The following is a 72,089-nucleotide window of genomic DNA, read 5'->3' as shown; positions in this document are numbered from 1 at the left end:
GGTAGCTCGCTCAGCTCAGTTTAAAACAACAGTTTCTCTATCAAGGTGGTGCTTTGCCCTGGTCATCTTAGTCACACAGAGGAACAGAATGAAATTCCTCTCTATTGCTGATTCAACTTGACAAAAGAATTACCAGCTCACCAAAATTTGAGTTTGAGGACTGTGCAGTCTGAATAGTACCCACTCTTTCTGCATCACGGCCTTGAAGCTATTCTGCTTCTCACCGTCCATGCTGGGAACTGTGCAGATGAAGCTCTGTTCTACCAGGCTTCTTCTCCAAGGGACCCTTGCCACAGTTTTTGGGGATCCTGTGATTCCTGAAAATTACAAGGGTTTTTCTCTTCCTCTCTTTAGAACAGACAGTTGTTTTCTTATTCTGATTCTTCCTCATCAGCCAGTAACCTTACGCATTGTAACTGCCTATTCAGTTTTATTAGCTAGAACTATAAAAAGGATCTGGGTTCAATGTCTGGTGCTCATTGCAGTAACAATTTCAGTCTGAAAGAGGTTTGGGGGTTAGTTTTCTTTGTTCATAATTATTTTATATACTGAGCACATGAAAATGAGCATTCTGTTAATATTTGTTAAATTAAGCAACCTTTCATTTTCAAATATTATTGTAAAAATGAAGAGTGATAGCTTTTCCATATTCCTTTCAGACATAACTCTTTCCAAAGAATCTGGTTATTTATTAGTTGTATTTTATGATAGGAGTTGGAATACATACAGGACATTGAAAGTAAAGAATTGCAGGCAGAGTACATTAATAGCTGAGTAAGGTACTTCAACAACATTTACCCATGGACACATCGATTTGAACAGCTATCAATGTGTCCAACTTCTACACAAGATCTAAGGAAGCTCTCCAAAAGACTATAGTGGCACCAAACAGACAAGCAAATCCTGATGAGCAGATTCACCTTTCTATCTTCTCTGCCACCAGCTGTGTCACAGTCTATGTAACTTGTCAGAGGAAGACTCAAGTGTGACTGAGTATCCAGGCTTGCTGATCATTAGAACACAACCAGAGGAGAAAAGAGGAAAGCAGAATGAAGGGGGAGAAAAGCTTATAGGCTTCCGTTAAGTTAATGCCTATTTAGGTCTCACTTTTCACGTACTCTAAATGACTTCTTCAGACCCTTGTGACTTGCATGAGCTTTCCAGATTTCTTCTCCATTCCGGAAAAACATCCAGACATCTTAATCTTTATATATGCCTTTCTTTATTAAGAATATTTTCATTTTTATATCCTAACACCTTTTTTGAAAATAACATATTTTAAATTTTAAAATAAGGTTTTAAAATGCCATAATAACATTTGTATAAAGATTCCAAGTACATTCACATTTTGTTGTATACATTTTTATGTTTCTCGTGGAATTCAACAGTGTGTATTCCCTCTGTATAATATCCCAACCACAAATATACTTTCTGTTTTTACCAAGCCTTATTCTCGGAAAACAAAAACTCATTTTCTCTCTCTCTAGTCCCATCTTGAAACCTATCAAGTATTTTCAGTGAGACTCAATAAAAACAAACTCATGCCACCCCTAAAATTTGTATCAAAGTTATTGAGGACAATTACTCTTCGTTGATGTAATTTTTAACCTATTTCATAGTTTATACCGTCCATAGAATGATCTAAGAAGAACACGTCTTTTGATTTTGAGTAAGTTTAAATAGCAAATGAAGAAAATCAGCAGATGCATAGCAAAACACTTTGCAATCTATATTTAAAACCTTTCCTCAAATAAACAAAGGAAGCCCTGTCAAAACTATTATACTGCAGTTACTGGTTGGGAAGCTCCTGGGCAGGAAGTCTTTTCCATGGATGAGAATAACATTAGTCATTTTTACTACAGGCATCTCTATTTCATTGCTGGAAAGAGTTCACCCATTAGCTATCCTTAAGGCCACAGTGCCTTTATTCTTGAACTGCTGTTTTCCTGTTCCTAGTCACAATGTCAGGAGATCAGCCTGACAAAGGACAGGGATTTTGGTGAATATTTGGGGATAAACATGCTTTTGTCAGATGTGGAAGAAACAAGCTCTATCTTCAGGGGCAGCTTCTCAGCTTAAACAGCACAGGGCACGAGATGCGCATAAAAGGCATTTGCTTTTCTGTTAAACTGAATTCAGTGCCTTAAAATGAATAGGAAACATGCTGTTGAGTCTGTGACAACTGTCTGGACCCCAAAAACACCTGTCCTCCTTACCACATGGATAGATACATCCAAATGAGTCCTATCTTCTGAGATTAGCATTGGGAATAGGGACTGACTAGAGACAGTCAGCATTCTCTTTCCTTTTAGAATGAAATAAGAGACAGGCCATTTGATTTTTAAAACGTTGCTCTACGGTTTCCTTAAGCATTAAGGGCATTGTGTGACAATCTATATTCATGGTCAAACTGCCGAGGCTATGTGTCTCTACCAGTGTCTTACCTGAGATCCTTCCTGATAAGTCTTGGGGTGGGGATCTGCTTGAAATCCTGCACTCATAGTCTGTGTTTCTGTGTCTGAAGATGGAGACAGACAGCTTGATGAAGGTAACCCTTCCTCTTGTACAAAACAAGGTTCTATCATTTCTCTTCCTTTGAGCAAGGACAACAAGGATATTCAGAGATCTAGGACTTTGCACTTTTAGAAGGTTGGGGTGTTTCTTTTGAACTTCAATTTCTATGAGCAAGGGCTTTTTAAAAGAGATTCTGTTTCAAATTCTCTATCAGGATTTGCTAACCCCACCCTGCACATAAATTTTAGTGAAGCTCTAGATGATATAGCAGGTGAAAAAGAGGTTGGAAATTAGGAATCTAATTGGATTTTTCTGTTCATTTACAGCAATAAAACACAGGTTGAGAAAAATTTTCTTCCTAAATCCATGGGGATTAATTTGCTTTAATCTTCCAAGAGACAAGCCGTGGGGACCCTAAAGATGGCATTCATCCCCATCTGTAAAGCACAAGCAGTTGGGAGATACTGATGCAGGGGAGCCTAATCTTCCTTTAGTCTCTCGGGCCAGCATCTGTAGAAGGCATGTAATAAAAGCAGAAGTTGGCTGACTCAAACCCTCTCAAGACTAGTTCCCAGTATAGGACTAATTCAAGTTTATCCAAATCTGCTGCTCCAGGCCCTGCCTGTTTTAACTTATAACCCAGGAAGCATTCATGGAATTATTTGTGTTCCCTTCTAATCTTATCAGAAAAATGTATCAAAGTGAGAAGCCTTGGATTCTAAGTGGTAGACACCAATCCCCCTGCCTCAAACTTGTCTGTGAGACAGATCAAATTGATAAAAATCTAGCCAAAGAGATAAAAGTTTTTCTCTTTCCCAGATGCCACATAATGGTTGAAGGTCCTGTTATAGCCTACAGTAACCTCTTGCATGTAGATAGAAGTGACCTTAGCACATCCCATGGAGTAGCTACATGAACAAGTGATAGCTAATGAGAAAATACCAGAGCCCTAGCTGGAAATAAATATTTAAAGTTTCTAACGGGTCAAGGGGGAGAGGAGAGGTTGTTCTTCTGCTAAAATAGAAAGAGGTGTTGCTCTGCAGTAGGGTTTCCCTAATCTCGGGTTCATTTTCTTAATGTGTAAAGCCATACTACATTTTAAAAATCCAGATTGGGGGCAAGCACAAAAGGCATTCATGGTAACTTTCTCTTTATTTAAAGAGGACTATCTAGATTAAGAAATCTTCCTTGCAATTTACCACATGCCCATTGGATTCAAATTACTGATATCCAGAGAATGCTAATCATAAAAAAAAACAGCATAAAGCAAACTCAACAACACAAACTAAAGGAACTAAGAAAGTGATGACATTTGAGTCTTTCTTCCTAAATGCTCTCTATGACTATGACAGAAAGGTAAACGCATAAGACAAAAGGACTGGAGATCACCTCGGGTCAGAAAAACAGACAATTGTGGAGCAAGTGAGTCTTGAGTTAGGGGAAGAACATTCATCTCAGTTAGAGAAAAACTTAAGATAAAAGCAGAAATAGTAGGCATTAATGCCTACTGGAGACTCTATCTCAAGCCCTTTATGTGGGATGATCGCCATCAAAACACAAACAGAAAATCACAGCCACCTTGGACGTCCAGGATTATCTCCTTAGTCAAATGTAAGAGGGGTGTACTGATCCCCAAAACCCAGTGTAATTGGGGATTCTATTCTCATGGATACTGTCATTTTGGTTTATTTTATGTGGTTTTGTTAACCAAGATATCAGTGAAGTCACATAGTTTTCGCCCTTTTTAGGATAACATTAGCCAAGATGGCAACCAAGTCACATGGCTACCTTGATCACAAGAAAGTCACCAACCACGAAGGCAACGAACCTACTTTGTTCATGATAATTCAGCTCCAACCTAAACTGAATGCATCCTCCATCAGGGCACATGTATGTGTGGAATCCATACATCTCACAAGTTAAATGTGGACCAATATACCCATTTTCTAGAAAGGAAGAAAGGGAGAAAAGGAAAAGGGAGAAAGGGAGAAAAGAAGAAAGGAAGAAAGGAAAGGAAAGGAAGGAAGGAAATATGATTATTTAGTAAGTTTAGGTAGTATGGATGTAGGAGACAGTAGCTGTAGCCTCAGCAGGTAGGCCTTAAATAGCAAAATAAAAACAGAAGAAATTCCATGATCTTGGCTCAAGAAAGCAGAGTCCTTATGTTACCATTAAGGGGTGGGTAGTTGTGTGGGGGAACACCCTCATAGAAGAATGGGGAGTGGGGATGGGAGAGAAGGATTATGGATGGGAAACCGGAAAAAAGGATAACATTTGAAATGTAAATAATTTATTTAAATTTATTCAATAATTTATTAAAAAAAACTGTAGCTAGAATCAATGTAAAGTCTCCCTTAAATAACTTCTAAAGGGAAAGAGAAGAAATTTAGGCATCTAAATTTTAGTTCCAAACAATAGTTATCTTGTCTCTTTTTCAGCGTTGCAGAAGAGACAAAAGAATGATGAAAGATGCAGGCCCTTTAAAAACTAAAAAGGTTTTGTCTGTCTCCAGAGGAAGAGTAATTTCCTAAATGTATCCGTCCTTTTAGCATTTGGAACAGGTTTCCCTCTGACCAGGGTTGGGTATCATCTCTGTGGAGCCAAGCTATAGTGGAGAGTTAGTCTTTGTTCATGAGTTTTTATTCATCAAATACATTAGCTTGCTTCCTAAGATACACAGACACCGGAATTAGAAAAACAAACAAAAACCACCTGAGGGGACTTTCTTTGTTAGGAAGAATAAGAAAACTAAAGTTATCATCACTGTTGGGGATGACGAAAGGGTGCTGTCAACTGAGAGTCACACCTTCCTATCCTTTCACGTTTGCCATGGTTTATACTCAGCTTGATGATTGTGGGGTATTAAGAAGAAAGATAGTATCCCCCGAAATATTACTACCTCACAGTCATGAGTTAGTTCATCTCCTCTTCTAGTTAGAATTAAAAGGCAGGAAAAGTCTTGACTATAACATGTATCCATGGGAGAAATCTCAGACACTGACAGAATTACACCCAGAAGAAAGGCTTTTATTAGGGGCGAGGAAATGCATACATAGCAAACTAGAATGAGATAAACATCCACTGAGAAGCAGACTGGGAACTTGGGAAGCTGCATGTTTAAATCCTATAAATCACACTCAACAGAGTTAAGTGAGTATTATGCTAAATATAAGGAAGATGTGTAATAGTGCAGATTCAGAACAAATGGGTAACAAGATTCAATTCTTCTATATGCTTTGCTGTAATGCGTAAAAACAAAGCAATTGCTTCTATGCTGGCACACTTGGTTATGAAAGAAGTTTAAAGGCACTGAGATATGAAGCTTTGCTATTTTAATGCATCTTGATCTCAGATTCTATATTTCACTTATTCCTCCCTCCCTGTGATCTTGTTTATTGTCTGATATCATGCTATAAACACAGGAAATGTCAATTGTTAGGCCAAAAAAATGTTTTATCTTGTGAAAATCTCCAAAAATCTAGGATCTGGAATAGTGATTACATTTTTGACATGATGGAACTGTCTCAATATCTCTTTGGTGACTGTTGTGGGAAAGCTACTAATTTGATTATCATATACGTTTTTTATTGGAAAGGGCATTTTATAGAACACCAGAAAGTCAGATTTTTTTCCCTCTGAGACAGATTTCATTATGTACACCAAGCCATTTCTCAGATACTCTTGACACCCCAAACTAGCATTAGACTCCAAACTCTCCCACCTCAGCCCCCTGTGTTTTTGAATTAAATGTGAAAACAACATGAGAGACTTAACATGTTTACTATAAACAACACAGTACAGTACTATGTAAAACTGTACAAGTCAAAAAAGTTATTGCTTTTCTAGATGCCTCCCTTAAAACACATTAAATTGTTATCCTCCTAAAATCTTTGTCATTTCCACACTTAGGGACTAGTTTTAACTGTCATTAAGAAAAACTATTTAAACTATTCATCTCTATCTGTGGATCAGGTCTCTCAATAGATGTTTGTCAGATGCATTTAAACTATTGTAAGTTTCTAATAGTTCATTCTTTTCTATTGCTGTAGACTACAATCTTCAGAATTTCCTTTCCATAGTCAATGAACGTGCAGTTTATCTCTACTGTGTACTTTTTAGTAACAATGCATGTTATAGCATTCAATTGTACGTATTTGTACATGTGTGTTTGATGTTGTTACAGATGTAAATCTAGAAATCATCTGTTAGCAAATAACGGTTTGCAGAGCTTTTTTATTTCAACTAATTTTCCAAAATGTGACATTCTTCATTCTCATAAAGTTGAAGATTGCTACAGGGCATGATGACACACATGCGTGAAGCTAGCATGAGTTACACAGTGAATACAAAGCTAATCCAAGGTACGCAAAGAGACCTGGCCTTGAAAGGCCCAGGGCTGAGAAAGTAGATTAGTGGCAGAGCATATGGGATGGGACCCTCTGTTTGACCCTCAGCAGTCAAAAAGTGGTAGGTGTGTAAGATCCTATATTCCAATCGTACCTAGCAAGGACTGTGCTTTTTAGACTGTCATGAGTATAATGGCTGCCACATTATTTCTATAATTATGGAAAAAATTATTAAATATATTTATTGGCCATTTTTCCTTTATTGGCCAAATGTTTTCTTTTACCCTGGCATGCTTAGTTCTTTTCATGTGCCAGTTGTTTTGTGACTAACTTTTTGTCTTATAATAGTTCCTTGTATTTTCGGTTTGCACAGATTCTGTTACATTAAGTTTGGAAATATTTTCTTCTACTCTGAGGCTTGTATTATCTTTTGCTCATGAAAGAAATCATGTATTTAACATAAACTCGCGTCTAGTAAAATGTGCAGAATCAATGAATAAATGATGATATGTGATCTTTATTAAATTATCTGCTTATGCTTGTAACCTAGCACTCAGAAAGTTTAGAAGTTCAAGGTCATCTTCCTCTCTACACCGAGCTCGATGGCAGTCGGTATGAGGTCATGTCACAAAAACACAACAAAACACAAAGTCCTCTCATAGTCTGAGAACTGTAAGACTAAAGAAATATACATAAACCTGTGTAAAAAAAAAAAAGCAGCCACTTAGAATCATTTTAATTTTTAATAGTTCCTGCATAATTCAAGATTTTAATAATGTCAGAGACATATAGAATTTTTAAGGCATCCTGTAGTCAAATCTACCACGCTGTAATACATATCACTTCTGAGCTTGAAATAATAAAAGATAACTTGAGGGTGAGACTCCTCTTTAAAGCGGGATAAAGGAGTACGCCTGCACTGATTTCAGTAATGTAGTCAGCCACTGACATCTATTGGCAAAAATAAGTCATGCAGGGTTGGCTAATGTGAAAAGAAATGGGATTATAGTTTAAATATCATATTGACTTAAAATGTATTTAGGTGAAGTAAGATAAGACCCTGACTGTCTTAAAACACAGAATCCCAGATATGGACATGACGCGCTTGCAGTTGCACAGACGTTTATTTGTCTTCGGATCAAGAGCATAAGTTAGAAATGAAAACACATTTGTCAATTAGAAGAAGATTTGGCTTTAAAGTTTAGAAATTTAAGAAAGGGGGGGGCGCAAAGCCCCACAAATGCATAATGCTGTCAGTTCTTAAGAGACAGGAAAAGGCATGATACCTTTTTAAACAAATCACCAAGGTTTTCATTTGGTGCACAGCTGTGAGCCCTTATTCATACATCAAACAACGACTCCATTTTTTTTCTCTCTCCTACCAAGTATGACTCCTTTGACTTTCATCCTGACAGATCCAGGAATCTGTCGCCTCAAGACACCAGTGCACCATATAATGCCCTTTTGCTTCTAGCAAGCTTGTGTAATGTGACTAAAATCTTATTGTGATTTTAAATATTAGATACTGTAAAGAGTGTGACGCATTATTTTGAAGTAAATGTAAGCAACGCAGAAATTCCAGCTTCCCTGTAACTTACGAGAAAATAGTAGAATACGTGAAATGAATGACATCATTTGTCAGCAAAGAAAGAGCTGTGTTATTGTATGATGATGGATAAAATGGAGCTGTAAAGAGAATGAAGGTAGTTAGGCTTAGGCCTGAATTATGTCAGCAGATACAAATGTCCCCGTCATGTTAATCCTTCTTTGACACTGCTATGAATGGGAAGAAGGAGAGAGCTATGGGAATGAATGGCCATGGAAAGGGGACTCAGAAGGAGGGAGAGGCAGGGGATGAAGGTATTTAGACAGGTAAAACAAGCAACAGACCAGTGTGATGGGGACAGAATGGGCATTGTGTTGACTGGAGACAGTACAAAAGAATTAGCACAGGACAAATTCTACAGGGTGCTGTGTCCTCCGGAGGGTGATTTGATTTTAAGTGAAGTAGAAAGTCATGTTACCCAAAGTTCCAGTGTGGGATCTCAGTGTATGTAAGGGGAACATGTACAAATATGGCTCAGAGACACCTGTGTAGCCCAGTGAAGGCGTGATTGAGTTTGAATTACTATGGTAGGGATTCAGATGACAGAGAAGAGAAAAGGTGATGGCCATTGTTTCAAAGTCAATTTATAAATAATTGGGTAACTGAAAGAAAGAAGCATGAAAAAATGCAAGAAAGAGCTAGAGGCTAGAGGAAAACTTTATAAATAAAGCTAAAAATTAATTTTCACTCTCCCTCCCCCCTCCCTCTCTCCCTCTTTGTCTTCCTCTTCCATATCTGGGGGAAAAATAAATTAGGCAACACAAATGAAAACCACCATCATAAGAAAACTCTAGTAGGATATTTAGATATTAGGTAGATATTATCATTTATTTGCACTTTAGCATAGTTTGATGAACGCTTCCAACAAGATTCTATGACTAAATTTATATGACCAGAGTTGCCACAAATGAAAAATACTGTTAACTTTTCAAGTGTGTTTCAGACGCATAACAAAACTCAGGTTCGATTTATCATAACACCTTAAAATTGAATCATTCTCTGTGGTCAGCTAATAAATCCGTTCCCTAAAGTTTCTCTCTTAGGTCAGAGGACATCACTTATTAGATTAGTGTTCAGTTTAACTATAAAATTCTAGTTCATAAAATTACTTAGTAACAACATAATAGTGTAGGTTAATTAGCACATCAATACCACAGTCAGATCTGGAGCCTGAATAGAGGAGTACCGACCTGCCATGGAAGCGCTTTTCATTGGGGTTTGCAGATATTTGGTTTGTTTCAAACGCATTCTGCTGGCCATGTTACCTAGGAGCTACCTCTGTGTCAATTATGAGCTCCAGATTTATAATCAGCAGCTCGACGTGAGACGCTGTGGGTGGCACACTCTCATTTCCGTGCCTTCCCTCCAACGCAGTTGATTCACTGAAAATGGGTCATAAGCACTTTTTGAGAGACAGTTATCCATTACGTGCAGAACTTTGTGGAGCCCTGCTTCACCAAGTCCATCCCTGGAAACACTGTCCTGAACTGTTAGGAAAAATAATTTTTCTCCAGACATTACTTCTATTTTATCATTTATTGTTGTGGTGCTGGGAATAAAGCTCAAGGCTTAAAACCACAATTTGTCTGGCAAAGAAGCACCTTATCACTAACTCAACCCCCAGTCTTTTAAAATGCATTCTTATTTACTGTCCCTGCTGTGTTCTTCCTTTCATATCCTTCTCAGACATCGCACTGTTTGGCCTTCTTGACCTTCACAATATTCAAATTTTATAAGCCTAAATTAGTTATGTGGCAACAATAAAACTCCTTTAAAAACTAATTTTACAAAGTACCAAGAATATCTTAATATTGATAAGTCTGTTTTTAACTCTCCCTCCCTCCCTTAGTCCCCCTCTGTGTGTGTGTGTGTGTTCTGTGTGTATGCCTGTGTGTGTCTGTGTGTGTCTGTGTGTGTCTGTGTGTGTGTCTGTGCGTGTCTGTGTGTATGTGTATATGTGTGTGTCTGTGTGTGTGTGTCTGTGGGTGTGTGTGTGTATGTGTGTGGGTGTCTGTGTGTGTTTGTCTGTGTGTGTGTCTGTCTGTGTGTGTGTCTGTGTGTATGTCTGTGTGTGTGTCTGTGTATGTGTGTGTTTCTGTGTGTGTGTGTGTGTCTGTGTATGTGTGTGTGTCTGTGTGTGACTGTGTGCGTGTGTGTCTGTGTGTATGTGTATATGTGTGTGTCTATGTGTGTGTCTGTGTGTATGTCTATGTGTGTGTCTCTGTGTGTGTCTGTGTCTGTGTGTGTGTCTGTGTGTATGTGTGTCTGTGGGGGTGTGTGTCTGTGTGTGGGGGTGTGTGAGTGGGTGTGTGTGTGTCTGTCTGTGTGCTGTGTGTCTGTGTGTGTGTGTAGGTGTGTGGGTATGTGTGTATGAGGGAGTATGCAAGCTCCTGAGCTCCCGAGGAGCTTTAAAATTGCTTTACTTTCACTTTCTTGTTTCTGACTTCCATTTTCAATATCCTTCGCTCCTCACTGGATTGTGAATGTGCCCTTTCCCTATGTCTAAAAATCTTTCAACCTTCACCATCCATTCTAAGAATCAGCAATACGTTATGTTTTTATAGAACCTCTCTTCCAGGGAACAGAGAGTGTTTCATATATATTACCACATTCATCCTTAAAATTTCTCTCACAACACCCATAGCCCTGACTAAAGTATGCCTCCATCGAAACCTCCGGCCATATCTTTACTTCTTCTTTCCTTGGCTGCCTTTTCTATAAACTCTGTAAATCAGTTTCAAAACCCAGTGTGTGGAGAAAATATGCATAATTCTATCACTCGGGTGACCTTTCTTTCTAACCCTGTGCTGAGAATTCACCGCCTCTCTTTCAAGGCTTTGCCTGTTCACGTGGCAAGCATGAGGTTACTAAGATTTTGCCACCTTTCTGTGTCTTTTCCTTAATGTAGTGAAACAATCTGACTTTATAACATACTGCAACTGTCTCTTTTTTCAACTTTGTCACAGAACAACTCTGTTTGTTTTAAATTACATTTATATCTCCCTTTAGTTTATTAATTTAGTTTAAGTGAAGATGTATCCTAAATTTTGTTTGACTCATACTCATGTTGATTTTTTATTTTAAAACATTTTTTCCAGGAGGGATGGCTAGCATATGCTTGTATTTATTTTGTGGCAATCTGTGTGGTAAATGCATGCATGGTCTTCTTAATTTACTCCTCACTAGGTGCAGGAACTCCAGCCTCCAGCCTGCATATCAAAGATGAAACAGAAAAGTCTCCAATGGTAAAATAAGTAGGCCTACGACAAACATGCTGAGCTGTTGAAGGGAGATTTGCGTTGAAGTAGGCCCATATTTGACACTGTTTTCTCTAATGTATTAAAAGCTTTAAGAAAACAATATAGAAGGTTTTGTTTTGGGTTGGGGATTTAGCTCAGTGGTAGAGCGCTTGCCTAGCAAGTGCAAGGCCCTGGGTTTGGTCTCCAACTCCAAAAAAAAAAAGAAAAAAAAGGTTTTGTTTTTAACAGAATTCATCAATCCTCTATGAAATTGTTGTACTATATCTGAGGACTAAATTCCAGGTTGAAAGTGGTTTGGAAATTTAGTCTAAAATCTGACTTCTTAGAATAGAGCATCAGTATTCAAATGTGATGACTCATTGAGACTGAAAAATAAGTCATGTTCTTTAAAATCACTTTTAATAATTAAAACTTTCCTCAAATTCAAGCAGCATCAATTCCTGAATATTAACTACTCACCAATATGCGTTTCTACGTTTGTGTATGTGATCATGTTCATTTCATATATGTGTACACCTCTTCATTTCACGTAGAGAGGAAGAGAACACAGGAGTACAGGCCTGTATAGGTTAGAGGTCAACATGGGTTGACCTCCTCGCCTCTCTCCACCATAGATTTTGAGATCATATCTCTCACTGAACCTAAAACTTACCAATTTGTCTACACTGGCTGGCCAGAAAACCTAGGGACCTTTCTGTCTCTACACATTCAGGAATGGAGTATACAGTTCTACCTCAGAGGCCTCTAGACTATTTGTGTGGTTGGTAGGGATCCAAACTCAGGTCCTCATATATCTATATCAAATGATTTACTGTTTAACACATTTTATTAATTCTTGATTTCATACTTTTACTAACAATACAACCTGTTGAAAATTAAAAAAATATTCTAGGTTTGTTTGATAATCAAACAGTATTATATTTATTTACTTGTTTATTTGTGTGGATAAAAAAAATCAACTTGCTAGAGTCAGATCTCTTGTACCCAGGGATTAAAATTGAGGTTATCAGGCTTAGGAGTAGGTGTCTTTACCCACTGAGCCATCTCACCATCTCATCAGCTGGTTTGTTATATAGTAGTAACTCATGCCATAGTGAACCCATTTTGACTTAGTTTGATTTGTCTTCAGTTCATACATAAGACAGTCATTAAAGATGATATCACTATAGTAACTGGTATACTGTTAACGTGTGTGTGCGTGTGTGTGTGTGTGTGTGTGTGTGTGTGTGTGTGTGTGTGTATCCTTCAAATGGCCTTAGTACTTTGTGTGATAGTATACTTCTATTTTGTATTTCATCATTTCCTATTATGCTAAAACTTATTAGTTTGACAATTTTCTCCAATGTCTTCTCTTAATAAAGATTTAGTTTATATACTGAAAGCCTTTTCAGTATTTTAAGTGTCGTCCAGATGCACTTTGATTGACTGAAACTAAAGAATAAGGTACGCAGATGTAAAATAAAAGACGAATTTCCCATGCAAACATTAGACCATACGAAGCCATGCAAATACAACCTTGAGAAGGAAAAAGTTTGGTCATTATTTTTTTTTTCAAATTGATCTCTGTCGTCAGAGTACAATTGCAAAATAAAGATTTACATTTTTTTGACTGAAAAGATAATTTACATACCACAGGGTAAGTGGTTTCACAGTGTGAAAATTCCAGGATATACATTGAAGAGATAGGTCATTAAACAGAGACCAGAGCAGTTGGGGGTAATGAGTGGATTTGATTTATTACGACTTAATAGAAGCAACAAAATCCTTCAAACTATAATTTAAATATCTTGAGTATGAAATGGATTCAGTGGTATTCAGAAACTAAGCTAAAGAATAATGTGATTGAAGAGTGTTTAGAAAATAAATATACATGGTAGGGAGCATGTTATAGAAAAGTTACTTGTTGGAAGAGAAACCCATTAAAGAAACAGGATCTTTGCATCAGCCCTCAGATCAAGGACCACATCAAGGGAACAAGAAGTGACTTCCCCTGCAGCACATCTCTGTGAGTATAAAGTCATTTAAACTTTGTTATTAAAAAAATGAACCTACTACAAAGAGGAAACTGATAACATTTAAAGATAAAACTTCCAGATATTACATCATATTCTTCAAACGTAGCAAGCTGAGAATCATAAAATGAAAGACTCTTACTAGCTAATCATTTGCTAACATTCACACAAAATAATATATTGTCACAGACTGTCAGAGCACTGACAATCTGCCAAATAGTTTGATTCGAATTTGAAAAGGAAAATTGAACAGAAAATATATCAGACTTCATAGGAGGAAAGAAGAGGCAAGATACAGAATCGTCAAGTCCAGAGAATTATAGAGCAAGGATGAAAAGAAAATATCTTCTTCTCTCTCTGTTTTGCAAAGACTAGGATGAGTAATAAAACCTTCATCAAGTACATAGGAAAATAATTACCGAACCCCAAAATAATGTATTTTTCAATGTGAAGATGGGGTTACAAATAGGATATAGTATATACTTAGTATTAAATGTTATATATTTATTGATTTTTGTAATTTAGTTGATTTAGGCAAAGCTTAAGATGGCAACCATAGTCCTTGTAATATATATATATATATATATATATATATATATATATATATATATATATGTATTAACATATATATATTCTTTTCACCATTTTTTCAGTTTTATCTTTATTTCACACAAACTAAAATTAAAAACCCAACAGAGTCTAGGTTTTTCTAAATGAGTCAATATATGTTGAATTCTCAGCTTATTAAGATTCCGATAGTCAATAAAAGCATTCCTGGCAAAAGATGAAATGGTTTCTGTATCTTTGTCTCTCTTCCTCCATGAATCACATTAGTATTTATGTGCATACAATTACATGTTAGAAGTTTGTATCATGTGCCAAATTTCTGACAGCTCATTGAATCTTTTACTAATATTTGTTGTATTCTAAGATAATAAATATTAATAGCTCTACCAATTACGGTCTGTTTTTAAGATATCAATAGAAAATACTAAAGTACTATATTATCTGAAAAAGAAATACATTCAATAATTAGAAATATCAATTATGACTTCAGATATGCCGAGGAGATGCTAACATTGTCCATATGATTTGAAAATAAAATCAAGCAGCCAAAGTATTCACAAGGTAACAGTATTAATTACGTCTGTTAATTGCTTCTGAGGAATTGGGAAAGGAGTAAAACTTAAGCTTTGGTTTGCTGAGGGACATCAGAAGCTCTCACCCCATCAGCTCACTTATAACTTCCTGTCTCCTGAAGTTGGGCCATGGGTCTCTCAGAGCATAGGAATCTGTCAAAACTTTTATGTGGAGCTCTGCTCTTTGTTTGGGCTGTGCCATGACACTGTTCTCTCCTAAGACTTTTCTTCTATGCGAAACAAAGGGACAAAGATGTGACTTAGAGAAACACTCCCAAGTCAGGTATAATTTAGTTCGTAATTAAGCTACTTTGATCTAGGTTATTTCTTTCAAAGGTCATTCCAGTGCTTTCAGAAATGGATTCATCACTGTTCACACTCATGGAAAAGACTGCCTATTTAAAAAGTAAGACTTTTTAAAAATTAAACATTATTTTGAAAGAGTATTTTATTCAAGAGCTCTTACAGGTTTCCAATAATTATATCATCATTATCATCATCATCATCATCATCATCATCATCATCATCATCATCATCTGCTGACCATTACACTTAACATTAACCTGAGGGCAGAAGTAAATTTTGGGTATCTATCTGTATCCAATTAACAAAGAAAGAGAGAGAGAGTTAAATAACTTCTGGAGAAAAATAAACTTAAAATAAATTATGACAACTCATTTCAACTTTATTCATGCAGTTTCAAAATATTTTCCAAGGAAAATCAACTCATGCACAAAGTAAAAGAGAAAATATGTATTTCCACTTTTCTCAATTAATTATTAAAAATAAGAAAATAAACAAACAAAATTACTATTAAAGCTGGACTCCCCACGGAATTCTCCCTAAGGCTATGTATACAAGTTAGAGTTAGAGAAACACCTGTGCAATGGGCCGTTCTTGCTTGTTTTTAAGTTTATCTGTTCATGAAAATGAAACACTGTGATTTAGTAACAGAAAAAAATTGGAGGCAACCATGTTTAAGTAAATACTTAATCTGATTCTGTGACAATCATCACTTAACCACTAGTCACATCTTTTTGTGATTTGTTAGAAAGATGTCCCAGGGCACTCAGCTGGGTAAAAATCAAACACCATTCTGCTACACCGCATCATAGGGGTTGCTATCTGCTAACTGCTGTTCTCTTCTACTTCAGTTTTGATCAGAAATTTTATCTTTTTACTCCATATTCTGTGGATTATTCTAAGACTAGTGGAATTTAGGTTTCATTCACTAAATTATCCTTCTTAAGCTGTAGACAACAGTCCAAATTGAAGCTAGTACAGTTGTTTCAGATCACATCATTTGAATCATACCATGTATACATATATATTAAATTTATATAATATATGCATTATTTTATATTATATATCCTATATGATCAAACATGTAATGCAATATTATATATGTATATATCATATATTTACATGGACATATGATAAGAGACATTACTGTGTCCATGGCTACTAAGTCAGAACTATACATTATGGAAGCCGAAAGAGGGATGGAATCTCTCAGCAGACTCTCAGGCTTCTACCCATTGTTACATAGTTACAGTAGGATAACTCATCTTCCTCAGGCTTCTACCTATTGTTACATAGTTACAGTAGGATAACTCATCTTCCTCAGGCTTCTACCCATTGTTACATAGTTACAGTAGGATAACTCATCTTCCTCAGGCTTCTACCCATTGTTACATAGTTACAGTAGGATAACTCATCTTCCTCAGGCTTCTACCTATTGTTACATAGTTACAGTAGGATAACTCATCTTCCTCAGGCTTCTACCCATTGTTACATAGTTACAGTAGGATAACTCATCTTCCTCAGGCTTCTACCCATTGTTACATAGTTACAGTAGGATAACTCATCTTCCTCAGGCTTCTACCCATTGTTACATAGTTACAGTAGGATAACTCATCTTCCCATTGCTTCTACTAAAGTGGTGAAGGAGTGTGTCCACATTTCCTATAGGTTATGAGAAGTGAAATTGTTTGGATAACCAAAAGGTAAAAAGGCATACTCAGCACATTTATATTATAAGACAAACACGGAACATAGATAAACATCATGAGATGCACAAGGGTAGTTGGGACATGCTAAGAAAGCACAATGAAGTTCTTTACATAACGTCACTTATTTAAATTAGTCTATGACCTACTAAACACTAACAAAACACATTTTGCAGAAATATATACATACACAGTACTCATTATTACCATACTGGCCTGGGAAGCCAAGAATCAAGAGTACCCTATCTTAAAGAGGTTCGGACAATAAAAAATTAGATGGGACTCAGTTTATAAGGCAACAAATTGTATATCTTCATGATTTTCACATTAGAAAACACCTATGTTTTAACAGAGCTACTGCAGACAGACTAACACACTTTGGCACATGATTGTCATGATGCAATATACTGCTCATTTAATTTTCTGTAGAGGCATTAGCATTTCCAGAATAAAATGAAAATAATAAATAACACGAGAGGCAAGAAGACAAGTTTAGAATTAGCAAAATGAATAAAGATACTCAAGAATTCCTTTTCAATTTAGCTGACTTTAATCATTTGTATTCTTTTGAGTCTGGAGAGAGAAAAAAACCATAAAGACTAATTATAACACTTAAGAATTTACAAAGATTTAATCTCCATGTCATTTTATAAAGCCTTCAATTAGCATATTCTCAAAGAATAGACTATAATATTAACATGACTACCTTTAATTCACCAAATTAAATACCTGTTTTGAAACTTAATTCACATACTAATGAAGAAAAAATCCTAATATTTAAATTCTAAATCAAAAAACTTCACATATCTAAATACATATTTTAATACTTATTAATAAAATCAAGTTGATATTCATGTTAAAATTACTGTATTCTGTTACATTTAGAATTCTGTCCAGCCCCACTTTTCCATTAACCACTTCTTTGGAAGATAAAAGAACAATATACCTTGATTCTCAAAGAGAAATAAACTCTTTGAAACTGTCCATCAACTAATAAAACCACCAATTTAATTACTTTTCCATTCTTGAGCCTATAAAATGATCTAATTTATAACTGGTATTATGACAAGGACCTAATAAACTTATAATGACTTGACATTCGGGCTGAATTTCCATTGGAAATAGATGGAAGGTTTATGACTTAGGGAATTTCTAATCCCAGGGCACATTGATGAAATACAACTCATGTAAAATTCCTCCTGATCCTCGCTGTTTTCTAATTATAACTTCAGGTACTAAACACTAAAAACACAAATAACTGAGGAAGTTATTAACACTTTATTAGAAGAAACAAGTGCTTATTGATTTTATTTTATGCCTTTTAAATTGCTCTTATATAAATTATTTACATATTCATATAAGGACATGGTGATGAGTAAAAGACTTATTAGTTGGATTTAGAGCAGAATAAATCAAACTACTTCCTAATGAATTCTTAAAAAAAAAAAACCTACTTTTGTATCATAACAAGAGCCTGATCAGAAATTAATGAGCATCTGGGATGTAAGTTTTTCATTTCTAATAGTGAAGCTTTTTTTTTATTTCACACTATATCAAAGAGAGAAAGATGTACTTAAAAATAAAGCCAAAATCATAAATACACATTCACACACACCCCAGCCAATGAATTCTGTGTATATCTCATTTTTAAAGACATTTGATGCTGGTTTTTTTTCTTATAATGTACTCATTACTACTTAATATGTTCCCAGGAAATTAAAAGTGGACTGCTAATTCAATATCCTGAATGTGCAGGGTTTATAGGACATTCTTCCAGGGAAATAGACAGATACACAGATTTTTCCCTCAGGGTGCTAGGGAGACGACTTAGATAAGTGTCCTATTGAAACCTGAGATCTATTTAAACATAGATACCCAGAATTTGAACTATTAAGGGTGAGTATAAATTGAGTATAATCAGAAACAAGACCCTATTGCAAGCCCTTAATCAAACTTAATTGCTCCAAAACTTTGAGTACCAAAGCTCATTCCTATATTAATATGTCACTGAAAAGCCACATAAAGAATCCTTTAAGAAGAAATTTGTAAATGTGGAGCTCTAGTCAATGGTGCATATTTTGTTGTTTTCAAATATTTTCAGAGGTTGGAATCATAGATGTGTTTTTCTTAAAAATAATTAAAAACCCTTCTGTTCTATTGCTCCTTACTTTTGAGATCTCCTAAGTGAAAATTAGCATTATCTATTCCTGGCTTTTCAGAATTCCCAAAAGAATAAAACTTTCAAGCCAAGAACCTTTTACCCAGCAAATACTCCCACGTTTTAATTCCCAAATTCACCTGTGTTCTATTTCTCAACCTTCTTTTTCTTAACAAACCTTCTAAAGGGCATGTTGAGGTAAATTTTCACTTGCTACAGTCAGTTTTTCCTGCTTTAAAGAATAATACGTTTAAACATTCTGGATTAAATATTGAGAGCAAGAAAAATATTATAAGCAAATCAAATGAAATATGGATAAAATATGGAGTAGAGAGTATAGTAATATGCCCCGAGGCTTTCATAACTTGAATAAAGTCCATGATAAAAGAAAGCGAATGGATGTACAGTCAGTACCAGCTTTGCAGATTATATGTGCAACCGAAATTATGCAATTATATTTTTCTTTTAAAAACGTAAACGTCGTGTTTTGTTCATAGAGAATTCAATTTGTTTATATAAAATTTAGAGATGGAAATATTAGATATAATGGTTTTGGAAATTGAGACATTGGTTTTGGAGAAAAAGGATCTCCCTGCTTCACCTCTCAGAGGCAGCTGCCTCTCTGTCTTTGCATAAACATTGGCCATGAAGGAAATTGCATTACTTTGCATGGCATCTGGTCAGGGAATGACATTATCTCAGATTTGTTTTTCAAAAGACGGAAACCTGTTGCATTATTGGGTGTGGTCTTCAGCAAGGGAGGAGAGGGTGCTAGATGCGCAGTTAAGGCTCTATTGTAAAAATGTCAGACAGGGATTCTTACACTGCTAAAGGCAAAGGCAAGGTTCAAATAAGCCATGAGATATGAAAATAAATAGAATATGTCAGAAGGGAGGAAGGGAAGAAAGTGACTCCCAGACCCTTGCTGAGAATACTGAGTAGATGGGGTAAAAACAATAGCTGAAAAGGGCTAAATAAAAAGATGCCATAGTCAAAAGGCACATAACAAAAAAGAAATTACCATTATAAAAGCCAACTCTGTGTTCAATAGATACATGCAAATTTAACCTGGGGGAGCTACATCCATAGATGGCAAGCTTGATGAGGAAATTAAAGTGCAGAGCCAGTGAAAGTTTCGAAGAATGTGGTACAAAGAAAAAATTATCAAGCGGAACATTTGAGAAACACAGGAAGAACAATCAGCACTCAAGGGAACAAATTTAGTAAAATTAAGTAATTACTGAGACTACCCACAGGAAAAACATACATTCAAAGGGAAAAAAGATAAAGATGTGAGTCAGAAAAAAACAGAACCAAGAGATTCTTCACTATAGTATTTATTGGAAAATTATAGCACTATATTAAGGAATTTATTAAAAAACAGGTTCCTGTAAGCAGTAATGCTAGCATTTAATAACCAAAAAGATTCCCTCAATTTGAGAAGGGATGAGTATGGAACATGGCAGGGGTTGGAGGAAGGACAGGGAAGTGAGAAAGTGATTAGTGTGTTCATATGATGCTGTGATCTTCATCCCCAACACAACATGGCAGGGGTTGGAGGAAGGACAGGGAAGTGAGAAAGTGATTAGTGTGTTCATATGATGCTGTGATCTTCATCCCCAACACAACTGTAATTGATGAAGCAAATATCTAGGTACAAAGGGAAACATACAGGCTGTTTATAAATGACTTATGCAGACATGAGTATAGGAACTGAATAAATGGCTCAGTTGGTTAGTAGCATTGCAGTAAAGGCACAGAACCAGAGTTCTTATCCCCACACTCACATAAAAAGACAGGCATGACTATGCAAGCCTGTAGCCAAGCATTGGAGGGCAGAGACAGATCCTTAGAGCTTGCTGGCCAGAAAGAGTAGGCAACAGAGTTAATTCTAGAACATTTCTCAAGACAATAAGGGATAGAGACAAAAAGAGCGACATTTTCCTCCTTACCTTCTGCATGTACACACACACACACACACACACACACACACACACACAAACACACAGAGAGAGTTATTCAGTACACACACACACACACACCACTAAAATGTCCAAGGGAAAAAATCTACATAGCTTTGTTTAAAATGAGATGATCACTTACTCTTGCAAGGGATGTCAATTATAGTCCTAGTCAAGTCATAGAAATATGAAAAGTCCTATAAGATACTTACAGAATATTCTTATTATATGATATTTTACTTGGGGCTAACTATTGTTCTACAGTTGAGCATGATTTCTCCCTTTCTGAGAATTGTCATGAAGATTTATTTCCCATAAGGGTTAGGTTCTCCCTGCTGCGCTTAACTGAGCTTTTCTGTTATACTAGTTATAGAAATGAACTGAGAATCAGGAGCATGATTTTTTTCCCTAAAGAATAGTATTTTAACTCAGTGCAAGTTTCTTGTGGGGAAAGATGAATAATAACTACATTGCACTTGGAAATCTAATCATAACAAAAGAGCAATATTATGTTTGTATACATACACCTATACACATATTGACATTGTACATAGAAAAAAATCCATGCCCATACAAGTGTATATTGGCTTACTGTACCTTTAAGTACTGCTCATCTTTTCTAATGCTCATATTAAAATAAGCTAAATTATACCTTGCCAAAGGCAAGCATGCACAATCTATTATGTGCCAACAAATATCTTCATTGCACAGAAAATCATTCAAAAGTTAGATAGAAATAATAGGAAACTGATAGGTCTAAAATGGATAGGGAAGGTAAGGCCTCTTTAATGATGATAAAGACTTATTTAATGGTGATAAAGATGAACTTAGCATCTTTGCATTTTTGTTTTGTTTTGAGGCAGTATTTTGCTATGTAGGTCTTGGCTGACCTAGATCTCCATGTGTAGTCCAGACTGACCTTCAACTCAGAGATCTGCTTGCCTTTTCTAAAATTACCTACTTTCTGCCTTTAATTATCCTGATATAAGGATGAAAACAATATAGAATAAATATCTTGCTATTCAAATTTTAGTCTAGTTTGCTATGACTAACTTGGGCAAGCAGATCCTAAAGGAAGAATATGACTCTCTTAAAGTTATTATGTAAAAAGGAGTAGTGCTTTATATGAGACAGTGATAATATCTGATACATTACAGAGATAAAATATGGTGATCCTATGACTAATAATTAATACATCTAAATATGGATTCTGCAATTACTGTACCTGAGTACCAAGATGATGGAATGATTATTGACTTTATTGATTCGAACGTCTGGATAGTCTTTTTGTTACTGGAATGTAAAAATGCTAAATATGGTATTAAAGTAATGAGATGTCTCTTGGTATTATATCACTTGGAGGAGTGGAATTATTTTAAAATATTTTAAGCTGATAAGTAAAACAAGGATGGACTCCAGTGTTACTGAACACAACAGAAAAAGAGCAACTTCAGTATAGATTGTCCAGCTGATTAGAATGCTTACCTTCTAATTTTAAGTGCACAGCAGCTAGGTTGATAGCCTGAGTGTGTGACCATTATCACATGTACAGAACCATACGTAATGATGTTTACCTCAAAGTTATTTCACAGCTTTCAAGTGACGATGATAAATAATTTTACAAATTGGAAACCAGTGTTCTGATGCTCTAGATACACTGATGTGCTTTACATTTACAATATGCTCAGTATTCCCCCGTGAGCCTTGTTCACGTTCTCGGTCATTCTACTCAGTGTAGGCTAGCCTACGGTGATCCTGTTGCTTTTGCTTCCCACGTGTCAAGGTTACATGCATGCACTACCACTTTACCTGCCTGCCCCTTAGGCTTTAGAAGTCGTCTCTCCATGTATACTCTCACCACATGTGTCAAGAGAGAGCTGAATTGTGTTAGCCACTTGCTTAGAGTAAGTGAATAATGACAATCAACTAATGCATTTATCTACACATTTCAAACAGAATTGTGAAGCCAAGATTCCTTCAAAAAGCCCTCGTCTACTCTCAAAATTCTTCAGTTGCCTGTAGTTCTTTGTGTAAACACGAGGCTGTGTTGGCTTTCCCTCACTGATTTTGGCATGTCTGTTGGCATGACCATATTTAGACAGTCTTGTTGATGATGGCTACATGGCTGTAGCTTGACATGAATAGGAGACCCAATCCCACTGCCAACTCCCCGATCTTCTCGCTCTTACAAGAAGCCAGTATGGATAAATGGGAAGAGAAATAAGATGTTCGTATGGGAAGAGAAATATGATGTAAGCATGGTGGATGAAAAAGAAGAGAAATATGATTGAATTATAGCATATTCTCAAAAAGATAATAGCAAAGTCTTGGCCTGCTCCAATTCTAGCCTCTTTGGTCATGTTTGGAGATGGGAGGAGAACAAATTTTGTCTTCTGACAATTATCAGTAACTATATGATGATACATTCAAAATAATAGTCAACGATTTCTTCAAAAATAATAAGAGAATCTCATTACACATACACCTTTAAATGTGCATTTTTGAATCTAATTTAATTGTCAACTTACTTAAGAAGGTGTTAAGCCTGTGGATCAGATTTCACAAAGCCTTAATGCAGATCTGGATACAGGGATTAACAATTAGCAAAGCAAAACAATTACAAAAGAAAGGACAACATGAGCAGAGCTTAGGAAAAAATACAAGATTACTATAAAAATTAACACAGAGAGCAAATATATTCCTGCAACCAATGGGATCTAAAATGCCACAGATCATATAAACTCAAGGAAGCAGGAAAATATAAGGACAAAAATGCTGAGTTTAAATAAATATGTATGCAATGAAAAATAACTACATTTTACAAAGGAAACAATAAGCATTCTTAAAATATTTTGCCATCTGGAAAGCAAAGGCCTATTAAATAATTAATTGAGCATTTGGTAAATACAGAAGGTTTCTTATACCCAATCACATGCATTAAAAGATTAGAGAAATAAGTTATAATGATAAAAAATTGAGGATCTACATTCACCATCTCTAGCACTTAACTAAGGATGTTTACTATTTTAATTTATATTCTTTACCAATAAGGTTGCCTTTATTTCAAAAACTAAAATCCAATTAATTGGATTAGTAATTGTGCCCCATATCAAAAATCCATATAATAGCCTCTATTTTAAAAAGAAAGGCAGGCATACTTAATGCTACAACCTTATTGGCAATCACACTTAAGTCCTGCTATTTTCAAAACTGGAAACATTAGAATTAGAAATATAAAAATTAGAGAAAAAACTTAGATAAAGATAAGATAGAATGAGTTGATTTTAAAATTCGTAGTTGATTGATGATTTGCTTTCACAGTTTATTGTCTTTTTTCTAAATTAAAAGTATTTTAATTCCAAATAAGTGTCTCAGTAAAACAAAAAAAGTATTATCTCATGGGGGTGTTTGTCAATTAAAATCATTTTATAATAAAATATAATTGCTAGAAAATTCTAGAGACATGTTCCATGTAATAGTACACATCAACACGGTACTCCTAATGAACAAGTACCAAAGTGTGAATTGCACATAAATTTTACCTGGTAAACTTATTTCTAGGATTTATGTTGACAAAAATATGTGTGTACTGTAGAATATGTACCACAATATTATATACAATGGTGAATTATGAGAAACATGTCAAAATTAAATACAGAATTAATAAATTATGAATTTATTTGTAGACATTTCTATCATAATTAAAACTCTATTTACTAGGATAAAACTTTAGAAGCCAATATTATCATTATCTTATGCTATTACATTATAACTATGATTAAAATAAATTAACTCACTTTGTAAAAACATTATGCAATTGGAAATTATTTCTGACAGATCAACTCTTACAGTTTTATAGGCCATTCATTTTTCTCCTTTGAAATGACAAGGGAAAGTTGACTTCTGTCAAAGTAACACACATAACCCAATCTCATAAATCACAAGCCTAATGTTACTTGTTTTCAGTAGACTTTGAAAACCTTACCACTGTCACTTTCAACCAGAAATAAATTGACAACTCCTGACTAAATTCGGAGAAAATAAATACTGGTCTTCTAAAATATACAGGACTCACCTCCTTAATGTGAACATAAAATTCAAATACCTCTTCCATTTTCTCCCTTGAAGATATGTTAGCTTCACTCTGAGCATAAGAGAAACATCACTCCTTTGCGTTTCCCAAGGCCATTACGCTGAGACGCATCAGATTCCTATAACACTTGCTGAAGTTACCCATAAATATTTCTAGTTCTATAGTGACTATTTCTGTAAGGAATGAAGTGTGGGATTTTTTTAAAAATTCATCTTATAATTAAGATAAAAATGCAAATTTCTGGCCGTAAAAAATAAAATTGTTAAACCAGTTATAATTGTGACTTAAAGAACTACCTTTAACATGAATTAAACTGTGATGGCAATTTCCTAGATCTTATGAAGGAAAAGGATGCTTTCACATGAAGTGTATCATGCAATTAATGTACCTGAAATCTTTGTTCCTAATATCAATGCCTGCAGAAAAATACAGATGAGAAAAAAGAGGTCAGCACAGATAAGATACTGAAAAGTATTAAATCAGCCCCAAAAACCTCTAATGCACATAAAGCCATACAGACATCTTTTTCCTTTTGTACATTATGAACAGGATTATGTATAAGAATTTCTCTGCTTAAACAATAATAAATTTTTATCTTGTAGCTCTTTTGTCTACTGAGGAAAATGAAAATATTTTCATTGTAATCTTTTGAATTATTTTTATGATGCATATTTTATTATGCATATTATTAATACTATATCTAAGCTGATAATATTATCATGTATGGAGTACTGTATTAGATGCGGAGGAGAACTGAATAGTGTATGCTTACTTCACTAATCCACATGGACTGAGAAAATCAATAGCAGCAGCTGGATAGACATGTCAGTGGTTTGGAGCACAGGCTGCTCTTGCAGAGGATATGAGTTCAGTTTGCAACACCCATATCACATGGATCCAAAGGAACCAAAGCTCTCCTATGGTCTCCTTTGGCACCTGGATACCCACACACACAAACATGCATACAGATAATTAAATGACAAATCTATTTTCTTAAGATCCGAATCTAATCTGAAAGACAAGAGAAGACATGGCCGTTGGATAGAAACACACGAGATCGAAAGAATAGACATCGTACAGATACGATAAAAGGTCAGAGGCTGGCATTCATTCCAGCTCCTCTAGAAGAGTCACAAAAGCATTGAGACCAAAGTTTGAGCACGAGCAGAAATCAGAAGATTGTAGTTGGTCAGGATGAGACAAATACGGAGTGAAATCAGTGTGAGGACGAACGTACAGAATTCCTGTTAACTGTGTTCATCCTACCCTCCGTTGTTTGCCGTAAGTGGGACCTACAGTGAAAAGACGAACTTTGAAGAAGAAAATAAAAAAGAAGGAACGTTCAAAGATGGTCTATAAAATCAGTTCAGAGCCATGGATTGGAGAATGTGAGAAGTCGTAAGAGACTTACATTAAAATGGACAGTCTTAGCGCAGAAAGTGTTGGGATAATCACCCTCTTCAGTATGACTGTCTGAAAGTATGCTGATTGGACCCGAGTAAGAGACAGAGTGGACAGAGAACTTTAGCTACAATAAAATAATGGACAGGAGTGACACTGGTTGAATTCTGATGATAGACAGATACCAAGGATTTCTAAATATAACCTGACAAAGCACTGTTTTTCAGCGTTTTTATCGCTTTGATATTTTATATTAGAATGATTTAATACATACTTTAAACATAAGCGAGAAGAATGTTTGGAGGGAATGGAGGAAGAGAAAAAGAAGAAAGTGATAGTAAATGGCAAATTCATTTTTAAACACGTTGGATTTTATGAGCTGAGGAAACTCAGATATGAGTCCCTAGGAATAAAGCAGGGGTTCATGTTAGTGATGGATTGGGTGATTATAATATTATATTACATCTGTGTTCACGTATCCTTAATAGGACTTCATATTTATATCTGATGGGTGTGGCCTGTCTCTGTGTATCCAGACCACCTTAAGAAAGAGTCTAAGATACAGCACTTTCTTTTCACATAGATCTGAATATAACCTTGAGAATTTTGAACACTTTTCTATCTTCTTTATATATGAATGAAAAAGACACTAATATGTCTAGCAAAACAGATTTCTGTTTCAAATATAAGTTTAACATACCATTTATATTTTACAGGATATATAAACATAAGTTTCATTAAATATATAAACAAAATCGATAACCCAACTTCAAAAATGTTAACATATTTAAAAGCCACAGAAATATTAAATGTTTAGTATTAATGTACATATTGGGAAAAGTGATCCATTACTGTAATCTTCAGCTTGCTGGAAGAGCTAGCCTTGGCTATACTGAGTTTGAAGGAATCTGGGCTATGTAGTTATTTCCTGATTCAGAAACATTGCAATAAAACAAAACAAACTAAATTAAAAGGTTGGGGCATTTGGTTAAAAATACCTTGAAACAATTGACAGTATGATTAGAGAAGCATCATTGTAAATTATGAAAATTGTATCAAAACTGTTTTAGATATTGTTTTTTAAATTTTGGATTCAGGAATCTCTTTCTGCTAAATATATGATTGACAACACAGTTGCCTCTTTTCCCTAAAGTACACTTTAAAATAATGTTAAAGCACTATATATTATTCAAATCCACAAATAATGAGTACATCTATATGAGAGTCTCAAGTTTTAAAAGTAGTTCTTTTCAAAAATATTTGATGAGACAAACTATATGACAAGGCAAACAGGGCAAGACTGCAGCCCCAGGGCTCACTAAATGCTTATAGTCAATTTGGGAAAGGTGAGGCCCAGGGAGAATAAAGAGGTAGAGGTTTAAACAGTAATTGCTGGAATTTTGAAAAGCAAATTCCCAGGTGAAAACACACAACAGCCGACTGAAAGGATATGTCTTGTGTTCAGATCAATAAATAAAAAAGAGATATAAAAAGAAAATCTTTTTTAAAAGCAAATCCATGATACCGACAATAAAGATAAAGAAAGAAAGGCTTGGATCATTCAGCAACATTGAGCAGAATTACCAAGGGAGCAGTGTCATCTAAAGAAGACAGGCAAGGAATTGCAGAAACACAGAAATAGGCACACAGCAAAAGTCATAGAAAGTAATGGTCTCTTTGTTAAGTACTTACCCAGACTCTTAAATATATGTATAGATAAATACAACAAAAGTTGTATCAAATGATTTAAATATATATGCATGTATAGCATATACATCTACATCCATAAGTCCATCACTGCTTTAATTTTAATAGATTAAAACTCTAAATAACAGGTGTTCTTCAAAAAAGGGCGTGGTACGATGATAGTATAACCATGCTAATAGAACACTACACTGTGAAAAGTAAAAAGACCATCCATATAGAAAACAACACGAGTAATCTCCCGTGTCATGACAGTCAGACACTGCCACATTCTATGTGACACCACTTCCCAAAATTTCTTGAAATGACAGTTACATATATATAAAAATTAATGATTTGAGATGATGTAGAGAGGCATCTATAAAGTCACAGCTTGAGGGATATGTTTTTAGCAATGCAATAATTCTCTGACTTGTTACTTTCTTGGATAAATAAATGTACATGATAACTGGAAAAACAGGCATACATATATCAACATTTATTCTCTGTTTTTGCTACTGTGTATACACTTGGGTACAGTGTGAACCATTAGGAAAGACTGAAGACCCTTTTGTTCCATGCATCTTTCATCCTACAAATCTAGAATCCTCCAAAAATAAATGTGATAGGGCACTTACCTAACTTCTATGCAACCCAGGGTTTGACCCTAGCACCACAAAATATAAATGAATAGGTATAAATCAAATGCACTGTTAGGGAATAACAGAAAAATATCAATCTGTGTGAGACTAACAAACAAATCTATATCTTTACAGAAATAATTTACAAAACACTGTACTAAGAACTTTGGACACAGCAAATAAACAATAGGAAACCTGTGAATATATTGTTTAGTGATTGTTCAAGATACACATCATTATAATAGCATCTAGGGTAAGAAATCACACACTATCTTTTCCTGAGGAGCATATTTTTTAAAAACCAATTGATTGAAAATTAATGCATGTATGACATTTCTGAATTTCCTGTACCGAGTCTATAAGTCAAGCTTAAGCACCACTAGCCAGAAGATTAAAGGGCCCAATAGTCAGAGGATGATAGATTCAGTGGGAGACTCACTGCTGTCTGCTTCCCGGCAGTGCACTTATTTGATGACTTCCTGCCTTCTTCATAATGCTGAAAAGGGAGTTCCTTCAGCAATAATCTACAAATTAAGAGAAACCCATTTAGCCTGTCAGAAAAGTTACGTGATTGAGTGTCCCCAAGCAGCATGCCAGGTATTTAATCAGCTCTTTACAACAGAGGGAATAGTTCTTACTGCTTTTGCTACTCTAGAAAATCTAATTTTTATAATTTTAAACGATAAAAATGTGAGATAAAAACTATTCTACGAAGGGAGATAGATAATTGACTGTGAGCAAAATATGTGAAAATAATCTTCTGTGTTTGGGCAAACAGTAATTTTCTGAGGAAGAAGTTTGTGGACCACTCATTTTACATTAGGGTTACCTAATAAATAGGATAGGATAAACTATCCATTTGGGAAATATGAATTTGGTTGAAATAAAATAAAATGAGCTGTAATTTATGTCATGGCTTATATATTTTTTAATATTTTATAACAAAGGGATTGGAGTTCTTATCTTATAAAGTAGCATAACAGACTATATACAGTGCTCTAAGTATATTGGGATGTTATCCTGAGTGTCATTGTGTGTGTGTGTGTGTATGTGTGTGTGTGTGTGTGTATGTGTGTGTGTGTCTTTCTGTTTCTGTACATTTCAATATGTACCTGTTTCTTTAATGATGTTTTCAAATGAAAGAAAATTTAATCAGCTTCTTCTATCATTCATTAATAAATATATTATTAATAGTTTAGAGGGAGTTGCTCTTTTCAATTTATCAAATTTCACTGCAAAAAAGTGGAACCATGAGAAAGTTAACAAAGTAATTTTGGCCAAGTATTTGCACATTCTAACTATGAAACTTCTTCTAATATTATATTATTTAGCTTTGTGAATATTTCCCAGGACTATAACCTTGTTTTGCATATTTTTACATTGAATATTAAGCTCTTCACCACAGAGTTTAGAGAAAGGGAAAGTAACCTCAGGAGAAGAGTTAAACAGATGCTGCACATATAAAATGGCAATATAGATATATAAAACCTGCATGGGAGGGAGTCAATTAAGTGTGTGTGTGTGTGTGTGTGTGTGTGTGTGTGTGTGTGTACTTAGAATATTTAGCAACAATAAGAAAAATTTCGAATTTAGGGGCCCAATTAATAGCAGATTAATTAAGTGCTTTCCTCTCCTCCTAAAGTGTGAATAGATTGTTATATGAATAATCTTAACTTTACTAATTTCTATCTCTCCATCAATTAAGCTTAAATAATTTGTATCTTAGAATCTATTAAAATCCAAATGTCATTTAACTACTTTAAAAAGACAATGTTTTTACTTACATCAGAAATCTTCTTTCTCTTTTCTGAGGAATATGTCTCTCAATGGTAGTATTTGGTACCCTAAGTAGACAATAGGAACATAGAACATTTTACCATGAGGTATGGCTAGATATAATGAAATCTGCCAAAAACCTTACCACAAATTATTTATCAAAATTAGCATCACATTTCTAATCAACCAATGTAAGAGATATCCTTTAGCACTATTTTATTACTCATAAAATTTCTAACGCTTGAGGACTGTTTCCCAAAACATTTGTGAGCCCAACCTGACACTGCCTTATTGTTTCATAAATTACAACTCAGGCAAAGCAGAGCCAAAAATTTTTTTTCTTAGTTCTCTTTCTTTCTATCTGTCTGTCTGTCTATCTATCTATCTATCTATCTCTAGTTTATAAAACAGACATTTAAAATTCAAAGAATATAGTCCAAAAACTAACTGCTTTTGTAGTTCTATGATAATTCTCTTGAGATCTTCATGGAAACAATGACTCCTTCCCTCTGTAATTTAAAGAGAGCAAAATATAAACTTATAACAACTGCCAAGGTGCTAGTCACTCCCTCAACTTACTTCTGCTTGCCTTTCTCTCTCTCTCTCTCTCTCTCTCTCTCTCTCTCTCTCTCTCTCTCTCTCTCTCTCTCTCTCTTTTTTTTTTTTTTATCTAATGATCACCTTGCCAATATCACATAATTTTTGGAGCTAATTCTATTTAATCCATCTTTGTCTCCTGACCTCTTTATGATCCCTTCATCCCCAATCTATGAATCAGTATTAAACAAAATTCCACCAACTCTGTTACTTTGTCGTGCATTGATATTTTGCTAATCTCCTGTTACCCCTGCATCCCTGACTAGACTTTTTTTTCTGACTAGACTTTTTAATTTTTATCTTTTTGTTCAGTTTTCAAGAAGGAAGAAGTGTGATACTTATTAAAATAGGAATTTAAGTGGAGTTCAGTACCTAAACCATGCTGCTGTGAAGCATGAACATGGTCTCTGTGAGTGAAATTTATCTGGTTAATCCATGAACCCAAACCCATAACTGACTCTGCTGATTCCTTATGAACTTTAAACTACTTTAATTAAATTTCAAGCCTTCCCTCAACCCTTCCATAAGAGTCCCTGACTTCCAGCCAATATTTGACTGTGTATCTCTGCACCTGTTTCATTAGCTGCTGGGGTAGCACTCCTCAGAGGACACTAGTAGGCTCCTGTCTGTAAGCATAACAGAGTATCATTAATAGTATTGGGCCCCACCCTCTCAGAGGAGAAGGGAAAGGAGAATAGGGAGAGAGACTCTAGAAAGGAGGGACCAGAGGGCAGGTAGGGTTTCAGGTGTAAATAAGTGAGGGATAAATAAATTGATAAATATATCTATACTTACAGAAGATGTTCACTCTTACCTTTACTATCACACATGTAATCATGGAAATTTCCAAAATTATCAACTTCAAATTCGTCATATAAAATCTGGTGTCCCTAAGACATTTGGAGTGCTAAACACTAAGAATTTGTACAGTACGATTTCTTTCTCCCCAGAGAAGCTTTCTGTACTAGCGATTCCCATATTCTTCCTTACTCTAGCATCTCAACAGTGGATCCATAAAAGTTTTTAAGTTTGGGGGGAAAAGAATAAAACGATCATTCATAAATAATAACATTAAAACTCAGTGATTTATTATATTTAACTCTCTTTATTCTCATATTGGAACCTTGTGATGTTGGTAGTATTTGATTTCACTGAAATGAGGCTCAAAGAAATCAAGATTAATGTGCCAAACTATTTTTGTAATTTTATAAATATAAATTGTATACTTTTATTTATTTGTTTTTTGAAGCAAAGTTAGTTTTTATTAAGATACTTTTTATTTATTCTGAGGCAGGCTTGCTCTGTGTTGGCCTGGCTGTCCTTGAGTTCACTTATTTATTTTTACACTTCAGATTTAATTCCCCTCCCCCCTCCCCCCACAGTTCCACATCCCATACCTCCTCCCCACCCTCCCCCATTTCCACAAGCATGTCCACACCCCACCCACCCCACAAGATCTCTAAACTTCCTCTGGCCTCCAGTCTCTTGAAGGTTAGGTGCATTTGCTCTGACTGAACCCAAAGCCGGGAGTCTGAGAGTCCCTCTGCTGTATATGTGTTGGAGGCCTCATCTCAGCTGCTGTATGCTGTTTGGTTGGTGGTCCGGTGTCCCAGGTCCTCCTACAGGGTTGCCCTCCTCCAGCTTTTCCCTAATACAACAAGAGGGGTAAGCAGATCCTGTTTATTGGTTGGGAGATTATATATATATATATGTATATATATATGTATATATATGTGTATATATGTATATATGTATATATGTATATATGTATAATGTATATATGCATATATGCATATATGTATATATGTATATATGTATATATGTATATATGTATATATGTATATATGTGTATATGTGTATATGTGTATATGTGTATATGTGTATATGTGTATATGTGTATATGTGTATATGTGTATATGTGTATATGTGTATATGTGTATATGTGTATATGTGTATATATGTATATATATATATAATTTTCTCTTTCAGCGTTGTTGGACTTTTCAGGGCCTTCTTGATAGACCCCTGCTCATAAACACAACATAGCATCAGTAATAGTGTCAGGCCTTGGGGACTCCTCCTGGTCTGGATCTCAATTTGGGCCTGTAACTGGACCTCCTTTTCCTCTTCATTTCTATCCCTGCAGTTCTTTCAGACAGGAACAATTCTGAGTCAGAGTTTTTGACTGTGGGATGGCAATCCCAACCCTCCACTTGATTCCCTATCTTTCTGCTGGAGGTGGGTTCAATAAGTTCCCTCTCCCCACTGTAAGGCATTTCATCTAGGGTCCCCCTTTGAGTCCTGAGGATCTCTCCCTTCCCACGCCTCTGGTACATTCTAGAGCATCCTTCCAAACTCCTTCGCCCAAGGTCGCCTGTTTCCATTCTTTCTGCTGGTCCTCAAGGCTTCAGTCATTTTCCCCACCCAATACCAGATCATGTTTCCTCTCTCCCCCCACCCCCATGCCCTTTCCCTCCCCTGTCCCTCTTTCCCTCCCCCCTTGTGATTGTTTTCTTCTACCTCCCACTTGGGACTGAGGTGTCCGCACTTGGCCCCTTCAGCTTGTTGTGGACTGTACCTTGGGTATTCTGTACTATTTTTTTTTTAGCTAATATCCACTTAGTAGTGAGAACATACCGTGCATGTCCTTTTGGTTCTGAATTAACTCACTCAGGACCCAAATATTTTCTAGTTCTATCCATTTGCCTGCAAAACTCAGGATGTACTCATTCTTAATTGCTCAGTAGAAACTCATTGTGTAAATGAACCACAATTTCTGTATCCATTCTTCTGTTGTGGGACATCTGGGTTGTTTCCAGCTTCTGGCTATCACAAATAAGGCTGCTATGAGCATAGTGGAACATGTGCCCCTATGGAATGGTGGGGCATCTTTTGGATATATTCCCAAGAGTGGTATTTCTGGGTCTTTAGGTAGGTCTATTTCCAATTTTCTGAGAAAAGTCCAAATTGATTTCCAGAGTGGTTGTACCAGTTTGAAATCCCACCAGCAATGGAGGAGTGTTCCTTTTTCTCCACATCCTTGCCACCATGTGTTGTCACCTGAGATTTGACCTTAGTCATTCTGACTGGTGGGAGGTGGAATATCAGGGTCGTTTTGATTTGCATTTCTCTGATCACTAAGGACTTTGAACATTTCTTTAGGTGCTTCTGAACCATTCAAGATTCCTATGCTGTGAATTCTCAATTTAGTTCTATACCCCATTTTTTTGACTGGGTTGTTTGGTTTTTTTGGTGTTTAGCTTCATGATTCTTTATATATTTTAGATATTAGCTCTCTAGCAGATGTGGGGTTAGTGAAGATATTTTCCCCTATCTGTAGGTTGCCGATTTATCTTATTGATCATGTCCTTTGCCTTACAGAAGCTTTCCAGTTTCATGAGATCCCATTTATGAATTCTTGATCTTAGAGTATCTCATTTTATGTTGAGGTTCTTGATCCACTTGGATTTGAGCTTTCTGCATGGTGACAAATATGAGTCTATTTTTATTTTTCTACATACAGTCAGTTAGACCAGCACCATTTATTGAAGATGCTTTCTTTTTTCCATTGTATATTTTTGACTTCTTTGTCAAAGATCAAGTTGCGCAAGTGTGTGGTTTTATTTCTGTGTCTTCAATTCTATTCCATTGATTAGTGTCTTCATTTGAGCAATTGCCTATAAGAATTTATTGAACATTCCCCAAAAGCATTTAACCTCCAAAGAAAGTTTGTTTTTCCTGTCATCTCAATATAGATCTTCATTTTGATAAACACAATTGTTTTTTAAAATTTTTCTGAATAACTATCTTTCTACAGTTATTATTATAAAGAAAGGATAGAGAAAAAAATCATCAGGTTCCCAAAACAGTAAATTTTTTACAATCATAGCTATATAAAGGTAGTTTATTCAGAAATTTATTGTGAATGAACAGAAGCTTTTTAAGGGGAACAGAATGTCATAATTAAGTAAATAGTGATTATGATTTATAAGAGAATTTGACAAAATAATTTTATTGAACTCAATTTCGTCTTAGAGTTTCAATAGAAAAAATAAGCTTTATTGCCTCCTATTCTTAAATATTTTGACTGACTTTACAAAGAAAACATCTAAAATTTACATTTATTTTCTAATATAATGTATATTGAAAATAACTTCAAACATATATTATGAACTTAGTGTTGTATTATCCCTCGCCAGCAGTATAAAAAAATCAAAACATGTTTAATGATTCAGTTTGAATATCATAAGAACATTACTTAATGGTGCTTGAACTAACAAAATCAATTGAGTTAATTGATGATTGCACTGCTGAATTATTCAGCTGATTACATAGGTCATCACTTCTGCTCCCATTCACCTCAGCACTCCATGGTCATTCAAATACTAGGAAGTTTTGTAGAGCCACAAACAGGGATGTGTCAACTCCAAGTTAAAATGAAGCCTGTTTTTACTGCTACCATTGGTATACTACAATCAAAGCTTGACAAAAAATAGGATTACCAAACATTTACTGAAACACTAGCATCTTTATTGTGATAAATATGTTATTATTTTAAGCATCAGTGTTGGATTAAAATGTATGGACATAAATTATATGAGATTCACACTTTAAAGACTATAGAAATTCACACCATTAAGTCACTAGCAGCTGAACAAATTATAGGTAACAGAATAATGTATTTTTGTAGAAAATTTTTGTTTATCAGTAAAAATTTTAAACTTGAGTGATTGTTTGAGTGTGCCAAAAGGTAGAGACAGCCTCACGATATCAAAGAGTAAAGGAAAATGAATGTCCTTTAGACATAATACAAGCCTAAAGGTTATTATTAAGCACATGTTTTAATCTTATAACATTGAATATGTTGAGAATAATAGTTCTCATAGGAATGGATGCATAGGAAATTTAGCAAATAAACTAGCAGAATTATTATTCTAATGGAAGAGGTTTTTTTTTTATGCCTGACTCAAGAAATGCCACATTTGTTCAAAGAATTATGTGTTCCTTAGAAATTAAACTGTTTTGATGAGAGAGAACTTAACAAAATGATAAAAGCTGAGATTAGCAAGACTTAAAAAATGCCAGCGTGGAATCCAGGGACAGGTATTTGCATACTAATTGTAATATTCCTGCTGTCATGTACCTTCAGCTTGAAGATCAGTCAGAAAGAGAAACGGCATCATCTGTGACAGGCAGACAGTGGGACGCGAAATGCCAGTGAAGTGAGTTGCTGTTTAAAGCTCTTTTTATCTCAGAAGATGTATACATGAAACTCTCGAGTCTTCAGTAGTCTAGATGACTCGCTGCCTTCATTTATGATAAAAAACTTGTTCATTGTTCTTTTTCACCATAACTTTATTTTATTTTTTACCTTTCTCTATTGATGTTTTGCTTTTCTAAAATATGTCCACAACGCACGGCTTGCTTTGGTTCTAAATTCTCTGTTCACTGGTTAAAAAAAACTAAAGTCAATAGAAAGTTGACCTTTCTTTTCATCCTGTTTTTCAAAGCAGTGAGTTAGAGATACAACATATATGATCTTCTTAAGACGTAGTCATTATCACAGTGCTTATTAAGAAACTTTTACATGGACATTCAGCGCTGGGTAAGGAAGCAGCTGTCGCTTCCTCGGGCACATGAACTCCTTGCTTGAGTTTCCATTCTCCAGCACACTGCTAATTGAGTGTGAACAGCTCAGTTGTTGGATTCCACATTTTTTAATGCAATACAACTGGTTCTAGCTGGCTCAATTAGCAAGATAACTGGTAGCTTTCACGCGGTTCCCATCTGGACTGGCTCTTCTCTGGACATATAATATGAGTACTGCCGGCCTTGATGGCACTTGCTTAATGAAGAAAACAGACAGGAAATCAGCCAAAACCCCATGAAATACTAAGTGCAATTTTGGCTCCAGATACACAGTGGATTTTCTGGCAAATCATACACACATGGAAAGTTACCCTGATTAAAGCACCAGAAGTTTATAAAGTCACCCCTCCCCTCTCTCTCTCTCCCCTGTGAGTGCACACGTGAGAACACACACACACACACACACACACACACACACACACACACACACACAGGAAAAGAAAGAACCACATATACCTCCACTGAGGTTATAATTAAGACACAAATAAAATGAAAAGCACAAAAATAATAATGGCCATTTATTTCAGGTAACACAAATTTAAAAAAAATCAATGAAGCCTCAACAGTTTAAATTAGCTGCCATTTCCTTATTCTCTAATTTTTATTTAGTGAATTTTATTAGTATTTCTATAGCTGCATTTTATAAAACACATGTTTGTGTTTCTCATGCACATCTAACCTAAGAAATTATCCACATTTATTTTATAATTTAAAAGCTATAAGAATATAGTGCATAAATTTTCCATTGAGTGATTAATTGTTACAATGTAACTATTGTATAAAATATCTGGGTGATTTGTGTGATATTCTACTGCAGGAAACCTACTGCATGTGTCCCATAAAGAGCACATATGTGTTAACTTATGTTTTTGGAGAAAATTTTTGAGAAACGGGTCCTAAGCAGTCTTGAGTTTAAATATTAACTCTACCCACTACCATCTGACTGATACTATATAAGTCACTAGCATTTATAGTCCATTTAGTCACTGGTAACAGGTACACTAATATTGTCACTGTTAACTGATGAAAGACATGTGGCATGCTGAATGCAACCCAGAGTACATCGTAAGCATCCAAGGCACAGTTGTACTTTTTAGTGTTCTGAAAAATATTAGCTTTTAATTCATTTATTGATACCAAAACTTGCCCTTCCGAAGAATACAAGCACATAAGAAACCCGAATTAAACATTTTTAATAATAGGAGATAGTATTTCTTAAAACAGCTACACCCTACTTTATTTCTGAGTAGGAAGCACTCCACTTCATCCAGCTCTAACAGTATAATAAATATTCAGAACTGAATCTTGTAGGGGAAAACAGGTCAGAAAAGTTAGCAATCCGGGAAATCTTCTAAAAACCACAGGGGTATCCCTTCTGAGAGCTGAAAAGCAGCTTACCCCTTTAGAGCAAAGTCAACATTTCCTGACCTGAATTTATAGTAGGACACTCTAGCAACTTTAATTGTAGGATGTCTAATATTCTGTGTGTATATCTACAGAATACAGACCACTTTAAGTACAGCTCTGTAATTCAAAGTAACATTCTTCCTTTTGTTCTTAACTCCACGTTCACTTCCAGACTTCTTTTCTTCCCGTTTTTCCTGTTTTCACACAATGATGAAATTAGGAAAGGCCATTGCTTATGGACACGCCTCCAAGCGCAGACTCTTCCGGGCTCTACCTAAAGGCTCATGGTGGTGCAGTCTTTGCCAATCACTTCCCTCAGGAATGACAGTAAGGTCTGGCTGTTCTGTGGCCCTCCAGGCATCTTGCCACACTCTATCTCTGCTTCCTCTGCCCATAGCACTGAAGGATGTTCCCCCTGAACAATTTACCTGCTTGTTTAGTGAGCTTTTTCATTGCATTCTTCCAGCATCCTGAAATCCAAATCTCATTTCCGTCAGTCTTATATCAACCACTGTCTGGATTTTGAGCACTAACTTCTTGGCTTAGCCATATACTTCTGGGTGCTGGAAAATAACTACTTTTACTCCTTATTAAAAAAACCCGCATAGAAACGGAGAAGTAGATATTTATGCTAGAATGGATTTGCTATTTCTCTGTTTCTGGTAGCTACTTCTCGTTCCAAAGGATATCCTGTATGTCCAAGCTCCTTTTTGTCCTATGCATTAGAATATGCTCTGCAGAGATTGAGATTCATATAATTTAAATATTATATCGACTACTACACTTCAGTCTTCAAAAACTATTTTTATACAAGTGCAATTTAAATGACCTTTATGATTACTTTAGAATTCCACCAAAAGAGTATGAGAGTTGTGTAATACAACATAATCATAGTGAAGTAACAGCTTAAATATACAGAAGCACTTAGAGTGAAATTAAATCTAGGATTAAGACTAATACTTAATTTATTAACAATGAAAAATAAACAATGCAAATCTTTTTATTTGTCCATTTCGATGAGAGAACACCATTGCAAAAGTCTCCTAGACAAACTGTGCCTTCCGGTGTAAGTTAAAGGAAAAATGGATTTCTGAAATCTCTCACTGAGACAGGAAGTTTGAGCTAGAAAACGTTAGTAAGAGAAGAGAGAGAACTGAATTCCCAGGAGCCTCTCCTCGATTCTCTTATTCTATAAAAATGCAACTAATATTAAAACAGTGGTGAAGCACAGTCAATTCTTTAAGAAGCATATAAAATCTACAGTAAATTACAAGCAATAAGACATAAAAACATAATAAGCGCTTCACAAAACCATATTTAGGATTGTCAATACGCAATGCAACAGTACGGTATGCAATGCAACATTTATTAGGATAACTGGAAGTGAGACTGTCTCTATTTATTGTCAATTGTTTAAATATATGATTTAGTTAGCTGTCCCCTTTCTGTCTGTACATCGCAACTACATAATCAAATTCTTTGGCTAAAGTGGCTTCCTGTGGATAGGTGCTTATTTCATCGGGATTTTTATCTATTAAAAGCATAATACATATACATGGTATATTTGTATCTTACAAGGTTTATATCTTAAAGCTGATTTATTATTTATTTTACATAATATCCCCCAATGTATACCTTCTTCAGGAAACTTTAGTCCAAACATTTTTAAGTTTGTATGCTAGAGAAACTTAAAAAATCATTCATTCATTTTGATTGCTATCAGAAAAAAATTTTTGATTAGAACACAGTGACAAATTAGTGATATAGATGGGAAAATTTATAATTGCTTCAGAGAACCAATATTTCTCTGATGCCATTAGTAAAACATCATTATTTACAAATATTAACACTGTTGGCTAGATAGATAAATAATTTCCTGATATCAAATTATATTCCAAATCATGCTGCTGTTACTGTTCACATTAGAAATTACTATGTGATTTTTGTTGACATTTTCCTGTTTCGTCAGTGGCTAATTTTAATGATGTAATTTAAAAAATACTTTCAGCTCAAATATTACTATAATTTTTCAAAGAAAAAGATCACAATGCTATTGTCAAGGGTAGATGCTGTTTCTACAGGTCTCCAACGACGGAAACACTGGCATGGTCTGAAAATATGGACTCGCTCTTAGCTAACCAAGGTAAGAGTCAAGCCAATAGTGCATTTTAAACAATTCATTAAACCTGTAAAATGACAAATATTAAATAAATATGATATTGATCAGCATTTCAGGCATAAATTTTAAGATCTTGGAGTCAAAATAGATTTAGTTTAGCCGAAATTAAGTTGGTCAAAAGTTCAAATATGTATACAAGGGAAATTAATTATAAATTAAAATCAAGCAAGAAGCTTTCCATTATTTTAGCCTATAATTACATGAATTTGATCATTGCTTGCCATTAAGAAGAACCTGAAAGAAATGTGTAAATTATCAACAACAGGAATTTAAATTAACCACTTCTTCAATCTCAGAAAGTTATTAGTATGTTTAAAATAAATGGTCTTCACTTTCAATATGAAAATCATTGTTTTATTAATGATGCATGTTTATATCTAAAACCACGGTTCAATGTGGCAATTGTGAGCAATTATATATAAAATACTCTAAAATTGACATCCATTTTTATACACGAAATAGTCACAAACTATCCCACAATTCCTGTTTGTCTTATAAACAATTTGCTTCACAGTACCTCCATCCTGAGAGGAAGAGGCAGGACTATAGAGATTATACAGAACATATTTATAGTATCCATTTTATTAACCAAATGATGTTTCTGTTTTAAACAAATAAAGTATCAGAAAAACATAAAATAATGAAGCTGGGCACATTCTGCATTGCTGTTCATCTTGAAGTTAGATCGAATTAAATGCATTAAGATACTCTGAATGCTTTACTTTTATTGGCTAAGTCCTAAATCAATCCACCCACTAGCTCAAGTACAACTAATGACATTCATTGAAAATGCTTTGGATATGAAATAGCTCTCTCTATGTTAGAATGGGACCTTTCTTATGTTCTTCAGTGTGTAACCAAAGGATTAAGTGAAGTTTGGTAAGCGACTCTTGGAGTTCATCTACTGGTTGGCGTGTACCTGCTTTCTCCACTGCAGAGGAAATGATTTCTGTTCAACAGCCACGCAGACCAGAAGTGAGGAGGCCCTGAGATGGAGGCAATTGCACTCATATAACCCTCTCTGGGCATTTACTCACATAAAAAAACAAAGTTATAAAATCATCTAAAGAGCTAGTTAATAAGGCTTTTGTAAATCAAGATAAATAATAACAGTATAATTTATTTGTAACCCTTTAAAGACTTAGTAGATTAGAAAACTACTTAAATATTTTTACTAACTTTGCCTCGATGTTGACCTGGCTTTCATGGTAGCTTTCAATTTTTACTCCATTTACGGTCCTCTGTGACTGAGAAATGGAAAAAGCCATTCCATCCTGCACAATGCCCTCAAGAATAGATTTTATTGTACGTAGTATGTTAGTTCAGTCTTATTTGAAATGTTTTCAAATTTAAATGTGTTTAGAATGGAAAAGTGAGTGGAACATTGCATAGAGGACAGAGCTTCATGACCTGAAAGTTAATTGTTGATTTTGCTATTTGGGTGCAAATTAAGCTGGGGAAGGAAGCATTATTCAGAGTAGGCCTTTCTAGAAACTGAAGAGAAGCAGAAAATGGGGTCATTTCTTGTTTTCTAATGTCCATATCTCTATGTCCATACATTTATAAAATCCTTGAGGAGAAGAGCATGATATGCCCAAGTGACACCCACAATATTATCATGCAAGAATAGAAGTATTGGGGTTGGGGATTTAGCTCAGTGGTAGAGTGCTTGTCTAGCAAGTGCAAGGCCCTGGGTTCAGTCCCCTGCTCAAAAAAAAAAAAAGTATTACTTCTTTATTAATGAATATTTTATCTTGTATGTTTAGAGTTCAAAAATCAAGTTCAATAATGTTTGGATTATTTTCACAGAAATTTTACCTTTTTACTACAAATTCAAAAATCTAAATTTGTGACAGATAAGCTTTTTACACAGTTAATTAATTTTCATATGATTAATAGTAATTAATAAAAACAACCATATTCTCTTACATTTATTTAAAGAATTTTAATTAGTATCTGACATTTTTCATAAGGAAATTTCATTTTTACATTACTTCATGTAAGAAAGATATCATGCCACTTTATGCAGTGTTTTAGATACTTGAGATTTTTGTCCTAGAAGGCAATGCTTAATTTTATATTTTTTTTACTAAATTTCACTTCTGTTTCCCACCTGCAGCAACCTATAAAAAATTGACAGCTCCCATTCCTTTCATATTTTCGTCTATTTCTAGTCAATTTTTCAACTCCCTGAATTTTCATAAGCTTACTTCTTCCAGATGATGAGACAAGAGGGGATAACTCTCTCAACCTGCACTGGGAAAACAAGTGCTCAGAGTATAATCGCAGGTGTTTCCAGAAGGTGAATTCCTCAGTGACAAAATCCCGAAGAACATGTTCCTAATCCAATATATAACTTCAACTTACAGGCATATCTATCCAAATACAAATGAAAAAGCTAAATGCTAGGACTTTAAGATACCAGAAGAGCACAGCCAAAATAGGATATCTGAACATAATCTTTCTAACATGGCATGTAGCTATTGTCATACTCTCAAACATATGTAGCAGAAAACACTGGGCAAGAATCGCCTTTTCAAAATAGCTGTGGATATTTCACAAAAGAACTCTACAAAGCACATTTTATGAGGACCACTGCAAAACAGAAGTCTAGGCAGCAATTTTAAATACGTACATATTTAGCGCTGCATATTTGAGTGCATTGTGATAATGTGTGTTTGTATGTGGTGGGGATTGAGACATGTGGTGTTCTAAGCAAAGGTGGAACTGGGATTATTTTTTTTATAAATCCATATCCTGGTCAAGATCAAAGGAATGGAGCCTGCAGATAAGTGAGCCCTACTCCAAAGTCGACAGAGAAATATATGTTCACAAGAAAATATGATCATTGTGGCATCTCCCATTGAGTACATTGCTTAAAGCAACATTTGGAAAAAAAATCCCCCTTTCTTGACTTTCAGAATTAAAATCGTCAAAGGAAGAGTAGAATAAAGACTCAGTCCCAAATACATTGCCAGTTACTTTCTTGGTTTAAGATCATATTTGTCCAACATAGTTAACACATTGTGTCTAATCTTTGTGCCCAAATCAACATACCCTATTTCCTCAGTTTCAAATTATATCCCAAATGCTTATATCAAAAAAATCCTCTTGTCCTAGTTAATATAACATAATTAACTAATCTAAGAAGATCAAGTTTGTACAAAGGTACTAGTCACCAAGACATTCTGAAAAATAAGTCAGATCTAGGAATACAAAATATATATTTTGTTAATAAAATTAATTTTAAAAATAAAAATGAAAATATTTTGGACTTATGGTTACTCACAAAAATTAAGTTTCCTAATTTGAAAATGGTAAATACCACATTGTCTGGATGATAAATATATGCCAGTAGTTATTATATCAATAAATTCTCATTCGATGCAATGAACTTATTTGGGGAATGTTACTATCTTATAGATGATGCAATGCTTTCTTAAATATGTTGTAGCTGGACTGGATGCTTTCCGAACATTTCTAAAATCAGAATTTAGTGAAGAAAATGTTGAGTTCTGGCTTGCCTGTGAAGACTTCAAGAAAACGGAATGTAGAGAAAAGATTGCTACGAAAGCTAAAATGATTTACTCCGAATTCATTGTAGCTGATGCACCAAAAGAGGTGGGTGAGAAATCTCAGAATAATCCAGCTGCATCATTCAGTGTGTTCACTGTTAGAAATGGAGTTAGCGCCATCTAAAGAGTAACCTGATCATTTCCTTTTAAAGATAAGAAATATCATTAGACTCCAATATATAAATATATTCAATGATAGTATAGTTTTAAAAAATAATACATGTGAAAGGAAACAATCTTACCACTGGAATATCACCTGTTTTCATTTTTAATTTCTTAGAAGTTTCCCTTATAGAATGTAATAATGTTCTATATTCCAAAAGGGGGTGTGAAACTCTTGTGTGAAAATGAGCCAGATATCTTTTTAAGAAGTGATTAAGTCCCTTGTATACCACTTAAGTATCATCAAAATACAAAGCATCTGAAGGGAGAATGTAAAAGTAACTTGTTCACCTGATGTTATTATCATCTCAGGAATACTGTTGAATAAACTCACCCTTTCTAACCTTCTTGAACTCTGGCTGGCTGATTCAATTCAGCTCTTCTGGCTCAAGCTTCTCTATAAAGGGACAAATTCAATCTGGTTCATTTTTCTTAGCTTCTCACAGAATTGTTCTGCTTGGCCTTATACTGACTCTGACAACTTGTTCTAATCTTCTGGCTCCTTCTTATTCCCTGGCTTCTGCTGACCTGCACTGTGCTACATGAACTCACAAACAAATTCAACTCCATTCCACTGCACTCACTGAACTGACTACCAAATGACTGAATTGAACTGCTACAAACTGCACTGGTTGAGCTCAACTGACTGAACCGCATTGACTCAAGTCTCTCTTGCTTCGCTGCTCTTAAGTAGTAGACTTTCTTGTCTGTCCTCAAGAGAGTTGGGTATATCCTACCTCTGACTCATTTTTGTCAAATCTTTCTCTGATTTATCACTCTGTCTGACTCTCAGTTAGACATCACTTCCAAACATGGCTGCTTCCTTCTACAAACTGAGCTTACCTACAATGCTTGGGATTAAAGAGGTCTAATACCTGCATCTCTTTATTCCAGACAGAGCAGCCATGTTGCTGGATTTAAATTCCTCTGCAGGGAATTCTAGAATGATTCTGATAATATCTCTTGAAATATCATTTATTTCTAATTTTCATTGTGTACACATGTGCATGCTCCTTTGCATGTATGCATAACTATGTATAGATTCACTCAGCTGTGTGTGTATAGGCCAGGCATGAACTTCCAGATATGTTACTATCCAACCTTCCATCAAGATTATAATTTAATTACATTTCCTAGCCTTTCTCACTCCTCATTCCAAAACCTCCCATATACTCCTCCCTGATATCTTCAAATTCTTGCCTTCCATCTTTCATACATGCCAAAATGGACAGGGAGAAGTCCACAGACCTTACCACTACATGAAGAACTAGAAGTAATCAAAATGGCAGAGAAGAGAGATGGTCTTCCCCAAGAAAGAGCACACCAATTGATTGTCCAGTTTAATTTTTGAGGCAAGGTCTCTCATTGTGACTTGAGTTTACTATTTTGGCTAGACTGTCTGCCCAACTAGCACCCAGAATCTATCTGTCTCCACCCATTCAACTTTAGGGTTACAATCATGCCCAACCCTACTTGGGGGCTGGAAATCCAAACTCAGACCATTATACTTGGTTAAGAATGTTTTTCACTGAGCCCTTTAATGATATTTCTTATATAGAAAGTTTCATTAGTGTTTGGTTTAATTTTCTGCACAAAGATTAGATACCACATAGTAGAGTATTAATTGTAACCATTATTTAAATAGTACACATGTTAAAGTTGATAAAGATACCTTGAAAATATGTAACACGAAGTAAAAATCTCTAATGAAGTAGAGGGCAAATGGAAAGCTGTAGTGAACTAGTCATGCCAATGTTTATCTCATAGCGCCAGTGATCTTTCCTAGAAAGGTAAGAAAATCATACACGTGTCACTAAGAGTTATTATAATTTCTGATTCAACATTAGGATTTGTGCTGAGAGTAAAGTGGTGGTTCTCATAGGTATTGAGTAAGTTAAATAGAATGCAAATATGCTGATTAAAAATCTAGGACACCCAGGGACTAAGCCACTACCTAAAGACTATACATGGACTGACCCTGGACTCTGACCCCATAGGTAGCAATGAATATCCTAGTAAGAGCACCAGTGGAAGGGGAAGCCCTGGGTCCTGCTAAGACTGAACCCCCAGTGAACTAGTCTATGGGGGGAGGGCGGCAATGGGGGGAGGGTTGGGAGGGGAACACCCATAAGGAAGGGGAGGGGGGAGGGGGATGTTTGCCCGGAAACCGGGAAAGGGAATAACACTCGAAATGTATATAAGAAATACTCAAGTTAATAAAAAATAAAATAAAATAGTTTTAAAAATACAAAAAAAAAAGAAATACTCAAGTCAATAATAAAAAAAAGGAAAAAAAATCTAGGACACAAAGTTATAGAAAGTTCAACTTTTAGATGGACATTAATTACTGAAGTTGTTACTAGTTCAGTATAACACTAACAGACACAAGAACTATTGAAGTGTGGCTTGGGATTCACAGGGGGTAGAAAAGAACTTTAACTCATGTAGAGATATTTCAACATTCATTTCCAAGTCACCACCTAAAAATCAATAAATAATTCTGGAAAATTGAAAATGTAGTATTATGGTTTGTCAAGTTGATTAATGTGCCATTTCCTAAAAGTTTGAAAGCAACCCTGAAAAAAAATGTATTTTATTGTGACCTTCATTTCAAAGCCAGTGTTTTCTCTTCCTTACAAATATAATTAGCAGTGACTACTTCAACATAACAGCATATATCGTGAAAAAATATAATAAAATATAATTTTAAAACTATAGCTGAGAGACTGAAGAGATGGCTCAGGGGTAAAGAGCACACAATGCTCTTGCAGAGGATCAGGGTTTAATTCTCAACACCCACAAAACAGAACACAATCTGATATCCTCCTCTGGCATCCAAGGGTTCCAGGCAATATGTGGTACATATTCATATACACAGGCAAAAAATCAATACACATGAATAAAATAAAAATTGAAAATATAAAACAATGCAGCTGAAGTCAGTTATAATTAACAATTTAGGCAAACAGTTGCTTATTCCCTAATCTTTCCTTCTAAAATAAACATCCTCAGTAATAACTTAGCTACACAATGCAATTACTGTTTCCTTATATAAAACTTTAATAGGTGTTAATATTTCACACATCTAATTAACTAAATGAGATACAAATAAATTTATGGTCTCTTTTAAAGTAATGGTTATATTGTTTCAAAATGACTCTGAAAAACATGACAAAATTCACTGATATCTGTGTGTGTGTGTGTGTGTGTGTGTGTGTGTGTGTGTGTGTGTGTGTGTGTGTAAAACCACTCTTTGCTATTATTTACCATTAACTCTTTCTAATGCAAATGCCCCAGGGTTACTTGAATGTTTTGTTTTATTTACCAACTAATTTGACAAGTATTTATTGGCTTTCAATTACGTAGTAAAGATAATATATCCACTAGTAGGTTTATTTTTTAAACAGAATTTTGAGTACTTTTTAAAATAATACATTTAATAAGATAGGAAGAGAGATTGACTTGCAACAAAACTGCACAAATCAAAAGGGATCTTACAATAATAAAACACACTTAAAGTTAATTATTGCCTTAGTAGTAAAGAGAGATTATAATCACATCGAAAGGTATAGAATAGATTTCCAGAGTAACTCACCGATTAAGAGACAGATCTTGAAATATAATTCATGTTTTCTGAAAAGAGAAAATGAAGCTAGAGTATTTTATATTTGGAGACATACTAGAGTTTACCACTGTGGTATAAAAGATTCTGGTATTTTCAGAAATTGCAAGTATTTTAAAATTGCTAATGTCAGCCGAAGGGTAAAGAATAGGTTTGGAATCTTTATTTTCATTGTTGGAGATAAAGAAGTAATGAGAAAGATTCTAGATTTAGCTGGTAGGTAAGTTTGTTTAAACTACATGATTTTCTTATAAGTAGGTTAAAAGACACAATGGTTTTTGAAAGCAGAAAGTTAATTTTAGAGCAGTTCAGAGGAGACGATTCTCCTTTACTCTACATTCAGCTGATACTCTGCAATTGACTCTAATAAAAAATTAAATTATAACCAAATTTCTTGGCAGAAAGTCCTACACTGAAGAAAAGTGGTAGAGACATGTTGTCTGGGTGTCCACTTAGTCTTCTTTCCTTCCAAACACTCATGTCTTTAGTTTTTAGCTGTAAAAATGCTACTGACTTAATTTAAATTGATTGCTTCTAGACTGTATTAAACTTCATTACTGACCCTTGCTTTAACAACTGCACAACTTAGACTAGACATTTTGAATGTTTTAGACAACTTTAATTACATGTTGCCCTAATTTGTGAAAAGAACTTGAGAGTAGCAAAGAAAAGATGAATGTCACTATTGATTATACTTGGTCATATTTTGGTTTGGACCATTATTACACATTTAGATATTTTGAAGTCAGAATATTAATTGGCTTTGAAAAACCAATAAATTATAATAGTATCTTAATTTTCACCAATGATCTTATATGTCATTAATAAAGAAATTATTGGAAGACAGTGAGTTGATTCATCAGTATAAAGTACTTGCAACAGAGTTTGGATCCCAGCATCCATATGTTAGCCTGAAACCATCTTCTGTTAGCCTAGTTCCAAGGAATCTAACCCCTCTTCTGACCTCCACAGATATCAAGCTTGATGTGGTTCCTATATCCATATGGAGACAAAACACTCGCATACATAAAATAAAACAAATAAATCTTTTTTATAAAAAAACGACAGCAATATTAAGTCTACCGTTATATCCACTAGTACTAGTAGCCAGAAGTTCATTCCTATTCTGTAAGATTAGAAAGGTGTTCAGTCAAACCACAATACAGGGTTTATAAATTATATAAATCCAGAGGTATAATCTTCTGTCAGAGTGCATAATAAACTTGCACAAGGTCCTGAGTTCAATTGCTAGATATTGGACTAATTAAACTAATAAGTATTTCCAAGCACAGGTTAATTTTATTACCAACCAAGCAACATTTTCTATTTTATTGTTTTATTTTAACTTACCTTAAAATAATTTCATTTAGAGAAATTATAATTACATAATTTCCACCACTTTCTTCTTCTCAACTCCTCTCCTGCCCCCATACTCCCTCTTAAAATCCTCAGTTGTTCTTTAATCATTATTTTTACATATATACATGTATGCACATCCTACTGTGTACCTTTAGTGTTGCTCATATTTATGTGTGTTTAAAGCTGAATGCTTGAGCCTTTGATGGAGTTACAGAGTCTCATGCCTCCCCTTTCCCTGAAAAAAAAAAAACCTAATATCCACTGATTAGCTAGGCTTCTTCATTTAAGGGCAGTTCTTTGTGAAATTTCCCCATCCACGTTGGCATGTCAACCAGTGTTGTTATTGGATGAAACTTCCCCTTGTATTGAGAAGGCAGTATCTTGCAACAGATGTCCTGTATTCTGTCTCTTACAAACTTTAGTCTGCTGTCCCAGTATTCCCTGAGCCTTAGAGTTGGTGCATTATAGTACCCCAGTAAGGAATAAGTACGCCATAGTCATTTATGTTCTGCCTTGTTACCACATGTATGTTTAATCTATTACAAAAAAGTATTTTCTTTAAAGAAGGACTCAAGCCACATTTACCTGTGGGAATAGGATACATAAAAAGATTGAGGCATTTAATTATTAGTTTTCCCCATTTTAAATTAGAAAAATGGTTTTAAATACAATATTCATGTATAAGACAGATGAAATTGCATTGTATCTATACAGACGTGACAACTCCAACACAGGGTGTTAAACTATACTTTACTTCAAATAAAGTGAGTTGGAAACTGAACTGGGTAAATAAATAGGTATGTGGCTTGCTGATAGAGAGGAGCCCTAGAGAAATTGATGTGCAGATGTTTCTTTGTTTCTGGAATAATACCTTGTATTGTCCATTCTATGTTCATTAATAGATATTATTTTACTGTCAATTTTCCAATATGTTGAAATCACTTTGAGAATTACTTTTTAATTTACCAATTTTGATAGCTAACAGTTTACTCCCAAAAATAGTCATCTCCAAATATATTCATTTTTTTCATTTCTTAGTTGCCTTCCAATTTATTTATTCTCTGACAGTTGTGTGCATATTGAATGCTACACACCATATTAGTAAGTCTAAGAAAATAGATGGTATTGCTTTTTCTGTAGATCAGCTACCCAACTTTTTGGGAAGCCTTGGGATTTAAAGAATTACAGTAGATTTCACAAGCATGATAAAATAGAGTACAGGGAGCTAATATAATGGGAAAATCTGAGTCTGGAGATCAGAAAACATGTATCAGAAAGACAAATTAGTACTTGACCAGGATTTGAGAAGAGATGTAAATAAGTGAAAGAAGAAGGGAGGAAGAAAGGACTGGAGAATAAGAGGAACAAGAGTCAAGGGAAGGATCATCCAAACCCTAAGTAGTGGTTTGGGTTGCTTGGGGCTCTGTGGCAGGTTGTATAAAACACCCTTCCACATCACCTTGAGTTCTGTACTACCACTTCATCTATCTTCAATTAAAGATCTCTTTAAAATCTATTTTCATCTCTTTAAAAAACGAGTATCAGAGATAATAGATGACAGAAGACAGATGATAGAGAGAAACAGAGATAATGATAACTACAGAACATGAAATAGTTGCTAGGTGATTTCATGTGGGCTGCCTTGTTTCATCACCACATGTATTCGCTGCATCAGAGAAATGTTAAAAGCATCCACTGTGCAGGAGAATATGACCTGAACTTTAGAGATGCAAGTAAATAAATAAGTAAATAAGTAAATAAATAAATAAATAAACAAACAAGAAATCTTAAAAGATGAGCTTCCCACCTACCAGAATCAGTGAGGATCGAGGTCTTCTGCTCATGCTTCTAGCTTTCGAATTCCTTCTCTAGAACTAAGACTCATTTTTAAGTGTTTATGACATAGCCTGGAAGCCTCAATATTTACAGAAAGGCATAAAATGCATAATTAGTCTCATAAAATCTATTTTCATTTCTACAAAACATTTCATTCTTCTTCTTGTATTTGCTCTAATTTCTATGACATCTTGCACTATGAAGTCCAGGCTCAGATATGGTATTAGGAGGCAAAGGGTGACATGAATGTCTTTTCCAACCACACATTTGTTCAAAACAACAATATATTTTTTTTAATTAAAAATACAAACTTGGTATGTTCTTTAAGCTGCCCTGTGGTCTAGGTTGATACTTGTAAGATGAATCAGTCGATCTCTTTCCCAGCTCCACTAACAATAAGAAAACATCCCAAGCATGCATATGTAGAAATCTGTGTGTGTCGTGATTTTATATGTGTCAACTCCTTTCCCCATAGAAGCTGAAGAGGCATCTGGTTCTTTTTCAACTCCATCTTTGCTTTGACTACTTGTCTAATTAATGAAGGTGCTTTTTAATTCTATTCCCTTTCTTTCTCTTGCCCAATTTAATGTGTTAGCGATACTTCCCAACTTGTGTCATCTATTTCTGTCACCAAAGCCACTGATAACAAGCAGATACAGTCCTGAGTAGGCACATATTGCTTGCAGATGCTGCAAAAGGCTATGCTTTCTTTAATCGCGACCCTTGTGAATATATTTCGGGATTTTCATTTGCCTTTAATGATGCCAAAAATAAAGTAATACAGGAGGTGTTAGTGGCGATTAAATAGAATTAAGTAACCAAAAACATGATTACAGATGGCTTTGATTTAAATAGTAATTCTTAAGCATTGTTGAGAATGAGGTCTCAGATGCTAAATGCTCAGGTTTGGTAAAGCATTTTATTTATGCAAGCTTACATCCTTTGCTTAAGGACAATCTCCTGCTACACTCAGCATTCTAAATGGGGAAAGGCCGTCTAATTTGAATCTGGGACCCAAACTGAAAACTTTCCATTTAAGTTACATAGAAGTATGTAAAACAAGAGTTTAGAGTTAAAAGAGAGACTATCAGGCAGTCTTTTTTTTCAACTGAAAACATATTTCTTTAATATAACATACTGCTGTGGTATCTATAGTGGTACAGTGAAGACCCAAGTCCATTCCCTCCTTCATATATACGTTCACAACACAAGGGAGCTTACTCTTTCACAGACATCAGGCGTGACAGGCAGTCTTTAAAATACATTCTTCCTGTGAGAATAATTTCTTGAAAGGTGAAAGAATTCAATACTGCAGGTATACACAAGAGAGAGAGAGAGAGAGAGAGAGAGAGAGAGAGAGAAAGAGAGAAAGAAAGAAAGAAAGAAAGAAAGAAAGAAAGAAAGAAAGAAAGAAAGAAAAATTTGCCTTTTTTAACTTTCAGCTAACCAAAATCATGAGCATTAAAATATTCTGGATCTTAAAATAAAAATGTTTTAAAAAAAAGAACCACAACATCCATAGAGCTATTTTCTCATTGCTGCAAATTGTTCTTTCCCCCTGTCAACTGTGCAAAAGCTTTTTCAAAAAATGGCACGATTTAAAAGCCTCAAAATGGTTGTGATAACATAGCAACTTGCATTTCAAAGGATAACAATCTTATGTCCTGCTTTCTTAGACTGCCAGTGGAGTAGTCTGAGTTATAGTGAGATATATATATGATAACCTTTCAAAATATAAGCAAATAAAATGCTATTTCTTGAAACACCTGAAATCTAAGACTATCTATAGAAACAATAGCAAATGCTCATTTATATTAATGTGAATTGTTCTATGGTTACTCTCATATAGACAATTTTATATTGTCATTGTGTAATGTATAATAGTTTATAAATCTTACAATTGAAAGCTGAGTGTTACTTCCCATTCAGAACTTTCACCTGCTGGTGTCCTTTACATTTCTCTTAATGGTATTTCTTGTTTGCCATTGTTTTGACTAGATCATTGTAAGATCTTCTCCTTCTCTAAGAGTCTATATCTAATTGGCTTTGTCTATCATACTTTAGAATTGTCCTCAAGGCCAGCCATTCTTAAGACATGCCCTCAGATCATAATGATTGGATAATAAGTCTTCTTTTCTCTGCCTACTAAATGGGTTTGGAAAATACAAGCTATGTACCTATGACATCCCTCCGTAACTACCACCTATTGCTCACCTCTACGATAAGGTTTCTAGATTATCTTCCTCACCTTGCTATTAAGCTCACCCAGAATCAGTGACTACTTAAACACATGTTCACATTATTATCTTACTTCAAATTCTCCTCACCATTCTACAATACATAAAAAGCTGTATAGTGCTACAGGGGCTATTTAACTCAGGTCGTGCCTTTACTCTTTTGAAGCCCAACAGCCTTCTTTCATTAAATCCTCCTATAGGCATGCCCTAGATCTCATATTTCCTACACATGATAATAATTCAAAGCACAGATTCAAATTTCACTTCCTTGGGAGAGACCTGTTTCTGGGAAGCATTTTTTCCCCCTTTGGGTAGCTTTCTCGAAATCTGTCCTCCTAATGACATCTTGATTTTCTTGCTATCCTCAGATTCTAGCACAGTTCTCTACAACTGTTCACTAAATACTCTAAATAAATAGAACTCAGGAAATAGTTTATATAAAATGGCTAGCTTTTAAATATATAGTATTGTTTTCCTAAACAATAAGGCAAATAATTAGAATCATCTTACAGGTATACGGAACAGTTAACATTAAAGATCCACATAAACAATTAGCACACTTCTTGAATTCTACTTGAAATTGTTTTCATATTTAAAGACATTTTTATATAACCTTGCAAATTATTTTAGAGTTGAATACATTATTCAAAATTTTCAATCATTGGAAAAGAGAGAGTTGCTAAGGAAAATAAAACTAGAAAAAAATGGGAGAACAAAATCCTGGAAATGTATATCCATTCTGCTGATATTTTTGAGAAATGTAGAAAATAAGTAACTAGAAAAAACTTGGAAAGATAGCAAATAAAAGACAGGTTAATTCCATCCGTTGAATTGTTGAATGTTTTTGTTATAACTAATCTGCTTCCTCCGATAATCAAAACTAAACACTTAGCATTAACTATGGATTTTATACCCAAATCTCTTTAAACATAAACCTAATTTCGTAATATTTATACACCAAAATTACACAGGATAACAAGAAAATAACAAAAACATCTTTTCTGTGACACAGGAAGGCTTCGAGGGGCAATACCCATTATAAAATCAAGCAGGCAGAGAAAAAAATGTTATATGAACATACAAGGCAGGAGATTGTGGGAAAACAATTTTAAAAAGATTTATGTGAGATTCACCTTGGAAATAGAAAATATAATGACATGTTTTGGGATATAACCAGGTGTTGCAGGATATTTGATCACATTGTTAACCCCAGGATTGTGCTATTTACTAGAAAAATAAAATGGCTTCTAATTGTGGCATGGCTCACTGTTTAGCACACATATTATTTATCCCAAATAACGAAGGTAAAGTTAGTTTGTAGAGGGAAGCACAAAAGTTTGAAAGTGATATCTAATTGAGTACCAGACAAACAGATGATCAGAGAGAGATTTGACAGAATAGGATATGCCCAACTCTTATAAGAAGAGAGAAGAAAGGGAAGTTACTTGAGGGGCCGTACAGATGGAAAGAGGAGGCAGTTTTACAGAAACAAAGAATAAGACAGACACATGTGAAGACAGAATGAGGAAGAGAATGAGAAGGAGCCAGAGATCAGACCAGATTGTTAAAGTTATTTTGAGACCAAGCACAATTCAGTCAGAGGCCAAGAGAGAAGCCAGATTGAATCGATCATCTTGGAGAAGAGTTTGAGAAAGAACAGCTACATTGAATCATCTAGACAGAGCTCACAAAGAACTAGAAAGGGTGAACTTATTCATTCTTCTCAGAGTCTGAAAACATTCTAGGACAAGGTAAGTGTATGGAGGCTAGAAGCTTCCAGGACTAGGCCTAGATTAGCAGACAGAGCCAGTGAGCGTCTTAGATGACAATTATATAAGGCAAATAAAACTTACTATTACAACCAGGGACAATTAGGATATTGAAAACAGAGAGTGAGGGACACAGATGTCGTGGTAAGAGGGTTCATATATATATCACAGAAAATTATGGACTTCCAGATAAATATTCTTATAAGAAACAGTTATGAAATTGATATAGTAATACAATCCAAAGGATTGAGAGGAAAGGATTTTATAAGAAGTATCATAGAGAAAGGGAAGAGTGTATGTAGTAAGACCTAAACTTTAGGCACAAGACTGAAAATAAAAATAATTCCTGTGAAGCTCTAGGATCAAAGGCACAATTTACTCAGACACACACACAGAGAGAGAGAGAGAGAGAGAGAGAGAGAGAGAGAGAGAGAGAGAGAGGGAGAGGGAGAGACAGAGACAGAGAGAGAGACAGAGAGAGACAGAGAGAGAGAGACAGAGAGAGAGACAGAGAGAGAGACAGAGAGAGAGAGGAGAGGGAGAGAGACAGAGAGAGAGAGAGAGAGGAGAGGGAGACAGAGAGAGAGAGAGAGAGAGAGAGAGACCACACTAGATAATGATCAGAAAAGAGAGTCGTCAAAGATAACTCTTCTATGTCAAGCTTGAACAAGTTAAAGAAAAATAATGACATTTATATAAATATGTGGGTGTGATGTTTTTGTCACTGACATTAAGTAGAATTGCCAAGACACATCTTCATACATCTACTGATTATCTCCTGGGAACAATGATCTGTTCATCACTGAGATGTCAATAGCTGAGGGTGGCAGTTCCTTAGAAAGGAAGCAAGCAAGTCGAAATGTTTTTGATAGTAATATTAATTAACAGTAACGCATTTAAATGAAATTCTTTTTCAATTTTCGAATGTTTTTGAATAAATATCCAACCATTTCTTCACTTCAATTTTTACATTATGTATTTATTGGGTCCTTAGCCTTGTGAAGAATGCCAAAAGTGCAACTATCTGAGAGATTTTCTGTGACAGAAAACCTTTTGTGAAGTCATCATTTTTTTAATCCCACAAAGAAAATGTGACTTGAATTTAACCTTAAACACAGAAAGTCTTGTGAAAGACTTATATAAAAAAGTGATTTAGTCAAGCAAGATAATATAAAAAAAACTTCAGAAGCAGCAAACTGTAAAGAAGACCCTGGGAGTTTTAGTTTTGTGGTAATACAAAGTGTATATAGGAGCAGAGAAGATACCTCTCAGCGATGGTTCCATTGGCTACAGAGTGGACGTAGAACCAAAGAAATGAGTAACTCAGGACTACATAGCAAGGATCATGAATGCCTAAATCGAGCATGACTGTGATCATGAGAATGGTGTCGGTGACAGAGAAGGTGATGAAAATGACGTGGTAACGGTATACGTGACTACGTAATGGGCACCGATGAGTGCTATTGTCAGTCAAACCTCTTCTGGAGAATGTCTGAATATAATAGGATGAGTTGTTCCACGTATCGTTAGGAGAACACAAATCACTAGTGATGCTGCTGAAGAATTTCTACATCTCAAAGTGAAGAAACAAAGGGAAGGAAGCTTGTATTCACATATTCCTATAATATATTTATTTTTTAAATGGGTTAGCACGGGTATTCACAAGACAAGACAGGTTCCTGGTAGTAGTCAATGTTGTTTCATTCTACTATGAAGAAGGCTAAATTCTGTTTTGTAGCACATAAGACATTTTAGACCTCAAAGCTCAGTCACACTTCTCCGACTTCGGTTTCTTCTCCTACATATTACATCCTAGACATCCAAGAAAGATGCTCTTTTGAACCTAAAAATCTTTACTGTATTATCTGTCATAAATCCTTCTCCAAATTTTTAGATATCTTACTTTTGTTATTTTAACTATGATTAATCTAATTTCATCAGATATTTTTCCCTAAAATAGAGACAGCATATGGCATATAATAGACACCTCCAATCATGAACTGAAATCAATTAGTGTATTTCTCTGCACATGTGTTACTTTTCTTTCTTGTAATGAAGGTATGAGATGAGACTTGTATCCAAGCTTTAGGAATACCTAGCTTGGGCTGATCCTAGAGTATTTCTAACTACCCCTAGGACAAGGCCTAGAAGCTTCTAGCCTCTGTACAGTCTAATCTTCTGCAAGCCCAGAATTTCAAGGCTTTACCTTCCATCCCACCTGCTAACCTAGGCCTGAAATATTTCAGCCTCCGAGACTTACTGCTCAATAAATTCACCTTTTCTAGCTCTTTCTGACCTCTGCCTGGTTGGTTCAGCTCAGCTGTTTTGGCTCAAACTCCTCTCCAAGCTGACTAATTCAAATTGGATAGTTTTTTGGCCTCTGGTTAAATTGTTCTGCCTGGCCTCATACTAACTTTGGCAATATGTTCTAATTATATAACTCCTTCTCATACAGTGGCTATTCTTTTTTTTGAATACTTATATTTACATTTTAAATGTTATCCCCTTTCCTGGTTTCCCCTCCAGAAACCTGCTATCCCATACCCCCCTTCCCTGCTTCTATAAGGGTGGTGCTCCCCAACCCACCCACCCACTCCCTCTTACCTCCCCGTCCAGACATTCCCCTTCACAGAACCAAAAGCCTCTCCCCCCCCTAGATGCCCGGCAATGCCATCCTCTGCTACATATGTGGCTGGGGCCATGGCATGGGCTCATCCCTGTATACTCTTTGGATGGTAGTTTAGTCCCTGGAAGCTCTGGGGATATGGTTGGTTGATACTGTTGTTTTTCTTATGGCTATTCTTAGTTCACCTGTATTTACCTTGTTCTCTTTGTAACCTGGATCCATAGAACTGTCCAGGAAAAACTATCATAAACACATAACACCCATCACACACCACATCATTTTTCTTTCTTGCTACTCTTTTTGTTTGTTTGTTTGTTTTAAAATCATTTTTAATTGGATATATTTTTAATTTAGATTTCAAGTGTTATCCTCTTTCCCTCTTTCCCTTCCATAAACCCCCATCCCAGCCCTCTTCTCCCTTCTTCTATGAGGGTGCTCGCCCACCCACCCACCTACCCCTTCCTGCCTACACGCCCTGACATTCCCCTATACTGGGGCATCGACTCTTGGCAGGACCAAGGATCTTTCCTCCCATTGGTGCCCAACAAAGCCATCCTTTGCTATGTATGCAACTGGAGCCATGGGTCTGTCCATGTGAAGTCTTTGGATGATGGTTCAATCCCTGGAAGCTCGTTGATATTGTTGTTCTTATGGGATTGCAAATCCTTTCAGCTCCTTCCATTCTTGCTACTCTAAAGTAGCCTCTCTTGCTCTTCTGGTCTCATGTGAGCCAGGTGAATCCTATCTGTGACTCATTCTGTCAAATCTTTTTCTGATTCATCACTTTGCCCTCAATTAAAGATCACTTTCAAGCCTGACTGCTTTCCTCTACAAAGTAACCTTACTTTCATAGATAAGGATTAAATGCTTATATATACTAGGAGCATGCTGTTCTTTCAGTCAGATCATACAGTAGTCCAGGGCATGTCTGCATGCCAGCGGGATCATAGTTTTGGGAGTGATCCCTTGCCAAAGCAGCTATTGCTGGATTAAAACTCTCTTACATTTCACTTCCGTGACATCATCTGGTTCTGACTATAAATAGACTAAAGTAGGAAAACAGAAACTCAGCAGTATCAAGGTTTAAGGTCACCGAGGCATTAGATTTGAAAATGACCATGTGACTTGTTATATAAAGAAGGGGCAATAGAAGGTTTGGGGAGTGTTTACAGAAGTCTCAACATTTTATGTGGATCTTTGAGGAAGTGCAAGAGGAACTAATCAAAAGAATAAAATCTGAAATCCTCATCAAAGGAAATATAGGAAGCCTAATCATGTACTTTTAATGACTTCTTCAATTTAATTATATTTTATTATTGTTCTCCCTAAACTAATATTAACTAAAATATTTTATCATATTTATTCATTAGAAAATAAAACACTTTAAGGTAAGAGCCCTTATTGTTCACTTTTCTGTCTTGGAAATTGAAACTACAAATTCGATTTTCTTATGCACATAGCAAGTTAGGAGCTGAATTAGACTTAATTGCAGCTCAATGTACCTGTCATTTACCTTCACATCAATGCTGTGTAAGTGATATTTATGAATTTTCTTTTACCAAATCTTTGAATTGTACCACTCTATCAACTCTCACATTTTCTTCTGAGATGGTCTCATTCTATTCCATAAACATCTACTGATTTCTTATTTTGTGGTTTGTATTCAACTAAGTACTAAAAATGATGATAAATGAGATACAGTGTCTGCCTTTGGGGAGCTTACAATAATAAAATTCAAATACATTTTAGACATCACGAGTATTTTTAGTTTAATTCAGTTGCCTTGAATAAGATTTTGCTGTTGAAATATTCTGAAATATGGATAGACATGAGCAGGTATCTGCTGAAAATGTTAATGTACATTTCATCGGTTTTTCAGGTGAATGGTTATCACAGTGTAATAGATCTCTATTAGTACCTTCTTGGTGTGTTTTTGTTGCTGTTATTGTTGTTGTTGTTGGTGGTGGTGGTGGTGGTGGTGGTGTGTGTGTGTGTGTACACAATTCACATATGTGCATTTTCAACTGCAGAAGGCATGATGGCAATGTCAAAAAGATATAATGTGTTTCATTTTTGTCAAGTAGAAAGAAACAGAATAGAAGGGAACCCACAAGGTTTACTGAGTATATGGAGAATGGACGACACACGGTCTAGGATATAATAGCTATTCCTACATACATGCACACTTGGAGTTCAGATCAAAGTTTTAGAAGAGAGGCATCTTGAATTACTATGTGTCTTCTTTGCATTTTCCCTTTGCCCTTGTAAAATATTGGGTGGGGTGCGGGATGGGGACATCCTCTTGGAGACAGTGGTTGAGAGGGAGGAGAAAAATGGGTGTGGAACTGTGGGAGGGTGAACCAGGAGTGGGTAGCAACTAGACTGCAAAAAAAAAAGGAATAAAAAAATAAAATAAAATAAAATAAAAATGGTTGGCCTCCAAAAGAAAAAAGTAAAAGACAGCTTTAGCTGTTTTCTGTCAAAGCCACCCACCCCTCTCAATCTAGAATAAATTGTAAAACCAAGAATGTACTCACGGTGTCAAAAAATAAATGCATGACCTTGCTGCTATTTTCCATCAAATAACTGCTTGAAAAATTTTCAGCACTAAGTATATCTAGTATCCTGATAAGGCATGCATGGTTTGAATCTCACATAATGATATGCAACCTTGTTTTCTACAGATTAACATTGACTTCAGTACCAGAGACCTCATCTCAAGGAATATTGCTGAACCAACTCCAAAATGCTTTGATGAGGCTCAGAAATTAATCTATAGTCTCATGGCCAAGGATTCCTTCCCTCGTTTTCTAAAGTCAGAAATTTATAAGAAATTTATAAATACCCAACAGGTTGGAAGTCATAAAAGATGGCTGCCTTTCCTGTGAAAAAGGTAAATAAAATAGTATATGAAAGTACAAATACAAAACATATCAGGGTTTGGAAAATGTTTACTTCATCAGAACACACATATATATACATATATATATATGTCACACATTATGATTATATTCATTTTATCAGGTACTTAACAATCTACTGGAAGAATACAGAGTGAGTTGATGGTGATAAACTTTTCAACCATAAGTGAATATTTTTATATATTATAATTTTAAGAAAATATACATATCTTCATGACACAGAATTGAGGACTGCCTAGCATTATATACAACATTTAAAATACTATTTGCATTACTCAGGAACCTCACTTCTGTAAAAAGAACATTCTTAACCTAAACATAATTTTTCATTTGCTGGAGTTGGCTATCCCTTGTGAACCATAACTGATAATGAGATGAGTATCTGAACTACTGTGGCTTTAAAGCTAAAAGGGAAAAGTCATGGATGTGTGCACACTTGTACATAAGCCTGACCGTGCCAGAGACCAAGTTTTTCAAAATCTATTTCTTGACTCAGTAACAGCCTGCTATTGATGTGTGTATGGAAAGGGTTTTGTGAGTGATGGACTTTATATTCTCTTACTAGGAGGAACCAAGAGAAAGGAGACACAATCAACTGCAGATGATGAATAAGAATGTGGCCGTGACTGTCCCATAAAGTAAAAAGTTACTACAACAACACCTATCTGTTGTGGGTTAAGAATCTACTTTCTTACTCGGTGCTGGAATTGGATCATAAAACCGAAATGAAATTTAAAATCTTTATTTTATGAAATTATTTACTAATGTAAATGTAACAAATATGAGTTGTTTCCTGTGCCTACGAAGTTATAATAACTCAACAGACCATTTGTATTTCCATTTTATTTTCACAGATTTATTCCTATTCTTTGCCATTATCGATTTGAGACTGAAAATGTTTTAAATGAAGGGAAAACACTGGTGACTTATTTTGCTTCTATCACTGATTCCTATGGTAGACAAGAATCTTGCTGCCTCCTCCTGAAAAATCAACACTTAAACACATGCAAATGGATGGACTATTCCCTGTGCACTTGCAAATTCTACCAAGCCTGGCATAATACAAATGAACCGGCGTGTTTGCGGGGAGGGGGATTGCCCACTAACTGTAAAATATCTATCCTATACCAGCATTTATTATAAAGATTCTAGCTTCAGTGTCTTTTAAAAAGGGGACATTTTATTTATTCCAGTAAATGTATGGACAAGAGGCATCCCGAATCATTAAATCACACTCTTACTTCTAAATAGGGAAAAGAAATGTTAAAGCTCAGTTGTTTCTTGAGTTCACACATCTGGTGAGTGACAGAGCTATAACTGCAGTGGATGTCACCACTTTGTCACCACGCTGGTGCTTGATCCAAGAAAACAGTGTAGTCCCTCCCAACTTGAGCTGCATGGAAGTGGAATCTAAGCTCCAACAAACCTCCACGCTCTGGCAAGGTGCCACAAATGTTTGAATTATCTCTATATTATACACTTTACAAATTATTATCACACACCAAAACTTTTATCACTGGCTCCCAGAAAGTGAAGAGGACTCTGATCCCACGTGGTAAACTTGAGGCCATGGGAGCCTGATATATTGCACAGGAAGATCCTGAGATCAGTGTGGTTTTGTTTAAAAGTGGATGTTAAATGACCTCTTATGGAATACTAACCTAAGATTTGCCACAGTAGAACCCTCCTTCTACTGCCTCTACTCACTCGTCACCATGAGATATAATTCTAGGATTTCCAAATAAATAGATCAGAAAACAAATCAATGACAGGATTTTGAAATGTGAGGATTTTAGAAAAATACCATGAATACCTCCTACATGCAATATTCTATATTCCATTCATACCTCTTCACACTACATGTTATTTTAATCCATAGTTATCATATACAACTTGATAAATATAAATGCAAGCAGAAAATATTGTAAAAAATGGGAAAAACATGTATCCATCTTGATTATGGAATTAAGGTCTCATTCATACTCTACTATCATTTTTAAACATCTTAATTGACTTAAAGAAATGAAGTTATCAAAATTTAAAACTATGTAGTAACTGGCTAATAAATTAAAAATAACAGACCAAAAAATTACTTACATATTATAAGAAGAGGAGTCTTTGCATTGTTTTAGTTTTTGTGTTTGTTCTTTACTCTTTTGAGATAAGATCTCTGGATCTACCAATCTGACCTTGAACTCAATCTTCCGACTTCAATCTCTGACTCCTGGGATTATAGGCATGAGATGTCTCTCCCACCTGTTTGCCTTTTCTGTTTTCTAACACCCACCACAAAGACAAACTGAAGAAAATTAGATGATCTATTTTCTCAAAGAATCTTAGACTCTAACAATTTTATGTGTTGCACAAGCATAAATTTAGTTTATCCTCTTTGAATTGTTTGCATATCAAATATTAATACTTTGAACAACACAGATTTTTCTACTTATACAAATAGTACTTTCTTAGATTTGCCTAGAAAATGTCCATTTCAATTTCAAGATGTAATCAACAGACATTTTTCTGATAACTATTAAATTCTTTTTTCCATTAGAATACTTTTTATTTTTTATAGCTATTAAATTCTAACCCCGTAGACATTAAAAATGAGATCTAGCCTCGAGCTTTACCTTTCCAAACTTGTTTTTATAGTCTGCCTGCTGTAGAAAGAAGGAATTCCCTACCTTCCTTTTTTCCACTTTCTCTATAGTAGTTCTTAACTTGTGTGGTCTAGCAACTCTGGGTTTCCCAGTACTCTTGATAAGAGTATGTGTTGCTTAATAAAAAGCAAAGGAATGTTCTTGTTGTTTCTTTTATAATACCCTTTTCAAAAAGGTATTAGCAGCGTTCTGCGTATTTTTAAATGATAGTAACATTAAGGGTTACCACACTGAGAATAGTCTAGAGGGGTTTTGTTTGTTTGTTTGTTTCTTTGTTTGTTTCTGTTTTATTTTGTTGTTGTTGTTACTCTAAAAGTTTAGGAAGCATTCATGTCAATGATCCTGGAATTAAAGTTTAGAATAATTTCCCATTTATTCTTATTGGAAAATTCCAGGCATCAATATAGTGAGCCTTCCCTCACTTCCACTAAATTGGGAATTTAACAATCAGAAAAGAAAACCATATAATCTTTTAAAAAATATTTCTCAGATAGTACTCCCAGTCATGAAAGCTACACTGTACCATGACTGTGACATAAACTGTCAGTTTGAATCACTACAGGAAAACCAGACATTCGGGCAAAAAGAGGGAGCAATGCCAAAAGAGAGTAAGAGGTGGGGGAGAATTTTCTTTGAAAACTAAAGAGAGTGTTTGGTCCCTGCACCACTAGTCTTCTAACATTTACTCCCATGCAAATCATTCTGGCTCTAACCTTCACCCACACAAGCCCTATATAGCAATTTGAATACAATTATGTCTGATGTTCGTCTGCTTTACTCTCTAGCCACATAGTAAAGCAATTTATTCCGTAGTGTTGTCAATTAATTTAAAATGAGCTCTTTTTACAGCCATGTAAAAAGGTGGGGTGTTGTCAGAACAGTAATCAATTATTATATGTATAAAGAGTCGCTCAGACCATGTGCCTCTTTCTGTCAGATTTCCCCATTGCATTTTAATGGTAAAGTATCAGAAATGAATGTTAAGTGGTAGCTACTTAAAGAATGCCATTTTAAAAAAAAGAAAAAAGAAAGAAAAGGAAGTGTGTTTTTATAATTGCTGTTCATAGATTATATTAGAATACAAAATATATGCATAATGACGTATAATTGTAATTGAGAAGACACTAGGATGTTTACAAGTGAAACAAAGGCTGTTTTCCTCTTTGAGAATAGTGTCATTAACTGAAGAGAGTGCTGTGTTTTCCTATGATATTTCCAGACGTATGTATCACATACCTTGATTACATTCACCCTCCACTCTACTCTCCTGTCCTCTACTCACTGGTGTCCTCCTCCTCCCCAAAATCTTCTGTTTTCACCAAAGATCTTAATTTTAAAAAGCACACTATTTTTTCTCTTTTAAAAATAAGATTAGCTGTAAACTATGTATAATGGCACATGCCACGAATGCTACAACTGTGACAGAAAATGCTGAAGTTTGATGACCACCTGAACTTTGTGTGTGTGTGTGTGTGTGTGTGTGTGTGTGTGTGTGTGTGTGTGTGTGTATTCCTGGATATATTGTAACAGGAAAAAAGTTCTAATGACATTTAATCAGTTTATTATTTTGCCATTGAATAGCTATGTTAAGTTTTATATCTTAATTAAATGCTTTGAATGTTTGTAAGAAATAAAGTTATCATTGTGTGTATTTGTACAGAGATGTACATATAGGAACATGAATGTGTTTGTGTATATGGAGGTCAGAAGTGATGCCTTCTGTGATGTATCTTCTGTGAAAAGTTCTCACTTTACCTTTTGAGAAGGTGATCCATAGCTGAACCAGCATTCCAGTTAGCTAGACTGACTGGAGCTGCCTCATTACTGCCCCTGCACGTCTAAGGGATGCTGAGTAACTGAGCTCTAGTCCTCATACTTCTGTGGCAGGCACATTTATGAACTGACTTATCTCCACAACCCTGGAAATTATCATATTCAAGCATTTTCCTTATATACTATTAAACATTTATTTCTATTTTCAAAAGTAAGATTTTTTTACTATTTAGTTCCTTTCAAAAACCCAGTGACTTGTTAGTTCAAATAACTGTACTTCTTTATGTATTTGGAAAGAGAGTTTATGCCAGGCAGTGGTGGCATAGCCTTTATTCCCAGCACTAGGGAGGGAGAGGTAAGTGAATCTCTCAGTTTGAGGCCTCCCTATTCTACAGAGTCAACTCCAGGATAGCCAAGCCTACAAGAAATACCATGTCTTAAAAAATCAGAAAAAAGAAAGAAAGAAAGAAAGAAAGAAAGAAAGAAAGAAAGAAAGAGAAAGAGAGAAAGAGAGAAAGAAAGGAAGGAAGGAAAAGAGTTTATACTACTTGAAACATTAATGGTGGAAATGATAACTTAGACATAAGATATAATAAATGGTTCATTTAATAAAATTAATACAAAATATTACAGTTATAATTTAGAGATATTTATTCCTGTAGTTTTCAATAATAGAGTTATTTTTACAGTGTCAGTATAGGCCTCTAAAAATAAATATTTTTATGAATAATACCTTTGAATTTTTCCCTTCATGCTACTTTCCAAACATGTAATATTTACTCTATATGTATAATTATGAGTTCAAAATCATGTGCTTTACATGAAAGTCTTGAAAAAGATATTAATAAACAAGAAAAAGTAAGTTTCCATATTGTTCATTCAAATAAGTTGAGTGTAAAACTTCTATGCAAATATGCCACATATGTTGGGTAAAATATGGATCACATTAGAAAAGACTTATGTTGTTGAACACACAATTGATCTACTCAAATTTTGACTTTAAAATATTGTTTCATGTAAAATAAATCCATTGATTCTTTTTCAGGTTTCTCTTCTAGAAGCTGTCTCTTCAAAAGTTAAATAAATTCTAACAGTTGAAGGTTACAGATTGTACTCCAACAACATTTTAAGCAGATAAAATTCATTTATCCAATTTGGCTTTTATACTACATAGAGAGTTGACTTCAAAACATAATGTCTTTAAAAATCTGAAAACTCGTTGAAAAATCTAAAAACATATGTACTTAGGAACAACATATATTCAGTTAATGATTCATTTCTGCTTAATTTTCCATTTTTGTGAAAGTATAAATGACATAAATCTTTATAAATTTTAATTGAAACAGGAATAAGCTTTAGAAAATCATAAAATGAAACAATCTTAGTCATGTTCATAAGATCTATTTTCCTGATCAATATCTTTCTTAAAAGACACTAAATAAGAATACAAGGCACTCATTCCCTCATTCTATGAATAATTAAAAATAATCATGAATTATAAAACATGAGATCATTTCTTGTCAATGTTAAAGATGTTACAGTATACTCAGTATTTAATACTACTGTCTAAATAATCTTAAGAATTTCTTACCAAATTAACAGTTTTGAGGTAAAATATAGAAATCACAAAAAATATTTTTAAAATTCTAAATTATACCACAAATTTTAAAAAGGCATCGTTATACTTCACTATACCTCCTCAAAGAAAAATATCACTAAAATGACTAAAACAAAAATAGTTACACAATATGTATGGATATAAATTTTGAAACTAATGTGGCTACCTCTCAGTATATAATAATTAAGATCTGAACTCATTTAAGTTAGATGAGCTGATAACGGAATTAATGAGTCAATTTGCTGTAAATAGAGTGGTTACCTAGCAAAAAACAAAAACAAAAACATAAAAAAAGAATTCAAGAACAAAATATGGGAAGATATAAGGAAAAGTGTACAGAACACAGGAAACCGGATATAGAACATAGGAAGTAAATTAGAGAGCACAGGAAACAGAAGCACAGGAAACAGAATAGAGAGCACAGGAAGCATGATAGAGAGCACAGGAAACAGGATAAAGAGCGGAGTAAGCAGAGAATAGAGTATAGAAAGATGGCAGTCTTAAGAAGAAATAATGTGAATGAGAAAAAAAAACATGCTGTAAAAAAACAAGGAAGCCATTCTCTAACTCTTCTTTTGGGGGTCCTGTTTTCAGTCCAATGGTTGACTGTGAGCATCTGCCTCTGTACTTGTCAGGCTCTGGCAGAGTTTCTCAGGTGACAGCTATATAAGGCTCCTGTCAAGAAGGATGATATTTTCTATTTCCATCCATTTGCCTAAGAATTTCATGAAGTCATTGTTTTTGATAGCTGAGTAGTACTCTATTGTGTAAATGTATCACATTTTCTTTATCCATTCCTCTGGTGAAGGACACCTGGGTTCTTTGCAGCTTCTAGCTATTATAAATAAGGCTGCTATGAACATAGTGAGAGTATGTCCTTGTTATATGTTGGTTTGCAACCCATAGGAAGAACAACAATATTAACCAACCAGTCACCCCAGGGCTCTCAAGGACTAAACCACCAACCAAAGAGTATATATAGAGTGACTCATGGCTCCAGCTGCATATGTAGCAGAGGATGGCATTGTCCAGCCTCAATGGGAGAAGAGGCCCTTGGTCCTGTGATGGCTTGATGCACCAGTATAGGGGAATGCCAGGGTGGGGAGGCAGGAGGGATTGGGTAGGTAGGTGGGGGAGCACATTCATGGAAGCAGTGGGTGGGGGAATGGGATAGGGGTTTTCCGGAAGGGAAATGTAGAAGGGGGATAAGATTGAAATATAGATAAAGAAAATATCCAGTTTCTAAAAAACGGAAAAAAAAAACCAAGGAAGTTAAGCAATCGTTGATTCCAGATGCTGTCCCTGGATGAATGGAAGAATGATGCTAGCAGTATAAAGAGAAAACTCTTGGTAGGGATCAGCGTTACAGAAGCAAAGTGGTGATATTACCTGGCAGGAAGAGTATTGAACTTAGTATGTGCATTTGAGCCAGGGCAAGAAGGAGTTGTGTGCTGCAGTTTGTATATCCAGCTTCTGTCAGCAGTTAGAAATACATAACTGAGCTACTTTTGAGTAAAGAGGCCTCCTCCTCTTATAAAATGCTCACTGTTCTATAACTACCCTGGCTTATAGTTCTCATAACAAACATCATGAAAAGTTCATGTATATTTGGTATTCTCTTGTTCATTATGAATTCATTTTTTAACTTAATGCATGTTGGCCTCTTTTCATTGACTCACTCCTTTTTGGTTTGTTTCTGTTTCTTTTACTTTTTTTTTTTCATTGAAAATGCTATATCTTTGGGGGAATAAAACTACTAGCAAATGTTTTGTGATCCCATTATGAGCATTATGGGATTTTTAACATATGTTACTTCCTTCTGAGATTTCTATTAACTTTGTGGTCCACTTTTGTCCTCTGCATTCTCCTTATTCTCCTCATTTTAGCTCTCCATTCCTATTCTCATGTTGCTTTCAGAACATAGATGCTTTCTAAACATATATGTATGTTTTTACTCCTAGAACACTTTAGGGCCTTATACAAAATAAAGGGAAATTTTATAAAAGGAGTACAAAGTTCTGAGCCTAAAACTAGGGTTTGGAAGTTGAAAACACTTAGGAATAAATTTCAATAGTGGAATAATAGTCTACTGTGTATGAGACCATGCATTCTGCCCCCAACACTAAACAAAGTAAACAAATACAGAATTTTTGATGATGACATATGTTTTCAATCCCAGAAGACAGAAGGATGAGATAAGAAAAAATTTCCACAACCTAGTTTCTCTTGCATATAATTCAAACTTCACTTTTCTTTCATTACCCAGATATTTCCTTTATAGTTGTCATAGGACAGCTGGCCCTGCAGCCTGCAGTTTCACATTACAATGCCAGGTGAGCTGACATGAGGAATATATTTGTCTTGGAGGGCATTTCTAAAATAGGCTGGCTAGCAGAAACTCTATTATCAAAGGAAATCTCTAAAACAGCAGAACTTTATCACAGACCTAAAATAATATAACATCATCAGTTAGCTGCATTATAAAAACACCCCCAGCCCCTGTGAAGTGGGAGGAAATCAGAGCCCATAGAGACATCCAACTTCAATGCTCGTATTAAATCATAACTTTTTAAATCTTAAAAAAAAGTGAAAATATCTAAAAGACTTCTTGTAAGCACACAATTTGAAGGCTAAAGTTTTCTTAGCCAGATGGGCAGCAACACCAAGCATTTACTCACTTTTGGTTGTGAATGACCAAAAGTGACTTATCATCTTGCTTCCAGTCCAGAACATGTATGATATTCTCTAGTATCCCTTCTGTTATCAGCAACCTATCATGTAGATTCCTAAGCTTAACATGAATAGTCACTTTTTCATGGTTCGTCAATGTTATTTGTAATGAATGACATAACCACTACATCTTTATCTTCCTCCAATGTGCAACGTACATTCCCACTCCAACAGTCCTGCCTCATAGTTCTGCTTTTCTAAAGACTTTCTTAACTAGCTCTTTCTTTGCCACACTTTGGATGTTTCTTACCTTCTCTTCTTCTTAGGGAAATGGATGGAAGTAGAAAAGATAATCCTGAGTGAGGTAACCCAATCAGAAAGAATACATATGGTATTCACTCACTGATAAATGAATATTAGCCCAAAAGCTCAGAATACCCAAGATACAGTTTACTGACCACATGAAGCTCAAGAAGAAAGACCAAAGTGTGAATGCTTCAGTCCTTCTTAGAAGAGGGAACCAGATACTCACAAGAGGAAATACAGAGACAAAGTGTGGAGCAGAGACTGAAGGAAAGGCCATCCAGAGACTGCCCCACCTGGGGATCCATTCCATGTACAGTCACCAAACCCAGACACTATTGTGGATGCCAAGAAGTGTTTGTTGACAGGAGCCTGATACAGCTGTCTCCTGAGAGACTCTGCCAAAGCCTGACAAATACAGAGGCGGATGTTCACAGTCAACCACTGGACTGAGAATGGGGTCTCCAATGGAGGACATAGACAAAGGACTGAAGTAGCTAAAAGGATTTGCAAATCCATAGGAAAAGCTACAGTATCAACCAACCAGACACCCCAAAGCACCAGGTGATTAAACTACCAACCAAATTGCTCCCAGGGACTAAACCACCAACCATGGAGGGACCCCTGGCTCCAGCCACGTATGTAGCAGAGGATGGCCTTGTTGGGCATCAATGGGAGGAGAGGCCCTTGGTCCTGTGAAGGCTCGATGCCCCAGTGTAGGTAGGCAGAGAGGCCGGAGGGAGTGGGTAGGGGAGTGGGGGAGCACCCTCATGGAAGCAAGAGGTAGAGGATGGGATAGTGGGCTTCTGGAGGGGAAACCAGGAAAGGGGATAACATTTGAAATGTAAATAAAGAAAATATCCAATAAAATATTATGTTCAGAACTGAAAGTATTATCAGGTCTTCTCTCTTGAACGCTTAAGTGGACACTCTGTTCTCAAGATAATTCCTAAGCTTTTAATTGTGAAATGTGCAATAATATTTCCATAATTCAAGCCCCACTCATCTCGCCCTCAGCTTCTGACCTTGCCTCCACTATTCCTCCACAGCACCATAGAAGATTTCACTGATACTGAAATATGACCTTTATCATTGGCAAAACCATTTCAAGTATTGATGTCTACTGCTCCTTTAATATCACTGTTCCCCACTTCCCTTCTTAAGTCATTATGGCCATTATGAGTTCTAAAGCATTTTTTTTCTGTGACGACAGCATGCTGACCTGGATAAAGGCTTGGTAAATGAACCCTTTCTGCATCTTCATAATTGGCAATAACTAGGACTGAATTCTGTGTTTATATTAAAATCTTTGGTACCCAAAGGAAACTGTGATGGTTCAATTTTTTTCTTTTCTTTTTTTTTTTTGAAAGCATCATTGTCTTGCCAACTATAGTATGGGGGGTGATATTAATGAGATCTTCTTATTAAGAAGATACCAGGTAATTGTCAGAAAACCAATGATTAAAAGAAGTTCACAAAATATCTATTCTGACACTTTCATTTTCTTTAGTAATTCTCTTTCTTATCAGCCTGTAAGACCCGTTATTAAACCAGTTCAGCCCGTGGTAGATTAGGAAGTGATAACAATTAGTGCATCATAGGTACCACTTAAATGTAATTCTCATGTGAGAATCTGTGCCTTCAGGTTCAGCATCACAGTATTTATCTCCTGATTCCATGTCGATCTTTTTTTTTTGATGCTCTAATTTATGTTAATAACTTATTTTAAGAGAATGAGAATTTAAAAAAATGATCGGAATGGAGAAAGCCGTTACAGTTCTTGTTTTCCAAACCTGACAACCCAACCTAATGTCGGATACTCATGGCAATCATCTATGTTCTCAACTTCAGAAAGGACAATAGTTCAGGCCTTCAGACCACTCTCTCCCCCATACCCTCTCCATCCTCATAAGTTCAAACAGTTCCTTGAGTTAATAAGTCATAGTAGAGAAGCATCTCTGTGATAAAATTTTGATCTCACTAAACCCCAGTTATTTCTGGACTCTTTCTTAGAAAAATGTAACTTCCTGTTGTCATAATACAGAAAGCAATTAAGCTCTCTAGCTGCTACTCATTCATAAAAATGAACATTTAATATGTTGTATTTCGTAAGGGGGTGTTAAGTATAGTACAGGTGCTTTCTAAATAAATTCTCCCAAACACATGCGTGGCTCCAGCCCAGCATGCCAACCTTCTGCAAAGGCTCCACTCAGATTTAATTGCACAGCAATTGTTAAACAATTCGCCTTTATTGAGTCTTCCGAAAGTAGTTTAATCTTTATTAAATTAAATTCCTGTGTTCACTAATTTTATCTACCAGTACATTATTTAATTAAAGCATGCAGTAACAATAAAAATTAAAACCTGAGACACAGTAAACCGTGCCCGTCTCTTGACAGACATACACATCCCTTGGCATGAGTTGGGCACCGACTGTGAGCCCTGCACTCCTCCTGCACACGCAGCATCTCCTTAAGTAATGAGAGCATCAAAGTGAGCCCAAAGGTAAACTCTGAACTTACCGTCTTGG

The 72,089-nt window shown here is 35.2% G+C and overlaps 1 protein-coding gene across 2 annotated transcripts; it reads left to right on the top strand.

The window, feature by feature from the left end:
* The first annotated feature begins 13,645 nt into the window (after positions 1-13,645).
* Rgs21 (regulator of G-protein signaling 21) lies at positions 13,646-63,589 on the top strand. Of its 2 annotated transcripts, NM_001287022.2 has the most exon segments (6): positions 13,646-13,731; positions 36,346-36,418; positions 40,319-40,395; positions 43,886-44,052; positions 60,302-60,510; positions 61,393-63,589. In NM_001287022.2, coding segments are annotated over 4 exon segments (459 nt in total). In that variant the 5' UTR covers positions 13,646-13,731; positions 36,346-36,407; the 3' UTR covers positions 60,506-60,510; positions 61,393-63,589.
* The last annotated feature ends 8,500 nt before the right edge of the window (positions 63,590-72,089 follow it).

This window comes from Rattus norvegicus, chromosome 13 (assembly GCF_021556685.1).
Source record: "Rattus norvegicus strain SHRSP/BbbUtx chromosome 13, alternate assembly SHRSP_T2T, whole genome shotgun sequence".
Classification (NCBI taxonomy): domain Eukaryota; kingdom Metazoa; phylum Chordata; class Mammalia; order Rodentia; family Muridae; genus Rattus; species Rattus norvegicus.
This window is presented reverse-complemented; position numbering and strand designations above follow the sequence as displayed.

What these genes read in the sequence shown, in the direction of transcription:
- Rgs21 (XM_087579806.1), top strand. An exon ending in CTCGCTCTTAGCTAACCAAG is followed by an intron (nt 40,396 to 43,885) that starts GTAAGAGTCAAG and finishes AATATGTTGTAG; the next exon opens with CTGGACTGGATGCTTTCCGA. An exon ending in TAGCTGATGCACCAAAAGAG is followed by an intron (nt 44,053 to 60,301) that starts GTGGGTGAGAAA and finishes TGTTTTCTACAG; the next exon opens with ATTAACATTGACTTCAGTAC.